Raw genomic sequence first — 60948 nt, 5'->3', positions numbered from 1 at the left:
TCTTCTGTCATTGGTCGGAGGGTGACAAGAAATTAAACCTGTGGTGGTAATATTAAGAAAAAGGAGGGGGCAATAAAAAAAAAAAGGTGGGGAAGGGAGATGTAGTTGGTGATGGGGCGCGTGAGGGACATGTTTGAAGTGATCAGCAGAAATATCAGATTAAAAAAAAGACCCACGCTGTCTTTGCTCGACAAGAGATGATCAATCGTCTCAGCATGAAGAGGTGAGTTTGTCCGTGCCGGAGTATTGACTGCCACGGCTCCAGCCACCGCCTGGCATTATGGCCGAGGAGAAGCGCTCTGACTTGATGACGTCAGAGAGCCAGTGTCGATTTCCTAGAGTTAATGGCGGGAAAAAAAAAAGGGATGGACAGAGTTGATCCACATGCCAGATTTTTTTTAAAGTATGTCCCCAAGCTGCCCTATAAAAGGGAAGACAATGCTGTTTGGAGTGTCTCTGCCATAATACAAGCAAGAGGAAGACACATTTGCTAAGGGACATATCAGAAGTTGATTCCGGCTTTCTTGTCTCCTGTTTGATTCAAGGAATTGTACTTGAGAAACACATTTTATGAAGGCATCTATAAACTGTTCAGAATTTAATTTTTGGAATTAATAGTATGGGTAAGTAAATGACTTAAAAAGCAATTCTATTTCTCTCCCCCCCCCTTTTAAATGTAAATTTCACTCGAATCAGATTTACGGTAGAGTAAGAATGTACGGGTGAACAGAGTCATATCCTTACAATTGTGATATTAGCAGAAAGCGTTGTTGACTAACGACTTCGCAGACATTTTCGACATTCTAAACATTCCTAAGAAGATTACCAAAAGGACAGTAGTGCCGAAGAGCTGACACAAACGTTCAGCGGCCAATGGACAGTCTTAACGAGGTCTTCAATGAATTGTATGTCCCTTAAAGAGGTCTACAATGAATTGTATGTCCCTTAAAGACTATCCAACCTGGCAGCGCCAGAGAAGCTGAAACACGTTTCACTATAATACTTATAATACTACTAACAATAATACTAATGATTAATAATAATAATAATAATATGGCAACCTACGCTTAGAAATTAAGCGGTTATGGAAGTTGTCTAAAATAACAATAAAGCCTTTTGTTATATCAACTGAAGGGATAATGACATCGGACCTCATAGATACCATTCACATCCATAAGGAAATTCTCGATACCGGTCAGAATGCGGTACTGCAGCAGACATCTCTAGAAGCTTGACCCTGGCTGTGCCAGAGAATGAATTGTAGTTCGTTTTTAATAATATTAATAATAATAATTATACGTTTACGATCTCAGAACTGATATTTCTAGACAGTTAAAAGTTATCAAATTTAGTGCTATAAAAGGATTACTTTTGAAAGTACTAATTAGGACTGTATATACTTTTCTTAAGAGATGACGTTCTACGCGTAGGACGTAATCATCTTCTTTTTTTGAAGTAACGTCTGTATTTTATAAGAAGAAGATATCTATGCGTGTGTGCCTGTGTGTGTGCCTCTGTGTGAATGTGTATATCGTAACGTCTTAATTGTGTAAGGCCTCAAATGCATTTCTAGAACTAGATGCTACTGTCCAGGGCCTCCACTTCCTTGAATTCGGCTCTGCTCTTGACCGTGCGGCTAAAGATTTGAGAACCTCAGTGTCAAGAGTCAAATGGACTTTAATTGGTCTCTCAATAGTAACTCTTCCTGGACACTGTCCATCGATGTATGCAAATAAGTCTGGGAAGATTAGGTTTGACCTCCTCAGAGCTTCGTTTTACTTTCACACGATGGATTCCTGAAGAACGTAGCAGACACAGTGCACAGAGTCAGTCGAAGAATCAATCGAGACATTATAGAGCAAACACATCTATTGAAAGAGAGAGAGAGAGAGAGAGAGGGGACAGTGTTGGGGGGGGGAGGAAAGAGAGAGAAAGAGAGTGAGAGAGAGAGAGAGAGAGAGAGAGAGAGTGAGCCTGGACAATGGTTATATGTTATCACAAATAACACAATGCTTTTAAAGAATCTATTATTTCTTTAAATTCCTACATTCAAGTCAAAAAGTCAAAAAATGAGAAACTTTGATCCTTCATTTTGACAACTTGAAATTTTTCTATATTTGCTAAAATTTGGCACATAAACTTTTGCTGCGTGACAATTACATTTGATTACAATTTCACAATGAACACTTCATTAATTATTCTTTAAATTAAAATTGTTCAAGTTCTGTAGACAGAAATACTTTGAAGTCATTTTTCATTTAGATATTTTTTTGGTCTATATTTATGTTTAACTTTATTAGTATGGCCGATTAGGTGAGTAGCTAATGTGGTGGCCAAGATCAAACTTTAATTAATGGAAGTCTGGTTCTCTCTCTATTCCTCTAGCATATGAAAAAGAAAATTGAAAACGCAAGAACAACAATCGTTAATTACCAGTTTTGTGTATGTATCATGTGAAAAAAATGACTATTTAGTTCAATATAGAACTATTATTGGAATAGAAAGTAAACATTGATTTAAAACATTTTTGTTTTTATGTTTTTATTGACCGGTAAGATGGGCATCGTGCAATATATTTATGTCCACACTAAAAAAGAGCATATTAATTTATGGGGGAAGAGAAATTGCACAGGATCCTTATAAATATCTCAGTTTTTGATGACAAATAAATCACTTTTTAATTGAATAAATCTCAGAAAGAGATGTAAAGAATTGTAGGACGTAATTATCTTCTGTTTTGAAGTAACGTCAATAACTTATAAGATAATATAATAAGGACAAAGTGTCTGTAGACTACTATTATTTAGGTTGCGTGGTGACTGAGTGGTAAAGCGCTTGCCTTCCAAACCGTGTAGTCTTAGGCTCAAATCTCGGTGAAGAAATTCCGGATTTTTAGGATGCTAGAGTTCACCAAACTGTACTTGGTACCTGACTATAGTAAAGGTGGTTGGTCGTTGTGTTGGACACATGTCACCTTCTTTAACCATTGACCATTCTTGGCCATATAGATCGTAAGTTCTGAAAGGGGTACTTCCCTTTTTTTTTCAATAATAATTCGTTTTGTTTTGAAGTCGAGACGGTTTTTATCTTTAATATAATTAAATAGTAGCCTGGTATGCGCTCTGGACTGTTGTCTTGATGGTCCCGGGTTTGAACCCTACCCGCGATTATCCCTCTCTATTCTATGGGAGGTTTGGGATAGGATGTAATAATCTTCTAGTTTGAAGGGACATCCGAAACATTAATATGTACACGTAACAGTAAGAGTAATGAGAACAAGGTTCTTGAAGAATAAAACCATTTGTTCGTATTAGAACACGATGCAGATCTAGTTTTTTAAAATTGTTCCTTGAGTTTTATAATCATTTTTTTAAATCTCTTTCCCAACCAAAACTGCAAGGTGTATAAGGATTAGGAGGTATTTGATCATTGATTACACAACAATACTACTACTTAAAAGCAAGCGATATTTTAGAAGAAAAATATTGTGATTGTAAATTTAATTTCTTTTTCTTTTTAATATTTAATATGCATATTTTGGTCTAAAAAAATTAATGTTTTGGGGGTTTACACACTGCCGTAAGTCTATAGCTGCTTTTTTTTTTTTACAAGCAGACACTTCTTAGCCACGACAGTTGACAATGTAAGATTTAAGTGTAAGAAATACGGCTTTATCTTCACGTACACAGGGGCCCCTTTCTTGTGGAGTCCTCGAGTATTAGAGTTTTACAATGTAACCAAAGAGCTAGTAATTCTTTTCCCAACAATAATCATCAACGTTCAAATTTCTAGGAAAATCGTTAGAGCCGTTTTCAAGATCCATGCCCACCCCAGTTTTTGAGCCTACCAACACGGAAGTTTCCACGAAGTTATGAGTTAAAGAGAAGTAATAGAGGTAGCTTAACAAAGTGCGTCAACCATTATCAACTAAAAGTGATTACGAACAAAGTGTCATTATCTGTGTTGGTGAACAAAGATATATCTGGACATTTTATTTCGTATATTTTGCAATTTCAGGAGATTTCCAAGAGCTCCTGGTAAATCGTCAGGAGGCTGCGGGAAATCTGTTATAAGTTATACAATGGTTTAAGTTAATAATTTATACACCTAGAATTAGCGCGGGTCCTATGAAAGTGCGGGTCCCACTGCGGTCGCATAAGTGCGGAGCCCACTTCGGTCACCTAAGGCCGGCCGCTAAATAGCGGCGTATGCTACGCCGCCGGTCGACTAGTTTTATTTCTTCCGTCACTTACGCTAGTGTGCAAAATAGTACTACGATACACTAACCAGATCGAGTCCTTTTTCATTTTAATAATTGCATGCAAGGTGAGTCTAGCAAAGAGCTGACATTTGTTGACATAGAACTATAACCATGCTTGCTAAATTCTGAGATTGTAATAAAATAGTGCCGATTGACGCAAACTATTCTAAAGAAGCGATCGGTGGACAAATCTTTCTTATAGTAACTGGGAATAGGAATACTATTAGAGCGTTCACCATGAGTCATGCTCTTCTAAAGGATATACTATCGCTCTTATAATTTTTTTTTTTAATTTCTCAAGTTGAAGATTACTTTTTATACATGTTCATGTTGAAGATTACTTTTTATACATGTTCATGAAGAATTAGTTAATTTCACACACCCACACACGCTCCCACTTGGATGTTCATATAGTGAAACGTAGCTATGTACGCACTGTTTAACGTCCACAAACTGGTCATCCCAGGTCGGACCCTACCGGTGCCAGTGTCCTGCGAGGTGTGTGGAGACAAGAGTTACGGCAAGCACTACGGGGTCTACTGCTGTGATGGCTGTTCCTGTTTCTTCAAGCGCAGCATCAGAAAGAACATCACTTACTCCTGCATAGGTAGGACGAGCTTGATTTGTTTTGTTTTTAAATTGTCCAGTATCATCTAGTTCCTACACCCTAAAACTAGTGACCCAGAGAAGATGTGAAGTAAAAGTCATTAATTACTATGTTTAACTAGGACGGTATGTAGTCAACACAATGTCACCGAGTCAATGATGCAATCTTAGAGGGTAACAAGCAATATATATATATATATATAATTATGTCTACATGAGGGAAAGAAATGCATATTTTCAGCTATATCTCTCAATACTGCAAGATTTATATCCCCTTTTCTCTATAAAGTAAATCAATTATTTACCACTAATCAGTTAACTAATAGGAATTTTTTTTATTGAATACTATGTGGTCATTGACAATGAATGATTGTGCCACGTTTCCACTATACCCGAGAAAGGGAAGTAGGAAGCGAACATGTACAAAAAATTCAAGAATCCTTCAAGACAGACAAATAGACAGAGTGACTTCATTTAACATTTGTACACATATCACTTCTCTTACAGTCTTTCGAGTTCTAATCTAGATAATCAAGTCTGTAGTTGGTTTTAAACTCTTTACCTGTACGATACCTGTAATCTCTTTCTTCAACATGTCTTCGTCCTCTCTCTCTCTCTCTCTCTCTCTCTCTCTGCCCTTCTTTCATTTCACTTTCTCTTAGCTGGAAAATTAATGTTCAATGTCCATTTCTTTAAAAACATTTCTTTGCGATCCCCATGGGGAGAAAAGTCGCTATTGGTTTTGTTCTGTCCGCTAGTCATGTTTAACAAACCAGGTGCATCGTGTTCAAACTAAGTGCGTTGTGTTCAAACTAGGTGCATTGTGTTCAAACTAGGTGCATTGTGTTCAAACTAAGTGCATCGTGTTCAAACTAGGTGCATTGTGTTCAAACTAAGTGCATCGTGTTCAAACTAGGTGCATTGTGTTCAAACTAAGAGCATCGTGTTCAAACTATGTGCATTGTGTTCAAACTAGGTGCATCGTGTTCAAACTAGGTGCATTGTGTTCAAACTAAGTGCATCGTGTTCAAACTAGGTGCATCGTGTTCAAACTAGGTGCATTGTGTTCAAACTAGGTGCATTGTGTTCAAACTAGGTGCATTGTGTTCAAACTAAGCGCATCGTGTTCAAACTAAGTGCAACGGCGACATTTGGGCTTCTGAAAGAAAACATTTTTGTGTTTAAAATAACAAACTGTTTCTTTTTCCTACTCAGGCACCATGAAACAAAAAAAGAAAGATTTATATCTAAAAGTCTTGGGAGTAAAATAATGATCAAACGTGGACGATATAAAAAATAAATTTCGATTTTAAAATTGTGTTTTTATGTAACGTATACTGTGACCAAACTAATGAACTAGATATGTGTGTTCCTAAGTGAAACAGTTTCTTGTGATCCTTCCAAATGGGGCACATACACATAAACATTCTTAAACAGGATTTAAAAAACATTTTTTGTTCATCAATAACGTTTTTTTTTAGATGAAGTGTTGATGAGCTTGTGTAAAATTTAATGTATTGTATGTCTGACCGTATGGGCCGCCAATGAGTTTACACAAACTCACTTTATTGACTAATTATCTTAACATTTGTGGTTGCCAATTTGGATTTAGATCTGGTCCTATCTCATCTATAGTCTAGTTCCAGTTAAACGATTGGGTCGGTTCATCTCTAACACATTTCAGGCAAAGGAAGCTGTTTGATAGACAAGGCCAGAAGGAACTGGTGCCCACACTGCAGGCTACAAAAATGTTTCGCCGTCAATATGAACAGAAATGGTAAGTGTCTAGTTTAACTGGGTTTCTTTTTGTTTGTTTTCTTGTTTTTTATTTTATACTGCAGTTGTTGGTGGTGCATTATTGCAACTCTCTCGTTAGCTAGACTTGAAAAGAGGCAAATTGAATGAGTGTGCTGTTGGTGATCAAAGCCGACCCTATGTGGGGCATTAGGGAACATAAGGTTCTTAGAAACAACTTGTACTGTACACATGTTTGTCTTCATAAGGCTGGAGGAGGGCTGTAGCCCTTGCAAAGTCTCTCCCCCCACCCCCTTCCCTTATGCAAGCGTATTAAAAAGTACGTTCGTCTTTGCATTCATCTGAAGCATATCAACAGTTAAAAGGATGGAGAACGGACGAGAGAGAGTAGAGACAGGATAGAAATAGAGAGACAGAGAGAAAGGATGTGTAATATATCAATATATATAGAGAGAGATAGAGAGGGAGAAATGGAGAGAGTGAGATAGAGATATAGGACGAAACAGAAAGAAAGAGAAAGGGAGAGGGAGAAAGAAAAAATCAGAGAGGAAGAGAAAAATAATGTGTAATATACATACACATACATATATACATGCACACACACATAAATATATATATATATATATATATATATATATATATATATATGAAAATAAGAAATAAAGAGATAAAAAGAGAGTTAAAGAAAAACAGAGAATTAAAATTAAAATGGAAAAAAAAAGAGAAAGAAAACAATAGGAATGAATGAACAAAAAGAGTGAGAGAGTCAAAGAGAGAGAGAGAGAGCGCAATATATATATATATATATATATATATATATATATATATATATACTAGACATATGTTACCCGCGACCCGCGGGTCTTTATTTGCGCATTACTGTCGATATAGTCACGGAGAGTGTTTTGTAAACAATTAAACGAAATAATAATGTAATAAGTAAAGCGAATGTGTCAATGTAAAAATAGTGTGAATGAAGCTATCAAATCAAAATAGCTAATAGGCTTAATTAAATCCATTTTTTTTTTCAAATTAAAACATTTGCTCGTAGGCCTACATATATTTGATTAAAATTTGAGATGAATAGACTAAATTTTGTATGTTCATGTGTATAAAGTATAAAGTAGATCTTGAGGTAGACATTGATCTAAATCTACACTAATCTAGAGTTCTGTGCTGCGCATGGTGAACTTTTTTTCATGAATGAATATAGGCCTATCTCAACACGGCTACGCAGCTTTAGCGAACAGCGAACGAATGTATTAAAAATGCTTTAGAAAAACCAATTTGAATGTTAATTTGATTAAAATATGAAATGAGTGGACAATAATTAGTATGTTTATGTGTTAAAGCATAAAACTATCTTTGCGAAAAGAAGTTTTATCATCTTAGAGTTCAGTAAGAGTTTTAGACCTAGGCCTAGGAATAGACTCAGACCTCAGAAGAGAGATGTGTTAATGTGTAACCATTTGCCTTGGTAATGTCTAATGAAAGAATGTTCGCCAGGAAATCTGTAGATATCAGGAACTAATTTATGTAAAAAATGCTTTTGAATAATCTAGAGGATTGGATTTATATGTATGTTAAACTTAGCTAATGATCCTTTCACGTTATTTCTCTTTCGCTACGACAATAAAATTAGGTTTGCGAAAATGGGTTTACCCAAAGTCGATACATTCTTATCTATTAAAAACGAAAAGAGCGATAGCTTTGTTAAATGAATGGGATTATAAAGTGAACAATTAAACGAAATAATTTTTAGTACGCGATTCATGAATGAATATAGATCTAGGCCTTTAACTCGGCTTCGCAGCTTTCGTAAACGAATGTAGCTTTAGAAAACCAAATTTGAATGTTTATTTGATCAAAATATGAAATGAATGGACTTTAATTAATATGTTTATGTGTTAAAGTATAAAACTATCTGTGCGAAGAGAAGTTTTATCATCTTAGAGTTGAATTAGAGTTTTAGATCTAGGGATGGGATTATAAAGTAAACAATTAAACGAATTAATATTTAGTACGCGATTCATTACTGAATTGTCTAATGAAAGAATGTTCGTCAGGAAATCTGTAATCACAGATATAAGGAACTAATTAATGTAAAAAATGCTTTTGAAACACAAAATTGAAGGTTAATTTTATTATATAATGAAATCAATGGATCTTCTTTTGTCTTTTCATGTGTCAAAGTAAAAAACTATCTGCGCAAAGTGTATTTCTTAAAATTAGATCTAGGTCTAAATCCTTTCTATCTTTTCTCATGTCAACATTGTAGACATGGCCTAGATCCATAAAATACTATAGCTGTAATAGAGTCGGACAACTTTATTTTTTTTGAGGGTCTTAAGTTTGTTTTAGGGCTACAATACATACACTACGGTCTAAGTTGGTACCCAAGGAACATTCCTGCCTAGTTTTATCAAGATTGGTCAAGCGGTTTTGATGTCTATAAGTAACATACATACATACATACCCCTCACATTCTACTTTATAATATAGATATAAAGATATACATATAGAGATAGAACAAGCGACAGAAGGAGACGTGGCAAAGAAGAGAACGAGAGAGAGAAAGAGGCAATAAGTGAGCAAAAATAAAATTAAAAAGAAAAGAAAGCGAAACAAAACCAGACAAAACGAACTTGACAGCGACATTATCCAACGTGCCAAGTAACAAAAAAAAGTCTCAATTAGATAATTACCAAATCAAACATTCTCAATTTGAAAAGGAAAAAAATTGCAACCTCAGAGCTTGCGCAATGATCAAATTAGTCTCCAACAAAAACGCTTCAGTTGGCCTGCGTAAAAGCAGCTGTCTTCAAGGGGTTGGGTGACCAGAGGTATCTTCCAGTCATCGTCCGATTCTTCTTCCCACTTCTCTTCTTCGGAGGAGGCTCCAGTTACGACACCTTGACCACAAATTTGAGCTTCCTGTCGCGAGCCGCATAATCAAATCATTTGAAAAATGTATAACTTTCCCGGAAAGCGTTACGGAAACGAAGCAACAGAGCGCTTAATTAGTTGAAATTCAATTCTTCCCTGGCGTGAACATATTATTAAACTAATTTTTTTAAAGTTAAAACAGGCAAGAAGCAAAATAAAATTTCCCTGTTCATACTATTGAAGGACAGTGGTAATTGAATTCTATGTGTTAGCTTCTCATGCCTCGAGTGTCACAACTTTGAAGTGTGTTGACTGCGGGAGTGATAAAATCATTCAATAGTGGATCCCGTCATGGAACTTTTCCACAAATCTATTCTGTTATTACTGAATCGCTGAAGTTCAATGGTAGAGGCCGATTGGAAATTAGTTTTTGTGTGGTCTGTCTGTCCGTATTTTTAAGACGGCGAGCATTCAACCATATTTTCATAACAATCAGTTTATGAATATAAACACTGAAATGATAACAACGGAGGTGCAGTGGCCAAGTGGTAAAGTCCTTGGAGTCCCGGGTTCTAGTCCCGATGAAGGCTGGGATCCTTAATTCAGGGATATTTAAGGCGCCTCTGAGTCCACTCAAATCTCATGAGCACCTGATATAAGTTGTTGAAAAGTAAAGGCGGTTGGCCGTTGTGCTGGCCGCATGACACCCTCGTTAACCGTGGGCCACAGAAACAGATAAACTATACATCATCTGCCCCATAGACCGCATGCTCTGAAAGAGAAACGTTACTTTACTTTTAGTATAATAATAACACTAATAAATCTCCGTAACCTGTGGTATCATGTAGTCAGTCAAACTAAAATACAATAGTATTTATTTCGTTTATATTCATGATGAAAATATTGAAACCTGCCTTTTTACCTACTTGAGTGGACTACTACGAAGCCGATGTTATGTTTCCACACACACTGTCTTTGTAACCTTGTTTTAAAATATCTAGGTCGGTCTATATGCAGCAATTATAGAAGGCCTAAACACTGACCTGCAACGTCACAACCCGTGGGCAGTTTGGACTAATAGCTCGTTGCCAGGTCGTACAGACCTGTGACGTTACAGTTCAGTGTGCAGGCCTTCTATAACGATTGGTCTCGCTCCAACCACCCCCCCCCCCATGAAACAATAAACTCTAATAATTAAAAAATCTCCCTCCCCCTAAAAACATTATATAATCATTCTAATAATTATTTCGCATGCGCTTGGCGCTTATTGAAACGAATTAAAAAAAAAAGGCAGGGGAAATGATGCGCTGACAGGGTACGCGCTATTTTGTCGGCGCTATTTTGTCCGCGCTATTTTGACGGGTCACCCGCTGACAGTACATAATGGTTGACTTAGGGGCCATAACAAAGTGTTTTTGTTGACTCAGTGGTATTGGAGACTTTCATTATTGAATCCCAAATTATCTACTCTTTGTTAGTATGTTCAATACTTAAATCTAGTTAACATTCAAAATAGCTCATTTGAAGCAATGCAATTCAGGATGAGGGGGGACAAAGACAGAAGGAGAACAGTGTGGAGATGAAGAAATTTAAAACCCAACCCCCCCCCCCATTATTTAAAAAGTGTGACGATTAAAAAGACAATTAGCCAATACCTACGAGGATGTATTAAAATATCTTTTCAAATAAATAATAAACATTTGTTTGTGCTACAAGCGGAAAATCCTAGAAATTAGATTGTTCGACTTTTGCAAAAAATTTGATTTTTAACCAATTCCAATTCTCGCCTTTTAGAACTTCCGCATTCTGTTCCAGCGGATACACCAACAACACTTGCTATTTACTTTGTTGTGGTTCATGTCTGAGCCTTCTTTCTTTGGTTCATGTCTGAGCCTTCTTTCTTTGGTTCATGTCTGAGCCTTCTTTCTTTGGTTCATGTCTGAGCCTTCTTTCTTTGGTTCATGTCTGAGCCTTCTTTCTTTGGTTCATGTCTGAGCCTTCTTTCTTTGGTTCATGTCTGAGCCTTCTTTCTTTGGTTCATGTCTGAGCCTTCTTTCTTTGGTTCATGTCTGAGCCTTCTTTCTTTGGTTCATGTCTGAGCCTTCTTTCTTTGGTTCATGTCTGAGCCTTCTTTCTTTGGTTCATGTCTGAGCCTTCTTTCTTTGGTTCATGTCTGAGCCTTCTTTCTTTGGTTCATGTCTGAGCCTTCTTTCTTTGGTTCATGTCTGAGCCTTCTTTCTTTGGTTCATGTCTGAGCCTTCTTTCTTTGGTTCATGTCTGAGCCTTCTTTCTTTGGTTCATGTCTGAGCCTTTTTCTTTGGTTCATGTCTGAGCCTTCTTTCTTTGGTTCATGTCTGAGCCTTCTTTCTTTGGTTCATGTCTGAGCCTTCTTTCTTTGGTTCATGTCTAAGCCTTCTTTCTTTGGTTCATGTCTGAGCCTTCTTTCTTTGGTTCATGTCTGAGCCTTCTTTCTTTGGTTCGTGTCTGAGTGTGACAAGTCGGATTAAAGATTTGGCCGTTTTGGGTGTCTAGGGGATTTTATAGTTTGAGAATCCTTACTTGCACATATAAACTACAAGCACAGCGTTATAATGCAGGCAACAAATACTATATTTAGATGTAAAATTATGTACAGTTTATTATACAAAGGATAGTTAAAAGGTAAAATGCTGTACAGATGCTAGAATGGGATCTAGCGTATTTACATTAGGAGACTATCATCATCAGATATTAGAACCAAATGGTCTGAGTGTCATTAGGCTGGTTGCTTAGCTTTTGGTCCTGTGCTGCACTGGTGAGACTGGTGTGGCTGATACTGATGCTGTCTGCTGGTGGGCTGGCGTAGTGGATCCAGGCTCCGTGTGCAGTCCAACTTGTATGGTTGCAGAGCTAAGCTGCGTCTACCAATCAGTTAAGCCAGTGACGAGTCTGTGGCTAGCGTTGTTACTTGGACTCTTGAAGGATGAGTAGGTCTGATGTCTACAGATCTGGTGCCAGCAAATCTGCTATCAGCTTTAGGTTGCTAAGATTTCAGGCGGATGTAGCCTATAGATAAAAGCACCAATCCAAAGTGAAATAAGGGAAAGAAAATAGTCTAGAGCTCAAGCAAGAGTTAGATGTGCTCCCTGTGGGCTCTCCAGCGTGAATGAGATCGGACGATGAAGTTTGTCCATATACACGTGGATAGAAAGGGGGGGGGGTGAGTGGCGGGAGATAGGTGCAAAGGTGGTCTAGACTATCTGACGTCTTTGACAAAGGGGGTCCACGCTTGACCGTGACGAGAGTTTCCGGGAGATAGACATTGTGCGAAGGCGCGAGTTGAAAGTCCAGGGAATCAGCCCAGGTGGTCAGGTGGATTATGAAGGGGAGATTATCAGAGCTCGGCACATCAAGGGAGATTATACCTTGATAAAGGCTAGTGCTAGACGAACAGCGTTGCCCGAGGCGTTAAGTTGAATGGGTACTTTGAAGTGACCAGCCGCTCCCGGAAGGGGGGGGGGGTCAACGGATGTCTGCCACGATAGATGGAGGGAGTGTACTCTTGTCAAGGGTCTAGTGTGACACGCGCCAAGGCGGGGATAGTAACATGTGACATCGATGCCAATGGGGTGGGGTTGGATTGGAGGGGTGGTGGCTGTGTTTTTAGCGCTTGATTGGCTAAATTAATAAAATTGATGATTAATAGCGAGTAAATAAATTAATTAACTGCTTAGACCTGAGTGATATCTTGAGTGAGCTAAAACGGTTCGTCACAACCCTCCCTGCGTAAGATAGGTCTTTGTTAAAAGATCTATAAAGTGCTAACGTTGATATCACTCAAGTTTCGTCTACTGTCGGTCGTAGCATTTAAGAAAATTTTTCCCAGAGTTAAGAGGTTGCCAAGGTCCAGAGGGGTGTCCGTGCTAAGGGTCCGCTGTCGCCTATGTTCTGTCCGCAGGCGGATTGCCACGTGGAAGGGGCAATTCTGGAAACCTGGGGAAATAGGCCGGGTGGATAGGATTGGGTACATCTCCTTCTTGGGGCAGACCAGTAAGTGGGATGGACGTTATGGCGGAGGGCCCAATGCGCGTATGTTGGACGGGGCTTATCTCTAAATCCATAGTGAGGCGTTTCTTCGTGAGTGCGATTTATCGGCTTACCTCTAATTTTCCAGACACGGTCAATGTCAGGGAAGAGTGGCCTTAAAGTGTGGGTGGAGCCGTGATGAGGTCCACTTTCACGAGAGTGAAAGTTTACTTTCCTCTGTGACTTCCTGGCAGGATCAGTGCCAGGGATGAGTGGTTTGATAGCTGAAGAGCGGGAGTTACAAGGACTCTCACGAGTGTAGGTATTTCGCTTACCTCGTGACTTCCTAGCAGTGCCAGTGCCAGGGATGAGCGGTTTGATTGCTGAGGAGCAGGAGTTAAACGGACCTTCACGAGTGTAGTTATTACGCTTACCTCGTGATTTCCCGGCAGTGTCATTGCCAGGGTGGCGCGGCTTGAGCTTGGCTGAGGAGCCAGTAAAGGATTTGTTAGAGTGGCGACCAGGGCTTCCAACCGGCTGGTTGCTACCCCCTTTCTGCTTTGTCGTTCTACCAACGGGCAGAGAGAAGTATGGTTTATTGACAACTCCTAGAGGTATGTACCTGGAGCCTAGAACAAAGTCGTATACCGGCGAGTCCATGACTACTGCATCAATGGTGCCATGTACATACTTGCATTCTACGTGGACCCGAGCGATAGGATAAGCCTTCGGAGGAATGCCACGGTCTAGAGATTGGACCGTCACTGATCCACCAGTGAGATCCGATGGGTCGACCAGTGCTTTGCTGAGGACAGAGCTCACCTCACATCCGGAATCGAATAGTGCCCGGACAGGAGATCCGTTAATCAGAATAGTGTCTACCCCAGGAGGTGATATGGTGGGGTGAGGCGGTGTCGGTTGGGTAAGGCCACAAGCAGTGGGTTCAGGGGCCACGGTCAGCGTTGATATGACGTAATAGTCCTCCTCTTCCTCATCAAGAGGCGATGGCTGATTATGCAAAGAGGGTTCAGGGAGCTCAGTCATGGCTGACACAGTACGTGGAGCCTGCTGCTGTCGATTGGGCCTGTGATCACTCGTGCTGTTCCGGTCACGGTGATGGTTATCGGTCTGGCCATGTCGAGGCGGGTGGCTTCGTCTGTCGTAGCTAGTAGGCGTGCTGGTCGTTGGATTGGTGCTTTTTGGTGATGAGGTTTAGTAAAAGGAGAGGGTTGGCTAGAAGGAGCGTGTTTGTTGGAAGAAGTGGGCTGGTCCTCTGGTTTGTCCGAGGCTGAGGTCTTGCTTTTGATGTCCTTAACGTTTTTGCGGGCAGTCGCGTACCGGTCTGCAGCTGAAGCTATGTCGGCTGGTGTAGCGGCTTGCTGCTCCCTAACAAAGATTTTGACATCGTTAGGCATGCACTCTAGCAACTGCTCTGCGAGTATGAGGCTCACTAGGCCGTCCAAAGTCTCTGGCAGTTCGCTAAGAGTGTGCCACCTCTTCAGGTATTTGTCCAACCTGTCGCATAGATTACCGTAGGTCTCTCGGCGCTCTAGGCGGGATGTCCTGAATTTCTTTTGGTAAGCCTCGGCAGTCAGCTCGAATTGGACGAGTAGCGCCTGTTTGAGGGCTGCGTAGTCTTCTCGCTGGCCGGAGGGGAGTTTAGAGTATACTTCGTAGGCTTTGCCTCGGAGGCATTGGGATAGCCGGAAGCACCATTTCTCCTCTGGCAGACCGTAGTAGCTCGCTACTTCTTCGAAGCGGACCAGATAAACTTCGATGTTTTCTGTCTTGTCGTCGAAGTGCTCCATTGGCATGTGGTGTAGGCCGTTTGAGGAACTTTGCTGGGAGGCAGGGCTAGCCGGGCGAGATCCGGAGGAAGCTTGACTGGCGGTTCCGTTCTCTTTCTCCGCGGTTATCCTTTCTCTCTCAGTTATTTGTTTTTCCCTTTCTCGCTCCGTGATTTCCTTTTCTTTGGCTATAGCTATAGCTATAGCTACTTCAGCTTCCCTTTTCTCTCTTTCCATAGCCATTTCATGTTCCCTTTTCTTCTCCTTCTCCAATTCTGCCCTCACATATTCTTTCTGCTTTGCCTCATCGTCATATATGACGGCCGCGAGTTCTCTGAGTTCAGCTATTTTTTGTTTCATGTCAGAGTCCGCTTTAGAGCGTGTGCCACTTGCCATGGTGGTGGGGTGCTAGGATGGTGAGGGGTGGGTAATGAAGGGGAAAAGCGGAAGGTAGAGTAAGAGGTGGAGACGATGATGGAGATGCTGAAAGCAATTACTTAAGAGTTATAGGAAAGGTGGTATCAGCCTTTGTTTGGTGCTTAAGAACCTGTAAAAGAAGTACAATTACAGCAATACAAAATTAGAAAATTAAAATAGCTCTGAATGACACTCTTTAGTCTTGTGCTCTAACAATGATGATGGTTAAAATACTGGGGAGTTGCCTGCTGTGCTTGCAGTGTTAGTTGGGTAAATCCCGGACGAGGCTCGCCATTGTGACAAGTCGGATTAAAGATTTGGCCGTTTTGGGTGTCTAGGGGATTTTATAGTTTGAGAATCCTTACTTGCACATATAAACTACAAGCACAGCGTTATAATGCAGGCAACAAATACTATATTTAGATGTAAAATTATGTACAGTTTATTATACAAAGGATAGTTAAAAGGTAAAATGCTGTACAGATGCTAGAATGGGATCTAGCGTATTTACATTAGGAGACTATCATCATCAGATATTAGAACCAAATGGTCTGAGTGTCATTAGGCTGGTTGCTTAGCTTTTGGTCCTGTGCTGCACTGGTGAGACTGGTGTGGCTGATACTGATGCTGTCTGCTGGTGGGCTGGCGTAGTGGATCCAGGCTCCGTGTGCAGTCCAACTTGTATGGTTGCAGAGCTAAGCTGCGTCTACCAATCAGTTAAGCCAGTGACGAGTCTGTGGCTAGCGTTGTTACTTGGACTCTTGAAGGATGAGTAGGTCTGATGTCTACAGATCTGGTGCCAGCAAATCTGCTATCAGCTTTAGGTTGCTAAGATTTCAGGCGGATGTAGCCTATAGATAAAAGCACCAATCCAAAGTGAAATAAGGGAAAGAAAATAGTCTAGAGCTCAAGCAAGAGTTAGATGTGCTCCCTGTGGGCTCTCCAGCGTGAATGAGATCGGACGATGAAGTTTGTCCATATACACGTGGATAGAAAGGGGGGGGGGTGAGTGGCGGGAGATAGGTGCAAAGGTGGTCTAGACTATCTGACGTCTTTGACAAAGGGGGTCCACGCTTGACCGTGACGAGAGTTTCCGGGAGATAGACATTGTGCGAAGGCGCGAGTTGAAAGTCCAGGGAATCAGCCCAGGTGGTCAGGTGGATTATGAAGGGGAGATTATCAGAGCTCGGCACATCAAGGGAGATTATACCTTGATAAAGGCTAGTGCTAGACGAACAGCGTTGCCCGAGGCGTTAAGTTGAATGGGTACTTTGAAGTGACCAGCCGCTCCCGGAAGGGGGGGGGGGTCAACGGATGTCTGCCACGATAGATGGAGGGAGTGTACTCTTGTCAAGGGTCTAGTGTGACACGCGCCAAGGCGGGGATAGTAACATGTGACATCGATGCCAATGGGGTGGGGTTGGATTGGAGGGGTGGTGGCTGTGTTTTTAGCGCTTGATTGGCTAAATTAATAAAATTGATGATTAATAGCGAGTAAATAAATTAATTAACTGCTTAGACCTGAGTGATATCTTGAGTGAGCTAAAACGGTTCGTCACAACCCTCCCTGCGTAAGATAGGTCTTTGTTAAAAGATCTATAAAGTGCTAACGTTGATATCACTCAAGTTTCGTCTACTGTCGGTCGTAGCATTTAAGAAAATTTTTCCCAGAGTTAAGAGGTTGCCAAGGTCCAGAGGGGTGTCCGTGCTAAGGGTCCGCTGTCGCCTATGTTCTGTCCGCAGGCGGATTGCCACGTGGAAGGGGCAATTCTGGAAACCTGGGGAAATAGGCCGGGTGGATAGGATTGGGTACATCTCCTTCTTGGGGCAGACCAGTAAGTGGGATGGACGTTATGGCGGAGGGCCCAATGCGCGTATGTTGGACGGGGCTTATCTCTAAATCCATAGTGAGGCGTTTCTTCGTGAGTGCGATTTATCGGCTTACCTCTAATTTTCCAGACACGGTCAATGTCAGGGAAGAGTGGCCTTAAAGTGTGGGTGGAGCCGTGATGAGGTCCACTTTCACGAGAGTGAAAGTTTACTTTCCTCTGTGACTTCCTGGCAGGATCAGTGCCAGGGATGAGTGGTTTGATAGCTGAAGAGCGGGAGTTACAAGGACTCTCACGAGTGTAGGTATTTCGCTTACCTCGTGACTTCCTAGCAGTGCCAGTGCCAGGGATGAGCGGTTTGATTGCTGAGGAGCAGGAGTTAAACGGACCTTCACGAGTGTAGTTATTACGCTTACCTCGTGATTTCCCGGCAGTGTCATTGCCAGGGTGGCGCGGCTTGAGCTTGGCTGAGGAGCCAGTAAAGGATTTGTTAGAGTGGCGACCAGGGCTTCCAACCGGCTGGTTGCTACCCCCTTTCTGCTTTGTCGTTCTACCAACGGGCAGAGAGAAGTATGGTTTATTGACAACTCCTAGAGGTATGTACCTGGAGCCTAGAACAAAGTCGTATACCGGCGAGTCCATGACTACTGCATCAATGGTGCCATGTACATACTTGCATTCTACGTGGACCCGAGCGATAGGATAAGCCTTCGGAGGAATGCCACGGTCTAGAGATTGGACCGTCACTGATCCACCAGTGAGATCCGATGGGTCGACCAGTGCTTTGCTGAGGACAGAGCTCACCTCACATCCGGAATCGAATAGTGCCCGGACAGGAGATCCGTTAATCAGAATAGTGTCTACCCCAGGAGGTGATATGGTGGGGTGAGGCGGTGTCGGTTGGGTAAGGCCACAAGCAGTGGGTTCAGGGGCCACGGTCAGCGTTGATATGACGTAATAGTCCTCCTCTTCCTCATCAAGAGGCGATGGCTGATTATGCAAAGAGGGTTCAGGGAGCTCAGTCATGGCTGACACAGTACGTGGAGCCTGCTGCTGTCGATTGGGCCTGTGATCACTCGTGCTGTTCCGGTCACGGTGATGGTTATCGGTCTGGCCATGTCGAGGCGGGTGGCTTCGTCTGTCGTAGCTAGTAGGCGTGCTGGTCGTTGGATTGGTGCTTTTTGGTGATGAGGTTTAGTAAAAGGAGAGGGTTGGCTAGAAGGAGCGTGTTTGTTGGAAGAAGTGGGCTGGTCCTCTGGTTTGTCCGAGGCTGAGGTCTTGCTTTTGATGTCCTTAACGTTTTTGCGGGCAGTCGCGTACCGGTCTGCAGCTGAAGCTATGTCGGCTGGTGTAGCGGCTTGCTGCTCCCTAACAAAGATTTTGACATCGTTAGGCATGCACTCTAGCAACTGCTCTGCGAGTATGAGGCTCACTAGGCCGTCCAAAGTCTCTGGCAGTTCGCTAAGAGTGTGCCACCTCTTCAGGTATTTGTCCAACCTGTCGCAGAGATTACCGTAGGTCTCTCGGCGCTCTAGGCGGGATGTCCTGAATTTCTTTTGGTAAGCCTCGGCAGTCAGCTCGAATTGGACGAGTAGCGCCTGTTTGAGGGCTGCGTAGTCTTCTCGCTGGCCGGAGGGGAGTTTAGAGTATACTTCGTAGGCTTTGCCTCGGAGGCATTGGGATAGCCGGAAGCACCATTTCTCCTCTGGCAGACCGTAGTAGCTCGCTACTTCTTCGAAGCGGACCAGATAAACTTCGATGTTTTCTGTCTTGTCGTCGAAGTGCTCCATTGGCATGTGGTGTAGGCCGTTTGAGGAACTTTGCTGGGAGGCAGGGCTAGCCGGGCGAGATCCGGAGGAAGCTTGACTGGCGGTTCCGTTCTCTTTCTCCGCGGTTATCCTTTCTCTCTCAGTTATTTGTTTTTCCCTTTCTCGCTCCGTGATTTCCTTTTCTTTGGCTATAGCTATAGCTATAGCTACTTCAGCTTCCCTTTTCTCTCTTTCCATAGCCATTTCATGTTCCCTTTTCTTCTCCTTCTCCAATTCTGCCCTCACATATTCTTTCTGCTTTGCCTCATCGTCATATATGACGGCCGCGAGTTCTCTGAGTTCAGCTATTTTTTGTTTCATGTCAGAGTCCGCTTTAGAGCGTGTGCCACTTGCCATGGTGGTGGGGTGCTAGGATGGTGAGGGGTGGGTAATGAAGGGGAAAAGCGGAAGGTAGAGTAAGAGGTGGAGACGATGATGGAGATGCTGAAAGCAATTACTTAAGAGTTATAGGAAAGGTGGTATCAGCCTTTGTTTGGTGCTTAAGAACCTGTAAAAGAAGTACAATTACAGCAATACAAAATTAGAAAATTAAAATAGCTCTGAATGACACTCTTTAGTCTTGTGCTCTAACAATGATGATGGTTAAAATACTGGGGAGTTGCCTGCTGTGCTTGCAGTGTTAGTTGGGTAAATCCCGGACGAGGCTCGCCATTGTGACAAGTCGGATTAAAGATTTGGCCGTTTTGGGTGTCTAGGGGATTTTATAGTTTGAGAATCCTTACTTGCACATATAAACTACAAGCACAGCGTTATAATGCAGGCAACAAATACTATATTTAGATGTAAAATTATGTACAGTTTATTATACAAAGGATAGTTAAAAGGTAAAATGCTGTACAGATGCTAGAATGGGATCTAGCGTATTTACATTAGGAGACTATCATCATCAGATATTAGAACCAAATGGTCTGAGTGTCATTAGGCTGGTTGCTTAGCTTTTGGTCCTGTGCTGCACTGGTGAGACTGGTGTGGCTGATACTGATGCTGTCTGCTGGTGGGCTGGCGTAGTGGATCCAGGCTCCGTGTGCAGTCCAACTTGTATGGTTGCAGAGCTAAGCTGCGTCTACCAATCAGTTAAGCCAGTGACGAGTCTGTGGCTAGCGTTGTTACTTGGACTCTTGAAGGATGAGTAGGTCTGATGTCTACAGATCTGGTGCCAGCAAATCTGCTATCAGCTTTAGGTTGCTAAGATTTCAGGCGGATGTAGCCTATAGATAAAAGCACCAATCCAAAGTGAAATAAGGGAAAGAAAATAGTCTAGAGCTCAAGCAAGAGTTAGATGTGCTCCCTGTGGGCTCTCCAGCGTGAATGAGATCGGACGATGAAGTTTGTCCATATACACGTGGATAGAAAGGGGGGGGTGAGTGGCGGGAGATAGGTGCAAAGGTGGTCTAGACTATCTGACGTCTTTGACAAAGGGGGTCCACGCTTGACCGTGACGAGAGTTTCCGGGAGATAGACATTGTGCGAAGGCGCGAGTTGAAAGTCCAGGGAATCAGCCCAGGTGGTCAGGTGGATTATGAAGGGGAGATTATCAGAGCTCGGCACATCAAGGGAGATTATACCTTGATAAAGGCTAGTGCTAGACGAACAGCGTTGCCCGAGGCGTTAAGTTGAATGGGTACTTTGAAGTGACCAGCCGCTCCCGGAAGGGGGGGGGGGTCAACGGATGTCTGCCACGATAGATGGAGGGAGTGTACTCTTGTCAAGGGTCTAGTGTGACACGCGCCAAGGCGGGGATAGTAACATGTGACATCGATGCCAATGGGGTGGGGTTGGATTGGAGGGGTGGTGGCTGTGTTTTTAGCGCTTGATTGGCTAAATTAATAAAATTGATGATTAATAGCGAGTAAATAAATTAATTAACTGCTTAGACCTGAGTGATATCTTGAGTGAGCTAAAACGGTTCGTCACACTGAGCCTTCTTTCTTTGGTTCATGTCTGAGCCTTCTTTCTTTGGTTCGTGTCTGAGCCTTCTTTCTTTGGTTCATGTCTGAGCCTTCTTTCTTTGGTTCATGTCTGAGCCTTTTTCTTTGGTTCGTGTCTGAGCCTTCTTTCTTTGGTTCATGTCTGAGCCTTCTTTCTTTGGTTCATGTCTGAGCCTTCTTTCTTTGGTTCGTGTCTGAGCCTTCTTTCTTTGGTTCGTGTCTGAGCCTTCTTTCTTTGGTTCATGTCTGAGCCTTCTTTCTTTGGTTCATGTCTGAGCCTTTTTCTTTGGTTCATGTCTGAGCCTTCTTTCTTTGGTTCATGTCTGAGCCTTCTTTCTTTGGTTCGTGTCTGAGCCTTCTTTCTTTGGTTCATGTCTGAGCCTTCTTTCTTTGGTTCATGTCTGAGCCTTCTTTCTTTGGTTCATGTCTGAGCCTTTTTCTTTGGTTCATGTCTGAGCCTTCTTTCTTTGGTTCATGTCTGAGCCTTCTTTCTTTGGTTCATGTCTGAGCCTTTTTCTTTGGTTCATGTCTGAGCCTTCTTTCTTTGGTTCATGTCTGAGCCTTCTTTCTTTGGTTCATGTCTGAGCCTTCTTTCTTTGGTTCCTGTCTGAGCCTTCTTTCTTTGGTTCATGTCTGAGCCTTCTTTCTTTGGTTCATGTCTGAGCCTTCTTTCTTTGGTTCATGTCTGAGCCTTTTTCTTTGGTTCATGTCTGAGCCTTCTTTCTTTGGTTCATGTCTGAGCCTTCTTTCTTTGGTTCATGTCTGAGCCTTCTTTCTTTGGTTCATGTCTGAGCCTTTTTCTTTGGTTCATGTCTGAGCCTTTTTCTTTGGTTCATGTCTGAGCCTTCTTTCTTTGGTTCATGTCTGAGCCTTCTTTCTTTGGTTCATGTCTGAGCCTTCTTTCTTTGGTTCATGTCTGAGCCTTCTTTCTTTGGTTCATGTCTGAGCCTTCTTTCTTTGGTTCATGTCTGAGCCTTCTTTCTTTGGTTCATGTCTGAGCCTTTTTCTTTGGTTCATGTCTGAGCCTTTTTCTTTGGTTCATGTCTGAGCCTTTTTCTTTGGTTCATGTCTGAGCCTTCTTTCTTTGGTTCATGTCTGAGCCTTTTTCTTTGGTTCATGTCTGAGCCTTCTTTCTTTGGTTTCATTGATCATTGAGAAATAATACGAACAAGATTATTTGTGTATTAACTGGGAATTGATAAATGGAGCTCGACTTCAACGCTGGATGTCTACTTGATACAATTCTGCAAAAATTTGGTCTGTAGCTGAAATGGAATTTCTTTTTAAAACTATTGCCCATTTCTTTTACATGTGAATACACATAAATCTTAGCATCAACACAATCACTGAAAATATGATTGGCGCCGTGAGAGTGCCTTGACGATGCAAGAAACTATGGATCTCCACCCCAACTCGATAAGAAGCAATAACATATTTCTTCCTATTGTTTTGTCTTCTTTTTCTATTGTACTTATTGTCCTGAATAAAATTCCTTGAAGTACGTAAAAAAAATCTAAAACATTAGAATTTAACAATGAGTAGATAACTGTGATTACAATTTGGTGTCAATATAGTGTGTTAATATTCACAATTGTATGGTTTCGGTCTAGAATCCTATCAAGATCATTTCCCATTTTCTTTCTTAAGAGTGCCGCTTCTTTACCTGCTATAGTCAGTGGCGTTGCATCCATGGCGCGATAAGGTACAATGAAACCGAGCCCACGACCATATTTGGGGCCCACAGCTTATGGTGTAGCAACAATGGCGTAAAGGGGTCCATTGTACTTGGGCCCATGACTCTTGACTAGTTGGGGCCCACGTGAGAACTTACGGATGAAAGTCCTGATGTTTACGAATTAAAATTTCGACACTGACTGATGCTAATTATTCAATTTTCTTAAAGCTCAATCTGTTTCTTTTTTTTTCTGTATTTAAACTGTTTTGTAGCGATTATTTTTACCCTTGACATAAAGTTCTGTAGATTTAAAGTTTTAAACTGAGTCTGCAATCTTAACAGACTTTCTACTGTGTTTGATGAGTAACAAACTAAACAAACTGTCTCAACATTTCCTATGTCTAAACTTGTGTATCCGAGCCACTGAAGTAGATACTGTAGTCAATGGCGTAGCATCCATGGCTCGAAGGAGTTCAATGAACCCGGCCCCCGACCATTTAGGGGCCCACACCCGATGACGCATCAAATATGGGGCCAGGGCCGGATTTACCTCTATGCAACATAATCTCTAGCTTAGGACCTCCAAGAAATATTTAGTAGGTACATACAATATCAGGACTTATATGGGGCCCCATATCTCAAAAAGCTTAAGGCCTTTTCAAGTCTAAATACGACACTGTATGGCGCGTAGGGATGTCATTACTCCTGGGCCCTTGACTAATGATCAATTGGGGCCTGACCTACAAGAGCCCTTGGAGGTAACAACAAAGGGATACAAATAACTGCAATTTAGTAAAAAAAAATGATGGTTCAAAAATTGAAAAAGTTTACTTCAAATAACCTGAGCGTCTTTAACTTCCAAACATTAAGTTAACATGTGTTTCCAGCTTGTAAAGGTACTACTAGCATCAGGTTGGTTGTAGTGTGGTGGCGGTACGTTTGTTGTCACATTTGGGTCCCATACTCCCATTTTATCTTTTTTTCCCCTCTATGTTAATAAGACCATTGATAGTATTACCTTTGTAACATATTCTTGAACCCGGGCCCACGGGTACCTGCATGGGCGGACTGGGTATCAAAATCGGCCCGGGCATTACCAAATAAACCGGCCCACAAATGTCATGTCATATATTTTCGGTGTGTGTGGGGGATTTTAAACCTCTCCGCAATTTATATATACATATATTAGTGTATGTCTATATGTAATTAATCTTCATTACATTCTTATCTTACATTCTTTCAAACGTTATTTCTACCCTAGAATACTCTCTTTCTATAATTAGTGAAAGGCAGTATACACCGCCAAGGGACAGCTAGGGAGTCTGGGGGAGCGCTGTAAGCTCCCCCAGTAGGGTTCGCCCCGGATCCAAGCATTATTTTCGTTATTTTAAGCTTTACAAAATGCATATTTTGAGGTATCTACAGCAGTGGCTTAGCTAGAGTATATGATGCCTGGTGCGGTACCTCATCTTGATGCCCCCCCCCAAAAAAAAAACAACACAAAACAACTAACTAATTAATAACATTGCAAAACCTTACTTTTTTTTCAAAATAATATGTAGGCCTATTTATTAATCAAATATTGTTAATTCTTTCATCACCTTAATGACCTTTCATGACCTCAGCATTATCATAGCCTTTGTGTCGATGAAGTCAACAAAAGACTCACGAACCTGCACCCTGTCATTCTCCATGACAACATACCGTAAAATTTGGGAAATTTGATCCAGCTTTGAGATGTCAGGTGTACTGTCAAAAATAATAGAGAAATATTTGGCTTGTTTTACTTGCTGTATGATTTGTTTTTTTAGCGTGATCCCCCAATATTGTAATAAATTCATTTTGTATTTGTGGAGACATGTATATATTCGATATGGAACAAAGCTTAGTTCGAAGCACATGCTCCCTCAAGAGTGGATCGTACTTTGATAGTAATTTTACTAACTCTCCAGGTTTTCGTCTCTTGTATAATCAAATCTTGGGCCTTGTTGTCAATATTGTTCCCTACTCTCAGGCAAACTTCAAGTTCCCTCCAAGCAAGCGATGACAGAATGTGAGCTCTGCTGGTCTCATGTTTTTCTATTTTCGGGGATAACCTCCACCACTCATTGAATCCATCTTTGGATTTAAATGAAGATTTGGTACTTGATCTTGTTGAGAAGAGCATGCAGGGGAAGCAAAATAATTTTTTTTTTTTTTTTTGCGAATAACACATCCACTTTCTAAGAACTTTCTCGCCGTTTGACATTTGCCGGAAAAACCAAGCCTTTGAAAGCTTTCTAGCCTTTCCTTTTGCTGATTCTTGATGTCTATACGCCTCTCTGAATTGACTGTCCATACGCTGAACTGTTTCAGATCCTTGAGTGAAAAGGTGTATGCGAATATTATCTGTGATGACATCAGGCCAATCTCCAATGTCGTTCAGTCTAGAGTTTATTATCCTGCTTTCTGTATTGTTTACACTGTCTGATGGTTCAGCTTCTTCAGTATGAATTTTTGAGGACATGCTTGTGTGCTGTCCTTTAGTCTCTAGAACCTGCGGTATTGAAGTATTTTCTTCTTTTCACGATGTCGGCCTCATCCTTTTTTTCTGAATTCAATGATAACCGTCTCATCTTGCTTTGTTGCTTTTAATTGTTCAGTTAATTCATACCCATTAACAGCTCGCCTATAGTCGGTGGACTCTGGCAATGATGTGACTTGAAATTGTCTCGATGCTTCTTTAGACTTAAGAAATTTAAGAAACGCACCTCACTGCGGTCAAAGAAACTGCTTTATGCGGATGACATTGTCCTCTGGTCAACCGGCAAGAAAGCCGACCAAATACAGGCGGCATTACAAGCAGACCTCCAAACCATCTCCTCGTATTACGACAAATGACAGATTCAGATAAACATTGCCAAAACGACCTGGTCCCTGTTCAGCCTATGGATCGACATTCTTAAGGCTCCATTCGAGCTTCAACTTAGTGGGCTGCGACTCCAACGTGAAAACAGCCAAAATATCTAGGGGTGACCCTGGATAGAAAGTTGTCAATGCTCCAGCACGTCCAGGAAGTTGAAAGAAAAGCCTCGGAGAAGTTAGTGTTACTAAGAAAGCTGGCCAGCACAAAGTGGGGTGCCAAAGCTTACATGCTACGCACATTGTACTTAGGGGTAGTCAGATCACACATTGAGTACAGCTCAAGTATATGCTAGTAAAACTGCCCTCGAATCACTCGACCGAGTACAATCACAGGCACTAAGGTTCATTTGTGGCACCTTTCGGAAAAGCCCAACAAACGCTGCTGAAATCTTAACAAACGAGGCCCCTTTACATTTAAAGAGGGAGAGGGTGGTACTTACAGCCTATGAGCGCTATAAAAGTGGCGACAACATGTACCGTGTGTCCGAAATAAATCTAGTAAATTAGAGTCAAACTGTTCTATAGCTTACATTGTATGGAAGAAATAGTCAAGGAGATGAAACAAAATAGCGAGATGACTAGTTTATAAATCGTTAGTTCATGTTTAAAATACAGTAGTTTAAGTTTGTTCGTGTCCATACAATTAGTCGTTTTTACTGAAAAGCTCACGGAAATAGGAAATTAATACACACTGGGGGAATCTTGGTGCCCCTCTCCACTTGGTGCCCTGTGCGGCCCGCACCACCCGCACATTGGTAGCTACGCCACTGATCTACAGTGCAATTAGCCTGTTACTCTTCCGCTAAAAAAAAATCAAAAACTAAATCTTCTATTCAGTGGAGTCCAGCGACTGGTAGAAAAAGGTAAAATGCTTTAGTTTTTGTATTGGGGGTGTGGGGGGGGGGGAGGGAAACCACAAAACCCCTTTAGGCTACGCTCATGAAATTTGGTGACTGTAGTTTGCTTAAGTTGGCTGCACTGGGGAAGTAAGTAAAGTTTCCCTTTCAGACAATGAGATCTGAGGCCAGTGATGGTTTGAACTCCTCCTCTCTCGGCTACGCCCATGTGTTTTATCATAGGTGTAAGCCTAATTCTATTCAAAATATATAAAGTTTGATAACGCATCGAAAACTGGATGTATGCTTTCGTAGGCTTACATAATATATTCTATTTATATATCTACATGTATGTAGTCTGAAAACTATAAACACTACAATAGCAGCCTTAATGAGTTTCAAACTTTTTGGTATTACTTATAGATTACAGACGTTTCTTCAAAAAAATAATTAGATCCTACGCATTTCACGTGTCAATCTAGTCATGCATGTTGATCTGTGACTTAAAATATGCTAAGTCATTGGTTTTCCTGGCTGACTAAGGCAACCCATTCCTTTAAAGTGGTATCACCACAAATACAAAACTAGGGTCGTCCTCCCTACATTGCTCTATGACTCAGAAACATGGATAGTGTACAGTTAACATGCAAAGAAACTGAATCACTACCACGACATGTCTGTGAAAAATACTGAATGTCAAATGGCAAGACAAAATACCAGATACTCAAGTCCTTCAAAGAGTGGGTCTGCAAAGCATCCACACAATCCTGATGCAGTCCCAGCTGCGATGGGCAGGACACGTATGCAGAATGGAAGACCACCGCATCCTTTAACGACTCTTGTATGGCCAACTAAGCGAAGGAAAGCGCTCACAAGGTGGTCAAAGAAAGCGCTTTAGGGACACCCTCAAAGCTTCTCTGCAGACGTTCAGCATAGATCCAGCCACCTGGGAGACAGAGGCACATGACAGAGCATCATGGCGTCGCGCTGTGAAAACTGGCGCACAGGTTGCTGAGGAAAAGAGAACCAAGCTGGCAGAAGAAAAACGCCAGAGAAGAAAAGCAAGGCCAATGACACTATCTCCAGCTGGAATAACCTGCCTAGTGTGCGGCCGAACATTCCGGGCTCACATAGGTCTCACCAGCCACACGAGGAGACATAAAACCCCAGTGCAAAGCCCTCAGCCCCCTGGATGACAAAGTGGTCATAATCGAACTACGATATATATATATATTCCTTTATCAGATAAGAGAAAGCAGAAAGGTTAGATAGGTACTTCTAAATGTGAAAAGCTCTTGCTTCTTCCTAGTACATTCTAAAAAAAAACGCGATTTGTATATGAATATATTATTTAAAATATAAATGATTCTAAATCTCCTTTCATTAAATATCGGATGTGACAGCGCTATATAAATTATTGTAATTATTGTAATAATTTTTATTATTAATGACTTCATACTAAGCATAAGTTTGCTATTAATCATAACGGTACTGATATTGATTTCGATCTACATTTATGTTTTAATTAAATATTATTTTTTTTTTTTTTTGTAAGCCTTAAGTGTAGTATTTTTAGATCTATGTTATTACAAATAAACAACAAGAAACTTACTTTTTTGTTTTCAAATCGCAGAAACTAGCACTTTATACTGTTATACCCATATTGAGATATGAATAAGTTGGGTGGTTTGCAATTTCTCGGCTGTGTGTATGTGTTTAAGTTAACTTCTATTAAGTTTTGTTAAAGAGCTAATTGTCTCCCCTTTTGCCGCGTTATATCAATGTTTTCTAACTTAACCTCTCCCATCCCTCTTTTTCGTTAACTTTCAATGGAACCATCAAAAGACGGGTGAGGGAAGGAGCAAAACAAAAATAGGAGTGCCATCAAAGGCCCATGCCGACCAGCAAAATGATCAGGCCAAACACAGTCTTGAAGACATCAAAGTAGTGTTAAAGGCCATGCCGCTCATGCATATCAGAAAGTACGGTCTAACGTTTTACAAATGATAACACGTACAGTGTATAGTGTAATTCTTACATTTTATTCTTGTTGAATTTCAAACAAAATTAATTGTAGGCTAATAATAATTTAAAAAAAACAACAACAAGAAAACGTGTTCGGGCCTTTGTGTCTTGCTGCTGTCACTTTTTTTTTTAAAGTTTTTTTTCTTTGGTCGCGACCAGACCGGCCCATTTGGTACCGGCCAACCGGGCATTTGCCCGTTTGCCCATATAGCCAGTCCGCCCCTGGGTACCTGGCTATAGTGCAGGTCATCCATAATATTTAGTCTGTGATCTTGTTAAATTTACGCTCTGTTGTGTTGTATTTATTCAATGTGTGTGAGTCTATGTTCATTGATATGTGTGTGAGTCTATATTTATTGAATGTGTGTGAGTCTATGTTAATTGATGCATGTGTGTGAGTCTATGTTAATTGATGTATGTGTGTGAGTCTATGGTAATTGAAAGTGTTTGAGTCTATGGTAATTGAATGTGTGTGAGTCTATGGTAATTGAATGTGTGTGAGTCTAAGTCTATGGTAATTGAATGTGTGTGAGTCTATGGTAATTGAATGTGTGTGAGTCTATGGTAATTGAATGTGTTTGAGTCTATGGTAATCGAATGTGTGTGAGTCTATGTTAATTGAATGTGTGTGAGTCTATGGTAATTGAATGTGTGTGAGTCTATGTTAATTGAATGTGTGTGAGTCTATGGTAATTGAATGTGTTTGAGTCTATGGTAATTGAATGTGCTTGAGTTTATGTTAATTGAATGTGTTTGAGTCTATGGTAATTGAATGTGTGTGAGTCTATGGTAATTGAATGTGTGTGAGTCTATGTTAATTGAATGTGTGTGAGTCTATGCTAATTGAATGTGCTTGAGTTTATGTTAATTGAATGTGTTTGAGTCTATGGTAATTGAATGTGTGTGGGTCTATGGTACTTGAATGTGTGTGAGTCTATGGTAATTGAATTTGTGTGAGTCTATGGTAATTGAATGTGTGTGAGTCTATGGTAATTGAATGTGTGTGAGTCTATGGTAATTGAATGTGTTTGAGTCTATGGTAATTGAATGTGCTTGAGTCTATGGTAATTGAATGTGTGTGAATCTATGGTACTTGAATGTGTGTGAGTCTATGGTAATTGAATGTGTGTGAGTCTAATCGTCTATGGTAATTGAATGTGTGTGAGACTATGGTAATTGATGTAAGTGTGTGAGACGATGTTTATTGAAATGTGTGAGTCTATATTTATTGAATGTGTGTGAGTCTATGTTAATTGATATGTGTGTGTGTGTTCTCACTTTAAGCTGTGCAGGAAGAAAGAGGGCCACGAAAAAACAAAGGCACCAAGAAAAATACAGCCGCGAGGCGAAACATACTGCTCCCTGCCTCTCCGGCGCCCTCCTCAAGCAGTGTGGCTCCATTCGCCCCTCTCGGAGTCGGAAGCTACATCACCCACTCGATGACTTCTCCCCTGGCTTGGGGATCTTACCTGAGTGCTTTCAGACCTGTGCCGCCCAAACCACAAGGGATGTTGCCCTGGCAACCAGGCAGCAGCTTTCCCGGCTTTCTGCTAGGCGAGATGTCTGGCGACGTCATCAAACTTCCGGTAACTGCACCAGAACTGTTGCGTAAGTAAATATGTCTTTCAGTTAGGCCCTTATCTTATCTTACCTTATAAAATAAAGGCGTTACCTAAAATAGTATACATTTAATAATTTGGACAATATCTTTTGATTGTTGAATTGTAGTCTGTAGAAAACCAACACCACTGTGACCCCTGGTGACAGAGAAGAGCTTAGAAGTGGCACGTCAATTTATCGTTAAGGAGCTTTCACATTTTCTTGAGGAAAAATCTCTATTCGGTTGGTCGCTGTGCTGAATGCATGACACCCTCGTCGACTTCCCCTTAGGCTATATTGAGATGTCATATCGGTGCCTATATGGCTAGTTCGAATGTAAATTATTATGTTGAATATATAAATGGACCTCATTAACCAATCGTAAACAAAGAACATTTAGTCACGTGCTTCTCTGTCTCTTCTATACAAATTACGATCTAATTTTGATCAACAGTGACAGTGACAGTTTTTAAAAAATGTTTTATTAATATTATCACGTGACCGTTCGTTTGGGTGAATTGGGTCCATTGAGATGCATTTTGACAGCTTATTGAACGCCAATGAACCACTTTTATTTGTGAAAAGTTAGCTTTTTGAAAAATGCTTTACAATAATTATTCTTATCATTTCCTCATTTTGAGTTATTGCTCTCTTTGATGTCGGCACGGCATCCAGAGTGATTCCAGAACTGTAAACGTGTGTGGACGATTGAACCATAGAATGGAAATGATCTATTTCTAAAACATCCATTCAATGCAATATTCGGCGAGCATTAGAAGTGTTTAAAAATATTCTACGTTCATTTTATTAATTGAAATATTTCAGATTTAACAATGGTTCGAAACATTCAGCTAGATAAATAGTCTTATCTGGACTGTACTTAGAATTCTAAATTCTACTCTTTTAAGTCCTTTAGGCTAGGTATGACGCAAAGTTGACAAAATATCTCAATTTTAGAACCTGTGAGAGAAAATATCATCTGTTTTTTTTTATTTATAGGAGGAGATGCGAGACCAATAGTTATAGAAGGCCTGAACACTGACCTGCAACGTCACAACCTGTGGGCAGTGTATACCAATAGCTCATTGCCACGTCACAAGTCAGTGTTCAGGCCTTCTATAAGGAATGGTCTCGGGAGATGCGGTAGAGGCCCTTCTGAAGGCAGCTCTGTTAACAGTTTTAGCATCATCGCATTGTTTTTTTTTGTTTGTTTGTTTAATGCCAGTGAATGGTGCGGGGTATATTACCCCTCCGCTGTACCTAAACAAATGATTCCTAGATCTGCAACAAGATTAGGTAATATCAGAGGGAGATAGATCCACTGCTCAAGAGCCTAGACTAGACTTGGGTTATCCAGGTATTACTCGCTTAAGTAATATTGAGATCTTTGTTATTCTCGGCCTTCCCTTCCCTGGTAACTCTTCAAAAGTCTCTAGCAGTGGCTAACGTAGACACTCACCCCCACCCCGCTTGTGGTTTCAAATGACAATCGTGCGGGGTTCGTGAAGTCCAGGATGTCCAGCTCAATCTGTGGGTGCCTGTGCATTAAAGTGGACTGAGCATGCCGGTACGCCAAGGTTCAATAAGCGTCCTGGAATTTCGAACGTACGTTTCTAGAGACATTAAGCCGCTCCGCTGATGTCGGGCTTTTCTGGCACTGAGAATAACGGTCCCTGACAACATCTCCAAATACCTAGACTGTCATAGTCAACTCTAGTTCTTAAAGCATTGCGCATCTTTTAAGTACATCCCAATTTTATATTTAAAAAAAAACGATTTCGTCTTCCAAACTTGCTAGTACGTAAGGGCTAGGGGACGGACTGGGTATCAAAATCGGTTCTAGGATTACCCAATGTGACGATTTCTGTTTATTTATTTCTTGGTAATGCTTCTTATATTAATTATTGATCAAACAGACTCATCACGCCGGAGATTATATGAGTGATTTGATAACACACTAAAGAAACATCTGTGTTCTCTTTTAACTTCTTTACACACATAAGTAAATTCTCAATTCCATAACTTTAATTAAATATCTTCATAGAATGAAACTTTCTAATACTACAACTTTAACTGATATAACTAATTACCCGTAAAAGTTTAAACATAAGACATATACTATCAAAAATCGTTACAATGCGAGGACCCCGACTAACTAACTTTCCCCTAATTTATACTTTTCTAAACCGTACTTTCCAGAATCATAGAAACTTTTCTCCTAAATATTTTATTAATTGTGACCTTCTAGAGTATGACGTATGCTATTTTTTTCCCTTAACCTCTTTCTCTGATTGGATGACTATAATTACCTTGTTTACTCTGATCATCTCTGACCTGACCTGGGCTTCTAGAAACTGGTCGAATTAGGCCACAGCATCGACACCCAGCACTCCGACCCACAAATTGCATGTTATCTTATGGGCATCCACTCATACCTGGCCTCATAATTCTGCAGGCGTCCTTACCAGACTATTAGGCGCAAGCCCATTAGACCTTTGCCCATACTTTAATATTGCCAGTCCGCCGCCCCTGATAACCTCTCTCTCTCTCTCTCATATATATACTGGACAAAAGTTCACACCAAATTTTGGGACCATCGAAAAGAGAAGTGTACATTTTTTTTCTTCAAATAAACCACCATTTAAAAAAAAAGAGTAGATTCTACATTATCTAGACTAGGTGTCTGCATCAAAATCTATAGGGAAATTTGTTATTATAAAAAATGATTACTTCCCCCCCCCCAAAAAAAAAATGTATCAGTTGATAATTGTAGCGATGCTGAGACATGATATCAGAGGAGATCCTAAAACTTTATAAGGAATGAACGGAGTGGTAAGGCGCTTGGCTTCCCTACCGAGAGGTCCCGGGTTCAAATGCTGGTGAAGCTTGGGTATTTTTAATTTCTGGATCTTTAGCACGCCTCTGAGTCTACCCAGCTCTAATGGGTACCTGACATTAGTTGGTGGAAAGTAAAGGTGGTTGGTCGTTGTGCTGGCTACATGACGCCCTCGTTAAACGAGGGCCACAGAATCAGATGAACTTTAAATCGTGTTCTACAGACCGCAAAGTCTGAAAGGGGAACTATTAGACTAGTAGAATGATTGCACAGATTTCATTGCTGCTTCTTTAAAAAACAAAGTGTAAATATTAGAATTGTGTTGTTTTTTAGATCTATTTTCTCCAAACTGAAGTCATAGAATCCTAAGCAACCATTTTTGTTAAAACTAAATAAATATAGCCTAATACAATGAGAAAATACAAATTATCCAGCGGTCCGGTCTGTTAACTAAATCTTTATGTTTATTTCCTTTATTTTTTTTCTACACCGGATACACCAAATGGCTAGTTATTTATAGTTTTTCTATGTAGGATAATTTCTACTTCAGACCGCTTTCTTTTTTTTTAAATATAGAAATGGCTTGTTGTCATAAGTACTTATCATGACCTATCAATTGTCTATAGAATGTCTATTACTGATATATTGTACGACTCTTAATACCATCCCTATATACACCTACATGTTCTACAACAGTTCGTTTTTCTAGTCTCTCTAACCCTTATTCCTCTCAGACGTCCAGGATCCAGGGGACGCCGAACAGTTCTTCAAGTCGACTCTACAGCAGATTTTGTTGGCCACATTTCGGCGGGCGCAGTACAACCAACTTTTCCGGCTCCTTCATCCGCACGATCAGATAGTTCTGCTGGAACTGCGGTGGGCGGAGCTATTCATCCTGACTGCTTCGTATTGGCCGGTGGACGTTGCCAAGTTGATCAATAAACTCAGAGACAAAAGTGGATCTAAGGTTAGGCGTTTTATTGATTTTTTCGGGGGTCTGTGGGGTAATTATCCGATGAACATTTCCAGTCCAGGAGTTCAAAGAAAACACACTCTGAGTCAGCAAACGAAACCTAGAAGCGTATTGATTTCTCGCTGTGCATTAGAGATGTTCACTTTTCATTCCTCAGTATGCTAATCAAAGATGTTGATGTAGATTTGTTTTGTGTTTTTAGAGTTGAAAAGAAAACTATCACAACCTTTCCTCATGTGGGACATATATATATGTTGGTCATAGGAGTTTCTTTTTACTAAGCAAAGGGAATCAAAACAAATCAGTAACTCCTTAATATACGAGCGTTGACATAATCCTTTACATATCTGTGTGTGTGTGTGCGCGCGTGAGAGAGAGAGAGAGAGAGAGAGAGGGAGATGCTTAGAAAAATATAGAGAGACATAGAGAGAAAAATAGAAACAGACGGAGAGTGAAAAAGATTAGAGAGAGAAGGAGAGAGAGAGAGAAATAAAGAGAGAGAGAGAAGAAGAAATCAAAGAGAACTAAAAGAAAGAGAGGCCAAAGAGAAAAAGTGAACGCGCAAAGTGAAAAAAAAAAAAAACACCTTCATTTGAAACTTTTCTCAAAGTGAAAAAAACAACAACATATCGTTACTGTCATACGAAACTATTCTCTCCCCCAGAAACAAGGTCTCGCAGACTTCAGAGTGAACGAAGATCTCCAGAGAGTTATTGCGTCTTGGCAAGCTGCTCAAGCAGACTTGACAGAGTTGTCGATACTGGAAACAATTGTTCTATTACGATACGGTGAGTTTGGAAATAGAGATTCATGTAGCCAGTAATGATGCTGAACGCTTGTACTTCCTAACTGATAGTTTCTCAAGTCTGTTTGCCAATAAAAACATGTTTATTGTATGCCCATAAAGACACTTAACCGCGTTACCAAGTTCATTGGAGAGAATAGGAAAGTAAATGTGTTAAGTCCTTGTCCTAGCCACACGACACTTTCGTTCAAGGTTTCCAAAGAAAAAAAGCCAATTTCTATATATAAATTAGATCTCTAGGCGTGTAGGCCTGCTTGAACAACTGTTCTGTCATGAAGGGATCCAAGTCAATGTCTATGTAAGGCATTGCTATTTCCTATATATCTGGCACTCCGGGCGCATGGACTGGAATGCATGGCCGAGGGTCGAGTACACCGGGGACCTCCGCCATTTTCCTATGTTGTACCAAGCTATTCGTGCAGGACTCGCCATTAGTGTAACGGTCCCTTGGGGAACGGCGCATGGATTATCGACAGGGACGTGGAAGCTCTCTTTCAACTCCGCACCGTGCAATGGGAAAGCTCTCGCATTCCTTTGGACACTCCCACAGTTTTGTTTTGCTATTCATTTAGCCTAATCACTTCCTTCAATGATAGTTTCCACTCTCGTGCCACGTTGAGGCAGACTAGATTGCCCGGAGATACTCTTTCACGAGTGTAGACTATTGCATTTTTATGGCATTTTTCAATTATTAAATATATTTATGGTATTCTGAAATGGTGATTAGGTGTTAGCATATGAATTGTTATTCTTATCTTATATATTAGTTTAAAATAGCTGAGTAGAAGGTAAAATGACAACTTTGAATATTTTGTTTACAAAGCTTATATCAACTCCCTCTGTCTGTCTGGGTGGAATGTTGTAAACGTAGTTCTTCCCCTTTCCATTCTCATATCAAGTTGAAACTTTGCATAATTATTCATTGTTTATGACAAACATGAATCAATCAAGAAAATTAACCAATCGGTTAATCAATTAGTCCTTATTAATTAATTTTTGTTTTGTATTTTGTATAGAAAACGTTCTTTGCTAAGGGGAGATTAGCCTTGTGTAGAGAATTACGTCATTACCTAAAATCTTCTATTTATAAGTACTTAAATAGCTCACTGGTAATACGTAAGGCTTACACCCTGGAGGCTTGAAATGTCGAGATCGAATCCAGACTCGAGCAACTTCTTTTTTTTTTTTTAAATAGCTTTTGAAAAGGCAGCACGGAAACCTTCTTCCAGAGCCGCCCCCCCCCCCCAACTGGTCCACAAAAGTGATTGGACCATAAAGCACTGAGCATGATATAAGTATGAAAGATGCACACACAAAAATTAATACAAATATTTCTAATCGCACCAATTTATTATTGTTTGTTAGTTTAGATCTATTAAAAGTGAATTAGGCTACATGATTGATTCAAAATAATTGATGTAATTTTTAACACTATAAGCTTTGTTGTTGTTGTGTGTGTGTGTGTGTGTTTTTAAATAATTTTCTAGATTCTTCTTTTTTTTCTTCCTTACAGAGCAGAAAGATCGTTTGTTAGAGGCAAAGCGTGTTGACCTCTTTCAAGACCAGTCCCAGTTAGCCTTGTTCCACTACTGCAGCTATAGCCAGCAGCAGCATCTACTACAGCATCGTCAGGCGGCCATCGGCGCTCTGGGTCGGAGCTTCCATCACCAGCAGATGTCGGGCAGCGCGTGCGGATGTGGCGCGTGCGGCCAGCGCTTCGGTAAACTTCTGCTTCTCCTGCCGCTTCTTTCCACGGTCAGCGGGTCGGATCTGGAACGGGACATGTTCCTGGATACCAACATCAGACGTCTGATCAAATCGGTGTTTACTTAGCTGATCCAATGGAGAGTGTAAGCCCGTCTAACTAGCGGTGATATCTTAGGTGAGAAATGACTGAAAACATTGACAACTATCAGAGTAACCAATGTCGTCTATTCGCCATCCTGTCCCTTGGTAAATCGAAGAACTCCAACAAACTGTCCAGGCGCCCTTTAAATAGACATAATATTGTTTTACAATTAGTGTATATAAAGCTAGATGATTGTTAAGCACACGCAAAAAAAAATTACTAGATCTAAATCTACACCTCATCCAGAGTGTGTGGAGTGCTTGTGTGTGGTTGGTGTGGCCGAGTAGACAAAAAGCAGGTGAGCTGTTATTATTAGTGAATTTAGTGTGTATTTCCAATAACTGCGTAATTGCCCTAAGAGTTATGTGGAAGACTCTTTGGGCCCTTGGAAGCTCATCATGTATTCTATCGGTAAGGGTTCCTAGCAGATGTATATCTGTTACATTCCTATTATCGATAGCTTGTATCTGGGTTCCTACCAGATGTCTATCTGTTACATTCCTATTATCGATGGCTTGTATCTGGTTAGACGCGAGGCAAGTGAAACTCTCCTATATTCTTTTTCTGTAGCACATCAGCCGTGTGGGTGTCTGCCATAAAAGGGCCCTTTGAGGAACTGTGTGTGAATAATGGATAGTGACATAGTTGTTGGGGCCTTTTATCCATCCCCATCATTGCAATGGACTCGGTCCTCTGACACCCACAATGTGGGGTTCTGCTTTGCTTCCCTATTGCCCTAATCATCTCCTCTAACGACCGATTTCATCAGGGTACCATGTTGAGTCGGAGAAGCGTTGCCCGCGCCACTAACTAAACTGTGTGGAAAAAACCTTTTATTTTGCCACCATTCCCCAACCCCAACTTTCTTATCAAGTTAGGCATTTTCATGAGTTGCCCATGCCGTTCTATCCAACCCCAACTTTCTTATTAAGTTAGACATTTTCATGAGTTGCCCATGCCGTTCTACCCAACCCCAACTTTCTTATCAAGTTAGGCATTTTCATGAGTTGCCCATGCCGTTCTATCCAACCCCAACTTTCTTATTAAGTTAGACATTTTCATGAGTTGCCCATGCCGTTCTATCCAACCCCAACTTTCTTATCAAGTTAGGCATTTTCATGAGTTGCCCATGCCGTTCTATCCAACCCCAACTTTCTTATTAAGTTAGACATTTTCATGAGTTGCCCATGCCGTTCTATCCAACCCCAACTTTCTTATCAAGTTAGGCATTTTCATGAGTTGCCCATGCCGTTCTACCCAACCCCAACTTTCTTATCATGTTAGGCATTTTCATGAGTTGCCCATGCCGTTCTACCCAACCCCAACTTTCTTATCATGTTAGGCATTTTCATGAGTTGCCCATGCCGTTCTATTCGTGTTTGTTGTAACGGGCAAAAGTTTCTATTTCACTACGAGCCATGTGTAGTACACTGTTTGAAAGATAGTGATATAGCTGTCGCGTACAATTATTTTGGTCTAATGAAAAGCATGTGTAAGTCATAAGTCAAACATTTATGTCATTGGAAACTGAAAAAACATTTTTCGCCCATTTGGTATAAACGCGTTGGATGCGCACTGGTTCGGTGTGCACCTGCTTGGTGCGAACTGTTGGAGGTGCGTTATTTCATTCACCTTTATTTCGGCCAGGTCCACCACCTCGAATTTTGTTGTTCGTGTTTATATTAAAGTTAGTAACAAAGCCAATGTAATAATATGATTAAATATCTATATTCGTGGACAAACAATTCTACTTCCATAAATGCCAGTATGTAAATATACTCGATCTGGAGATTGTTTCAATAAATGTATAAAATGTATACAAATGAAAAGGTGTTTAGAAAATCGTGTTCACTTCTCAGTGGAGTTCCTTTTTTTTTTTTTTTTTTTTAACTGTCGTTTATGTTTTTTTTAATTTATATTTTATAAAGTATCAAAAACGTGTCTACTTTTTTCCTCTTAAAAACGGTTTGAGACTTCAAAAATGAAGATGATTATGGTAGGTACTATAATATCCATCAATAAGTTGAAATAATTTTAAAATGCTTTCTATTCAAATACATGCCAATGAAGGTAGCATTGGATCGCTAGAATCGGAATTTTCATAGGAGTAATCTGCAGGTGTATAGGTAATTCTAAACTCTAGATCTAATTATAGCGGCTTCAAAAATATTATTTACAGCTTTATAGTTTTTGACAAGTTTTAAAATTACTCGTGTCTTGGTCTTCTGACACCGCCAGCTACTGTCTCTCACAGCTAGAGAGAGATTGATAGCAACCAAAATAAATAAAACCGGTTTGTCGTATTTCCAAGGGACATAATCGGGAAAATGTCAAAAGACAATTTCTTAATGTAAATATAATGTCCCTTACATAGACATTGGAGTACATAACAAATATAGAGATAGCACATGTCCAATTGTGTATGTTATAGTGCAGACAAACATAGATATTCCAATGTAGAACAATGCTGTAAGCATTTTCTGTTCAGAGTGCTTGTGTCATGGCACTCAATGTTTATGCTACATCATGTAATTGTACATAACCAATATATATATACAGTATATTGTTACAGGTAGGCATTGTGGCAAGGCGCTTAGCTTCCAAACCAGGAATCCAGAGTTCAAAACTAAGGATTTTTTATTTCAGGATATTTGGGATATCTCTGGGTCCACCCAGCTCTAATATTAGTTAGGGAAGGTAAAGGCGGTGGGTCGTTGTGCTGGCCCCATGACAGCCTTGTTAACTGTGGGCCACAGAAACAGATAACCTTTACATTATCTGCCCTGAAAGGGGAACATTACTTTATTGTTTTTACTATATTATTTCAGATAAACCTTTCTAGGTTCTCTAACTTTTAGTTTCCTCCCTTTGCCGAGACAAATAAATACTTCCCCACATAATGGCTGAAAAGACTAGAAATAAAAATAAATAAATTACATTCAGGGTGGGAAATAAATCCTTCTAGAAAAATAGACATTGTACAGTTAAGTTTAAGAAAAAATTTTAAAAAATCTTTTTTTAAATTAAGTTATCTTGTAAACAAACATTTATTAATCTAGCTACAAGTAAAAACAAAATCAATCTTGAGAGTTATCTACAAGTCATATTAAAAGCCATCTTTGAAAAAAGGCTACCCTGTCTCAACTCAAATTATTAGCAACAACTGCACCACCATCACTATTCTCATTTTTCATGTTGTTAATTATAATATTTTTCATTGAGCACCAAAAGGTATTTTACCTACAGTGCAAGAAATTTAATGCAACAGTGCCCCACCATCACTTCAATGCTAAGATAATGTAGCTACAATGTATAGACACTGGTACTACAGAGGCGATTTATAAAGAACAGAATTTCTATTTTTAATGGATTTATAGACAATTTACTTAAACCAGTTCCATGCTTAAACATTCAATAAACCACTTCAACCTATCTCTGGTGTGTTCAAACACTAATTAATGTAAATAAAGTTACCCTTTCAGATCTTGCAATCTATTGGGCAGATGTTTCTTTGGCCCATGGTTAATAAGGGTATCAGATGCTCCATCTAATGTCAAGTACCCATTAGAGCTGGATGAATTCACAGATGACCTAAAGATCCGGGAATTAAAAATCCCTGTCTTCACCAGGATTCAACCCGGGACCTCTGGTTTGGAAGCTAAGTGCTTTACCACTCAGCCTTAGCACCTCCTTGAAATATTTAAGTGTTGTTAAAAGGCTATCAAAAAATTGATGTTAGAATAATGAAAGAAAGATTTGATGAATGTCTGACAGTCATATTTAAGCTCTCTGTATATGTTAACATCAGTATTGCCAGTTGTTTGTAATTTAACTAACCTTCTTTTGGGCAGATGTACTGAAGGAAGTCAACAAGAGTGACTTAAGACCAAAAAAAATGTAATTCTAATGCAGTTACCAACCTACAGACATTTGCAATATATTAAAAAAAAAAAAAAAAAAAAAGACAAATTAGCTAAGCATACTGTTAAGAAGAAATAAATTAATTCAAACACCATGTTATCTTATTAAAAAACCATGTTAAATGAGACTCTTTATTCTTTTAACAATCAAAGATAGCAACATTGTTTAAATAGAATTATCAATTTACAATTGCACAACAATTAATGAATGTTTTAAAAATCTAGCTAGTTGTATTCTAAAACAACAACAAACAAACAAAAGAAAAACTATAGATTTAATTAGCAAATGGCAGCCTGGTCGGGATGGCTGCCTGATCGTGCGTTTTTTGCGCGCTGGACTGTCATTCAGATTTATCGATGGTCCCAGGTTCAAACCCTGCCCGCTCCCATCCCCCGTCGTCCTGCGGGAGGTTTGGACTAGGAAGTAATTATCTTCAACTCAGAAGGAACATCCCAAACATGTAAAACATTTTACAAACAAAACAAACAAATGTTTTTGGGATCAGGGGAGGAGTGATGATTGGTGCCAGGTGATACCAACACTAGTTTCTTCTGCTGAGGATGATATAATTTTTTTGTCCTTTCCCCTTTTTTTTTGGCAATGTAATTTCATATAAATAATGAATAAAAGGTATTAAAAAAAAACAACAACATTAAAATCAGTTCAACTGCATAAAATGAAACTTTCAGGTGTAAACTCCACACATAATGTTCAAATGAAACTGGAGTTGTGTGTGCTCCCTGTGTAAATATCTTTTAATCATTTTTTTATGTGTCACGCACAATTATAAGACAAATAAATTTTCTCAAGGATAATAAAGATTATTATAATCAAATAAATAATACTGAATAATAAGGTTCATTTATAATTCAAGCATAACACTATATGATTAGATTAATGCTATGGGATTAATTTAATGCTGTATAAATAGTTTTAATGCCTAAAACCAAATTGACCATACAATGAAAGGCTTGAGATGTAAACATGTGAAGTGTTTACTCACAAATGTGAGTGATGAGGTTTTTGATAATGAATAGATGCATGCCAAAATAAGTGGGATGGTGATTCACCACTAGATTAGATTTCCAATTTTCTAGTCCTGATGCCTGAAAAAAAACAAAAGAAAAGCATTTTTCCATCTCACAGAAAGATATGCAAACCCATGAATAATAAAGTATGTTTGTAAAATGTTTTACAAGTTTCGGATGTTCCTTCAGAGTTGAAGATAATTACTTCCTAGTCCAAACCTCCCGCAGGACGACGGGGGATGGGAGCGGGCAGGGTTTGAACCCGGGACCATCGATAAATCTGAACGACAGTCCAGCGTGCAAACCGCACGACCAGGCAGCCAGTATGTATTAGTATACCAATAAATTCAGTTCTATGTATTAGTATTCTAATCAATTTCTCTCTCTTCATAGTATTTTTATCAATTTCTTATCATAGTATTGTAATGAAGTTTTCTTCATAGTATTCTAATCAATTTCCCACCATAGTACTCTAATCAATTTCCCACCATAGTACTCTAATCAATTTCCCACCATAGTACTCTAATCAATTTCCCACCATAGTACTCTAATCAATTTACCACCATAGTACTCTAATCAAGTTCTCACCATAGTATTCTAATCAAATTCTCACCATAGTATTCTAATCACGTTTTCACTATAGTATTCTAATCAAATTCTCACCATAGTATTCTAATCACGTTTTCACCATAGTATTCTAATCACGTTTTCACCATAGTATTCTAATCAAGTTTTCACCATAGTATTCTAATCATGTTTTTACCATAGTATTCTAATCAATTTCTCTTTACAATGACATTTGACAGCAGAGGCTGCATGAATGGATGGTAGGGGGACAGAGGAAGGATTTCAAAATTGAGAACTACAAAAATGCACAAAACAATGTGACAATCTCATGGTGGGCGATGGGACAACTAGAAACTAGCTGATCAGATATGAAGAGCACTATAAAACCATGCAAAGGAAAATATAATTTGTTGATTACATTAAATATCTCAAAGCATTTTGCTATTGTATTTGTATGATAAGAGGCCCAATAGTTTCACCTACTTGTAAGATGCCCTGAAGTGTTACAAAGCCAGTGTAGCCACAGGATAAAGCTTGACCCACCAGAGAAGCAGCTGTAACCAATCTGGCTGAAGTGTTGAGGCCCACAAACCTAATAAACATAGTAGACAAAATGTTCATAAAGTACTTTTTCTGTACCTTTAGCCTATGTGTAACATTTACTTAGAAATGCTTGAGTTTGGAAATTTCGTATATAATGGAAGAAAAGGACAGCCATTGACATTTAATGATCACTACCTTCACCTATCCCTTAGTCTGTTGAGCTGTTGGGATACCACAAAATGATGTGTCAACCTTCTTTCTCCTAGGCAAAGGACAGAGAGGAATGGAGAAAGACAGTTCACATTTAATTATACTGCTGATTTTCTTTCCTTTAGTTGATAAGTAGAACAAAATATTAGTTGTCAACTCAATTCTAGTCAGCACAAATTAAGGGTGATAATTTATTTGATGTTCTGCTTTAGTCCTGAGAATTGTGTATTCAAGACACACCATTTGTTTATCCACACCAAGTTCCTGGCATAAGATATATCAACAGGAGGCATCTTATGGACACTTTTACATTCCCTTACAAACAGGTTTCCTGTCAACACAAGGACATAGGACATCTAATGCACACCAATACATTTCATATCACAAAAGCCTCTTGTTACTGTTTTTTTTTTATCTGAAGCACTTGAATGGTTAACATCTAAATTCATTTCCATGGGCTAGGATGTAATAATCTTTATTCTTGATGAAAGGTCTAAAACGTATAAAATAAAAAAAAAATATATATATTGTTATGAATGACTTCAATGAATTCTTGTGTACTCATTTCTCTTCTGAAGGTCTGTCTCACTCAATTTTTTTTTAACTTTCAAAAACATATAATGATATTTAACAACCGTATAAACCACACAGAAAGAAAATTAAGGGGGATGCTTATGAGACTTGGGAAAGAATTGTCCAGAAAGAGATGAGGGATAGTCCGAAATTTTCATCTGGCTTAAGTTGTAGCCCTCTATAAAATGAAGTTGTTCATATAATAAAGCTCAAGTGTGAGACTTATAATACCATACATAATTTCAAACTTGGCTTGTTAACTAAACAAGTGGTAAAAGAAAGTTTTATGTTTTGATAATGAGTATACCTTGTCAAATGGCTCAAAGGTCTCAGAGTAACCATAAGGTCCAGTAAGATCATGGGCATGAGCCAGATCTCCACTGATAACCACAATAATTTTCTTTTTTTATTTCTCCAGTATTGAGTACAAAGAAGAGCCTTTAAAAAATGACAACTCAATCAGTTATGCAATTTAAAGAAATTTAAAGATATGTATTAAAATGTATAACATTTTAAAAATAATGTAGAAAAATTACATTCAAATGTTTAAAATAGCAATTTTAAAATATAAACAGTTAACACACAGGCAAGTCACTGAATATTTAGGGCTTCTTATCTTATGAACTTATCTTATAAAATACAGATGTTACTTCAATAAGGAAGATGATTACGTCCTACGCGTGTCCTTAGGTCAATCTGGCCATGCATGTTCATCAATGACTTTAAAATTCTGCTAAGTCGTTGGTTTTCTAGCTAATTCAGGCAACCAATTCCATGCTCTAATAGCACTAGCGAAGAAAGAGTATTTGTACAAATTTGTCCTACCATATGGAGCAAGAAATGTGCCTTTATCTTTGTGTCTTTATGAATATTTATTTAGTTTTTGATTATGTTTATTTATTATTATTATTGGGTTATGGTTTTGTAATTGAAGATTAGGGTTAACTATGATATTGTAGATGTGCACAGGTCACAGGGTTTCCACCAATGGGAATGGGAAATCTGTTTATTCTGTTATTATTAATAGTAAAAAAATAAACAACCTATAGTCTAAAAAAATGTGTTTTGTATTAATACTTGTAATAAAATTATAAATTATTGAATAGCTTTTAAAAATAGTAATCAGTTAGATGATATAGATGTTTTATTAACTCATACTTTCCGTAATTATTTTCCTTGTTTCAATATTATTTTTCGCTTTGCTCATTTGTATTTCACTATCCTGTTATGATTAAACTTCAATAACTTTTTTGTTTGTTATTAGAAAATGTTATAATAGGTATTAAATTGTAGGAAAAAGCAAGCTCTTTTTAAACAACACAAATTAAAGTTTATAAATCCAAAAATTCATTAAGTTTAATGGGGTCGAATCAACCTTGGCATTCTAAATTAGGAGAGAACGAGTTAATTACAAGTTTAATCCACTTTTCAAGGCAACGAACAGACTTTACAGCCTTCATCTGCATAGGAATAAGGATCATGCTCAAATTCACTCACTAAAAATGGAGCTTATATTTATTAGAAAATTATTTTTTTTAACAGAAAAACATTGTTTAATGTTTAAAAAAGTGTTGCTTACCTAGAGCCAATAATTCTGGTATCATTTCTACAGCTTTGGAATATCTACAACTTGGGTAAGACAATATCACAGTCTTCATGTTGGTTATATTTGGAATAAAATGTAGAGGAATCACTTCTCCCCACCTGTAAATCATTAAAGGTTACAATCTACATAGCTCAGCAAGTTCAAAAGAATTGGTCTAATCCAGGGGTTCTCAGCCTGTGGATCGCGACCCCTTGGGGGTCAATTGACAATTTACCAGGGGTGGCACAATACCTTCAAAAATATGGATTGTTTTTGTCTATTCTTCTATTGCTGTGTGTGTGTTGGGGGGGGGGGGGGTCAAGGCACAATTGGGGGGGGGGGGGGTTGTAAAAAGGAGTCGCCGAGCATAAAAGGTTGAGAACCGCTGGTCTAATCAAATCAAAAACTAATATTTTCCTTTCTTGATTTCATATTCTGACCTGAGTTTTATTTTGCATGAGACAGAGACAGAAATAATATATATCATACAATATATATATATATATATCATTAAAATAGCATTTAAAAAATTAGGCATTATCTCTCTATCTTATATATTACAGACATTACTTCAAAATAGAAGATGTCATTTGTCAATCTAGTAATGCATGTTAATCAATGACTTAAACTCTGCTAAGTTGTTGGTTTTCCTGGCGTCTTCAGGCAACCCATTGCATTCTCTAATGGCATTAGGGAAGAAGGAGGGCTAGTACAAATTTGTTCTAGTGTTTGGAATAAGAAATGTGCTTTTATCTTTGTGTCATTCTGAGTATTTCATTAGGTTTTGTTTTTCTATTTGTAAATTATGGTTTAGTGTTTTATGTATTATAGCTACTTTACTTTTTATTCTTTTGTCCTGAAGTGTCTCTATGTGGTGTTACTCTAATTAAATTGGAATACTCATTATTAGTTATAAATCTCACTACTCTATTTTGAATTTGTTCTAGTTTATGTTCTCTTGAGTTGAGGGATCCCATACAGAGGATGCATATTCTAATATTTACCTAGCTTAAGTTAAATAGCACATGTTCTTGCTTGAATTGTAAAAATTTCTTTGAATAAACTATAATTTTTGCTTGATTTTTTAATAATTTTATCAATATGGGGATTCCATGATAACTTTTCATTTATTTTTACATCTAGATATTTTGAGTTTTTAGTCTGTAAGACTACAAGATAATTGTATTTCACTTGATTTGACATTCATGCAAATATAAAGTTTTCATAGCAGGAAAATGAATTACTCTATGAGAGAGCTTTATAGGTAATTTTGAGAGAAAGTGTAATAATTAATAATTAACTTATCAAAGTGACTCAAGAATATTGTTCAAAATGATGCTATGATGACAAGAATTTGAATCATGCCAGGTGTAAAGACCATGTTTTAGGATAGTGATGCCCAATTTACGGCCTGCAGGACAGATCTGGCCCGCACAGTGGTATATTCTAATTAATTACATCAAAATTTCAATAATTGCAGAAAAAATAGTGGATCTAGATGTGGCATTTGTATTTGATATAGAGTCAATATAGACCAGGTGTAAGTACAGGTTCTTGGGATTAAAATTTAATGTAATGTGCTATCAATGCCCATTATAGCACAGTATCAGTTTTGATTAGGGTTATCCCCCTTTGCCCTTATTGCAGCCCAGTGGGCGTCATTAGGTTCTCATTAGGGGCCAATATGGGCAACCCTAATCGTGCCAATATCGGCCCAGAATCACTTCTGGATTCATTGGGGATTTCCAGAATCGCGCCATAATCAAGCCCATACTAGCCCCAATGGTTTAGTAACTGACATTTTTATTGGGGCTCAATTAGGGATAACCCTTATTGTGCCATTATCGATCCGATGCTGGCCTTAATGGTTTAGTAACTGAAATATTTATTAGGGTTCAATTAGGGATAACCCTTATTGTGCCAATATCATTCCAATGCTGGCCCCAATGGTTTAGTAATGTAAATTTTATTGGGTTTCTATTAGGGATGACCATCATAATGCCATTCATTATTGGTTTAATTAATTAGGCATCACCTTTATTATTCAATTCATCACTGATTTTTGTGTTTATTATGCCTTTTTTGGTTCAGATGCAGCTCATTGGCTTAGTAGAAATGAAACCACATTGGTACAATCAGAGTGTGACCTATATACATGTAGCTATAATGTCAACATATTTAAACAATAATGGACATATAGTTTTGGAAATGTACTAGACAAGACTTGCATGCTCTGTTCATTCATTCTAAAATTAAACTTACACAAAGTAGGACAAAAACAAAAAATTTTAAAAATTATTTGTCATGTAACAAAACTTCATCAAGCATCAGAAGACCTACATTCATGTATGTGGACATACTATTTTACAGTGATTTTTCCAGCCCTTGGGCTAGTATAGGAAATGATGCTAAAAAATTAAGTTGCTTCTAAACCCTGTTAAGCAATTTTTTAAAATGACGGTATTTTAAAATTTGGAGCCTAATCTTCTTAAAATACATGTTATGAATTGGTGTCAGCAAATATGGTTATATGGTATTTGACTACACCTAAAAGTGCAATGGCAGACTAAATCTAGCTAGGCTTCACTTCATTCAATATTACATTTTGTCCAATTTATTTATATTAATTTTATCACAGGCTCTTAATAATACAACTATATTTTGGCTGAAAAGTTATTCTACATTTAAAATAACTGATCACAGTGAAACAAAAAAAAAAAGCTGAAGATACTGGGCTCACAACCAGTGTTTCAAAATTAGGATAACATTTAGTTATTTACGTTGAATTAATTCCATCTCAATAAAACTTTTTTTAAGGGTTGCTGATCAGTAATCTTAAAACTAAATAATTCTTCTTACCTTCTTGAGCAGGCTTCCTCGTCAAAAGAACAGCATCTGTAGTGCATGCATAGATCATTCTTATCTATAACATATGTAAAGAAAAACGTGACGATCTGTGAAAAAAAAAAAAAAATATTGTTTAAAGAATTCAAACAAAATAATATTACAATAGAGGCAAAACACAAAATGTTGCTTTAATGATGAGACACTATTTTTTCTTTATCAGTATCAACACCAATAAAAAAAAAAACAAAAACAACTATTATACATTTTTTTTATAACTAGAGCACTGACATAGCTCTTACAATAGCTTTCTATAATTAGTACAAATAAAAAAAAAACTAAACATTATTTCCTTTGTCAGGGTGATTTACATTTACCACTTACTTGAAAGCAACTTCGCACTCCTTAGAATAGGGCTGAATTGGGTTTAATGCTTACTATGGACTTTTTCTGTTTACTAAAAAAAAAAAAAGAAAATTAAAGTCAGAACGAGCCATATTTAAAATGAATTTAATTGTTGTGTGCTTTATAAAAAATAATTGAAATGGCTGCATTGTATTCAAATTCATCAGGATCCAGAATAATTCAGATGTATTATGAATAGTCAATAGAATAATAGAATGAATCTTAGATCAAAGTGTAGAAAATAGGCTACAATATAGTAATAACTAATAACGTGGTTCTCTATCTCTTCTATACAAATTATGTAATACACACAGGCTGTCACGTGGCTAAACGTTTGTTTACGATTGGTGAATGAGGTCCATTAGTAGTAATAGACCTCTAGACTTTCTAGCTAGATCTACATATATGATAATCTAGATTTGGATCTATACTGTCTAGTTTATAGATATCTAGAATTTCTAACACGTATTTATGAATATAGATCTAAGGCTACCTGGATCTGGTTATGTGGACGATGGACTGTTTGGTGGCCTTGATGGTCTCTTCATGTAGTCTCAATGTAGAAGGCACCCAAAGCCACATGTTTGTATCATCAAAGATTGCATAACCATGCTTGGCACAACACTCAAGCTTTGTCTATAATACAAACATGAAAAATTTATTTTATTAAATGTTCAATGTTAAATGCATGTGGAAAAAAAGATTTTTTTCCTCATGAAGGAATGGTGCATTACCTGTGATTCTCTTGACTCTTGCTTTTCTTTCCACGCTTAAAATTAAAATCCTAGAAAAATTATCAAAATTATTTAAGATGAACAATACAATATTGGGGATGTCAATTTAAAGTAAAAAAAAAAATAAATTATTTCTAGATTACTAGTCATAAATCAGATAATCAATGAGAAATTGAAACTGCAAAAGTTTTAAATACATTTTTAGATGTAGATTTTTACATACAACCTATAAGTAATTTCCTGCCGATTTCTTGTTTTGAATGATGCAAAACATGGACTATCCTGTAAATATTATTCAGCTCATAAATTACTCATATATTTAGCCAGTCAGCCAAGACTGTTGCCCAGGGTGTGGCATTCGAGGAGCCTTACATGAGCTAGGTAGTTGAGAAATGTAGGTGAATGACTATTCTTAAGTTGAAAGAATATGGCTGTCATTCACCTTTCTCACTTAACCTACACCCCGGGTTAGTAGTTAGTAAAAACAAGCCCAGCCGCGTCGATTTGCAGTGGCATTTCATCCCATACGGTAGAAATAACTTTCTGCCAAGCCAAGCAAAGTTTAAGCATACTTAGCCTCTCGACCATGCTTCCGCATGCTATAACGAACTGACACTATGCTAAACAAATGAAATAAATCAAGAAGTTGTTGACACTTGTACAGAAGTTAGACATATCTTTCATTTTATGCTTGTGTGTTTTAAAGGAGAAAAAGTTGTTCATTAACTTTTAGGAAGAACATTTTTACATTTCTAATAAATAATATGCAACGGTAAACAGGAACAAATGTATAATGTATGATCCCTTTCAGTGATTATATGAACACATAACCCATTGTTTCAAAAAAACTTGTTCCTTTGACAATTAAACCATTGAACAACATGTAACTTATTTTTGTCCATTTCGCATGTAATGTTAAAGAGAAACTGGGGTATAAAAGTATATCTTGGGTGCTATTGTACAATTGTTTGCTCAAATCATGTACTGTTTTATGTAATGCATAATTGTAAAACAAATTTCCTCACGGATAATAAAGATTATTATTATTATAAAACTGCATTTTTATACCCACAGAAACAAGATATCACAATCATAATGCATCTCTCTCTTGTATGTAACAACACAGAGAAGCAAACTAAATATTTTCTCACAGGAACACTAAAAGATGGTAAAGATACTACTTAGAAGTGATAATACATTAAGAGGAAAGGGATTGTATAAAACTATAAAATTAGTGTAAGATCAAAAGGACTAAATGACCCAATGCTGGATCTTGTTATAAATAATTACTAGCATTGTCATACAAGAGGAGGTCCAGAAGTTTAGCATTTTAAAATCAATGTTAACGTGTTTTCTTCTGTGTTAATTGGATGCAACCATTTTGTTGATGTAGTGCAACATTTATCTTAAAACAGGTATTAGCAAGTGATGTAATAAAAAGCTTTTGATTCAGCAATGTATTGTGTTTGTTTAATCACACATGCCCCAGTAGACAACAAAGCACATGATGTACAACACCAAGAAAATGCAAAAATATTCCATTTTAGCATTTCAAAACTCATAATTACCACATGAATTTTGTGTGCTTTAATGCAAAAAGAGTTGTGCGTATAGCACAGTGTAAATATTTAATAACACATGCCCCAATAGTCAACAAAGCACATGATATACAACGGTAAATAAAGTTGCAAAAAAAATATTGTAAAGTTAAGCATTTCAAAACGCATTATTACCTAATAAATGATGGGTGATTTAATGCAAAAGAAGTTATTTGCACAGCCCAGTGTGAATGATTAATGACACATGCCCCAGTTGTCAACAAAGCACATGATGTAGAACAGTAAATAAAATGCAAAATATTTAGTCCAGTTTAGCATTTCTAAACTCATTATTACTAAATGAATTTTGTGTGCTTAAATCCAAAAAGAGTTATGTGCACAGTATAGTATGAATGTGGAATGATGTAAACGCATGTTGAAAGAGTAAGAAAGAAAAAAATGGAGTAATTGTAAACAAGATTATTATGAACATTAAAGTGCTCATAATCTATTAATTGTTTTGTTTTGGTGTATAATTAAAATAGTCACATCTGCGTGCAACATGTGTTGTTCAACATAAAAGTAAAACCCTGGTAATTGATTTCCTGTCAACAGTAATTCTAGATAAAAGTCTAGGTCTCGGAACAATACTATTGGTAATAGACAGTGGTGGACGAGGCTGAGGTAGCAGTGTTGAGGGATGAGGGGATGTTGTTGGATCTGGATGGATGGAACTTAGGAAATATGTTCACAAAAGGTTGATGCAGAGAGAGATTAGCAATGGAGAGAAAAAAGGAAAGACAAGCCAAGGAAAAAGGAGATATTTGCCATGAATAGAGAACAAGATAAATACAAAACATACTTTTTAAGAAAAAAACTAAGGTTATATAAAGTGCAGTTGTATCAGTTTGGATAAGTCATGTAACTAAATTTGCTATTGTAAACAAGAATATAGACTTATTCGTTGAGCCAATATTAAAGTGTTCATAATCTACTATTGACGGGTCTGTTTTGGTGTAGGATTAAAGAGTCTCATCTGCTCATAACAAAGAGGGAACATCATTGATAATACAGATACAGTAAAGTGAGCTCTAAAGCATGGTTATAAAATAAGTGTAGTCTCTCAATGAACTCAATGTGTCTGTTCTATTTAAGTGAATGTTTCTGTTGTGTTGCTTTTATAAGAAAAGAATCCTTGTAATCACAACAAATTTCCATAAGGATCAGTAAAACAGTGTTAGCATTAGTCTTAGAAATCTATTAGCTATTGCATTTTATCAAACTAAAGACAATATATCACAGAAGTATAAAGCGCAGTCCACATGTGTACAACAGGGTATATCAATTATATATGCATAGTAAAAATTCTATAGATTGAGATTTGAATTAAAGTATAAGAAGGCGAAATCATTCAAATGTATGATTATGTTTAAGTTTTTTTGTTTTAGTTTTAAATATACAGCTCATTGTATTCTTTGTTATTAATGCTAACTAATTACTATTCCAAGGCCTTAAACTAATTATTACAAGACCCAATTGTGTATGTTAAAATATTACAGAATAGCAAACTAAACAACATTAGAAAATATGAAAAATATGCATATATGTAACCCTGCCAGACCAAGTAAAACAAAGGACGTTTGGGCCACGAGGCCTTCATCAGCTACAAAACAAACAAAAATAATAATTTTAAATAAACAATTAACACAAAATAGTCTTAAGTTAACTTATCTGTCCGATGTTCTCTATCGAGGTAGAAAAGAAATGAGCTTTTCTTTTCTCTTCTGCCTCAGAGGCTCAATAGAGAACAACATTCTAAGTTAAAAATTACATTTAGGCTAATTTTAAATTTACATTTGTAATTGTATACTTACACTACTGTCAATACTCCTCAGCTTGATGAGCACATTGATCGTTTCATGTTCTAGTCTAGATAGATCTCAGACTCTAGTGTCTCTAGAGTAGAGATCTAGTCATTCTAGATCTACAGATGAGATCTAGATCTAGATCTAGTACAATTTCTTGTGTCTCTGTAATCTGTAGTGTTCCAACTCAGACACAAGGGAAGATCTTTTTTTCCCTTTACCTTTTTGTCTTAGTTAGCGAGATTCGATGACTACTTTACTTGTGACAAATGATCCTATGATTAATAGAATACGGATACGAACCTAAAGTTATGGTACCAAAGTTAGTAAAGTAAAAGTGGGGTATGATCATGTTTTAGCTGGCGGCCGCCATATTAAAATGAGTTATAGTGTGCTGCCAACTATTACAAGAATAAAATCTGAATACATTTAGATAAGAGGGAATGTAGACCTATTTATTTAAACAGGAAATAGATGTACATTTTACTAGTGAATCTAGATCTATATTATTTTTCAATATTTTATTTTGTATGTGTTGGTGTAGATTGAGTTTGTTAAGGATACATGTTTTTGTGTTCTATTGAATCTGAAAAAAAAAAATTAAAAAAAAATAAAAATCGGTATTTTTTGTTTTTTCACATACATCTAGATGTTCTTTTTATTTTAATTTGATGATGCTTTATTTCATTATGTGTGTGTATGTACATATGTGTGTATATATGTGCATGTGTGTGCGTACGTACTTGCGCGTGTGTTTTATATGAAATTATTGAGAGTTAAAAAAATACTTAGCTTATCAAGTATCTTATTAATGGTAAAACAATTAATGAGACATATTAATTCCACCATCCCCTCCTTTCTCATTCTAGGCAGGGGACTAGACTAAGGTAGATTTATCAGTACCATCATTTTAGTACATTTTAGTTTAGAAAACGATTTTAAGGCGGTAGAGGAGACAAGTGCACGCTGACACAGTACCGCTAAAGCTTAAAATCCGTCAATGTGCACATTACTTAGCTAGTCTTTGGTTTGGGTTGGACATTAGAGTTGCATTAAAGAATAATCCATTTGGTTTATTGGCTTGACCACATAACAGACGTTGTTACGGATAAACAGTATCCATGCCACAGCAACAATTGCGTAGGAAGGTCAACACAAACGTTACAAAGACACCCTTAAGAGTTCTCTCAAGGAGTGTGAGGGAAACGCTATAGCTCTGGGTCCTTTCTTATTGACTGCGGCCGTGAGTGTCGTGTTTCATGATATAACGCAAGGAGCTTGGTAATCAACAAAGAACGTAGATCTAAGATTTAAAAAAAAAGGAAGGTGAGAAATGAAGCAGGCATATCTGCAGCAACCCATGCCATCTATGTGGTCTGCTTTTTAAAAGAAAAAATGGACTCCAAAGCCATCTTCAAATTCATAGAAAATGGGAAATAATCTCATCTTCAGCTACGAAGGAGGAGCCATATATTTAAGCTAGCTAATCTGCTCATTAACTGATTAACAGGTTACGTTAATGTGCAAAAATCGACATTTTTCCTCTAGATATAGGCCTACTGTTTAGGTACCGTTAATGTTAGGGTTAGGATAGAGTTAGGTTTATCTAGGTATGCAAGCTCCTGCAAATAACTACAAAATAATAATTTAATTTATTAAGCGCTGTTAACAAAGCACTATAAACCTTTGCAGAGCTGATTATTTTGTGTGTCAAAAGAGTTGAGTCAAAGATAATTACAACATAACGTAATACCTGGACAAGTGGATCCTGGTAGTTGGTGATAAATACGAAATTAGTCGTATTCTAATTCTGTTCTAAAGTTGCTGCTCGGCGGTCTGGAAGTTCAAAAGAAAACAGCGCCCACTTTTACTGCGCCAAATACCCATATTGTTCATATCTCACTTACAATCAAAGACATACCTCACTTACTAGACGTCCCATATTTGACCACTGGAGCAATACACCACAGGTGCGTTGTATAAGTCACACTCATACAATACGCCTCACACGCACACCAATTACCATTCACACGAGGGGAGGGGAGTCATATATGGAAAATGAAAGAATGTCAAGAAGAGGGGAGGGAAGAGAAAGTGGCGAAAGAAAACTAAGTCTTACTGGGGGGGGGGGCAGAAGTTAGCAAGACATCCAGGATGACATAACATCCAGACGATGGCGTTTTCGGCTAGCGGCTCATGGGTGTCCCTCTTTGCTTTAACAGTGATAAGGGGAGGGAAGCTAAACGACCTCTGTGACCCGAAGCTGAGTCTGCCTTGGTCCAATGAATGGAAAACGGTGTGTGTGTATGTACAGTAGATGGACTGGGTGACAAACTCAGCTCTGCTATTAACATATGATTTTATTCTTTCTGACTCACAGTCGACTGGTGTCTGGAAATATTTAAGCTCCCAGTAATTTAAGCACCCGGGACCGGGAAATCGGGCACTTTTTGACAAGGCAGAAAATTAGGCACTCTTCAATAGAGACTTAATTTAGAAGATAATTGATTTTTTTAACGCATGATTTATTCCGAAAATACCAACAATAACTAATTTTCAACAGAATGTTCATGAATCAAAAGAAAAGCTGACAAACGGAAAAGAAAGTACAATCACAAGAATGCGGGGGAAAATCACATTATATAATTTAGGCCTGCACATCAAAGGATTCTGTGGAGGGGAGGTAGAGATGATTCCCCGCTTAATGCTTCACATCCACCACCAACCCTTTAGATTAATTGTTCATATTATTTTTTTTAAAATATATATTATGTCGCTACCTCTCTCTAATGTAAAATTCAGCCAATCATAAGTCAGTAGTAAATGCAAAGTCAAGTTTGAGGGTAGAGTATTGAATTTTACCATTTCATCCCCCCCCCCTTTTTAAACGATAAAGCAAAAGATTCCGATGATAGATAGAGAGTCGGATCGGGTGTGATGACAATAAATATAATCGCCTTATCCCCAACTACCTTAACCTTTAAGATGTGCTTGTGGAAGGGAAGGCAGAACAGAATGATAAATTTGTCAAATTCAGATAAATCTAACAAAAAAATTACTAACCCTAACCCTAACCCTGAAGACATTAAACGTCGTATAAATCTAGCGCGTCAGACATTTACTGATTTACACATCTAAAACCAACCTGACTGTTAATCTCCTCACATCTCAAACAAGACTAAACTAAGAATCTTTAACTCTATTGTCAAGGCTGTCCTATTGAATGATTCGGAAACATGGAGAACAACTGAAGTGACAACAAATATAGTACAGATCTTCATCAACAGATGCCTGAGAAATATCCTAAAAATACACTGGTACGACAAAGTAGAAAACACCAAACTGTGGGAGATGAGTGGGCAGAAAAATATTGAGGGGTAGATCTTAGAGAGGAAGTGGAGATGGATTGGTCACAAGAGAAAATGCCGATAGAGATCTAAAGACTGTTTTTGACAGTAGAAGTTCCCTGTAAGCAAGCACTGATAGTTACTTTCATTGGCCTACAGTCACAGGATTGCGCAATGCATCTGGCCCTATTCGGCACCTTCGACACGCCCTATTACAGTAAGACCTGGACTTCATCATTCTCTGGTCAATCTGTTGTTTCCCGATCAAAGGATCCAGCTATACACACCCACCCCTCCCCTACCAGCCCCATGCCGCAGTTTCACCCCTCCCTGCCCGCTCCCGCATTTTCACCCCACCCCCTGACCACCCTCCCAGTCCGCTCCCGCTGTTTAACCCCACCCCTGACCACTCCCAGCCCGCTCCCAAAGTTTCAACAATTTCTTGAGCCAGTCAGTCAGTTTCAGTGACCTTGGTTACCTAGCCACATTCCTTGACTCTTGAGGCTAGATTAGAGATGACAGTCATTTTACCTGGGATATTTCTATTAAATGAATAAATATTTATATATGAAATTCTTTTCTATAAGGACATCAGTTGTTTATTGCATGTATCCTCAAGCACATTCTAGATACAATGCAACATCTCATAACACACAACATTACACTAGACTAGTCCACTAGGGCACTAGATTTAGGCTTAGATCTATTTAAATTCAACATTCATTTCAGCTTTATTGAAAAATGTTACAAGCTGTCAGCACCTTAAATCTTCATCAAATCATTTAAAATATAACTTCATAGATCTATACAATAATCCCATCATATATAGGGCAATATAGGCCTAAATCTATTTAAATTCAATTTCTATGAAAAAAAAATAGGTACCTAAATTTACGCTTTATTAATGTCATTCCAATTTTAAATAATATTTTACTCCCCCCCCCCCCCCCATATTCCTTTTTTTTAAAGTACTACTTCTACTACAATAGTAAATATTCCTATTATTTCTATTAGTTTTATTTTCTCTCTCTTGCAATCCGCTATAAGCTGGCGATATTTATATAGGTCTGTGAGTCGGCTCTACAGCGCTATTAATTCTTTACCTTTACCTTTACCTATCCCTTAGTCTGTTGGACCGTTGGGGCACCAGGCAAGATTTGTCGACCGTCTTTCTCCATTCCTCCCTTTTTTTTGCCTTGTTCAGAACCTCTCTCAATGGCAGGCCTGTCCATTCTTTAATGTTGTCCTCCCATCGCTTTTTCTGTCTGCCTCTTCTTTTCCCTGGCACTGTTCCCTGAAGAAAGGTCTTTGCGAGCCCCGTAGATCTCGTAATGTGGCCAAAGGTTTTAAGCTTTCGTTTTTTCACAATAGTAAGCAGGTCGTCATGAGCTCCGATCGCTACAGTAACCCTGTCTCTGATTTCTTGGTTTGTGATGCGGTCTTTGAATGTGATGCCTAGGATCCTTCTGTAGCATCTCAATTCCATTGCTAGGATCCTCCTCTCAAGCTCTGCATTCAACGTCCACGACTCACAAGCATATAAAAATGTGGCCATGACCAGAGAGCGCATCAGTCTGATTTTGGTGCCGAGGGCTAAGCCCTTATCTTTCCATATTATTTTAAGTTTTGAAAGGGCTGCTGTGGACTGTGCTATTCGGGCCAATAATTCGGGTTTTGTTCCCTCATCTGAGACAATAGCTCCGAGGTATTTGAAGCTGTTAACTCTAGTTAGCTTTTCACTTCCAATACTGATGCCTCTTTTAAAGCCCTGATGGCTATTGGTCATAATTTGAGTTTTTTCGGCATTTATTTGCATGCCATATGCTGCGGAAATTTCTATGTTTTTATTTCCTCTCTCTTCGAGTATGGTTTCAGCTGGCGATATTAAAAATCAACTAGGTTATCTCCCCCTGAAAATAATTTTTTTTAGCATCGATTCAACGCTGGGACATCGCAAAAATCTGGCCAGTGGTTGCCAGGTGCTGCCTAGAGACGTAAATACGCCAGCTAAAAGCGGAAATTACCAAAAGGGGCTAAAGACTGTAAAAATCGAATAAGAAATGTTTTTATGCTGCAATAATTAATCATTCTATTATAGACTAGACCTCGATTAGGCCTACTTTCAAAATTCGCTTTGCACGGACTTTTCAATTATTTAGACAAGAGCTATGGAACTTTCATTTCTTTCCCTCGTTATTTTTTCACTTCTCAAATTTTCTCTGTGACTTAGGCCTAGATATAGATCTACTCATACTATATATAGACCTAGAGTCTAGATCTTGATATAGAATGAAAGTCTTAATTCAAAATTATAATCCATTCGATGAAAATGTCTAGGCCTAACGCACTTTTACACCTTTTTTTCTGAAGCCTTGCATATTGTAACTTCATTGTTCAATGCACTGGTTATGAACAAGTTTATGATAGTGGTTTTTTTTATTATTACTAATTAGTAATGGTCCAATCTATATAATGGACATGTGGAGGGAGGGGTCTCTTGGAGAAGGTTTTCCAAACTCAGAAAACACAACAATGATTTGAACGCAAGTCGGGATTTGAACTCAAGTTCCCTTGTAATGTGGTAAAGGCGTAGCCAAGCGGTTTTGGCCTCTCTGTCACACATCACTTAAGGCTCACCTCTAAGGGCACCCTTTTGGGCCAACATTAATCCCTAAATATTCGCCCCTCTTACTGGCCCCGTGTGGGGTTTATACGGCATTCATCTGGGCCCCCTATCTGAGCCCAGACTCACCCTTAAGGACCACTGTTGTTTGGGCCAATTTTCATCCCCCAAATAGACCCCATGAGTTACAGCTCTTTCAGGTATCTCGATCTTTGCCCCCTTAGTGGTCAGGCCCCCTATCTGAGCCTAAGCTCACCCCTAAGGGCATCTGTTTCAATGTTCGTTTCCCAGATGGGGCCCATGTGTTAAGCCCTTTCAGACGCCTCAATGATCACCTCTATTACTGGCACCACATGGGTTTCATCAGGGCCACCTAATTGAGCCCATGCTAAACTCTAAAAGTCGAATGGGGCACATGTGTTTAGCCATGTCAGACATCTCCAGGTTTGCCCCATACACACAGTAGTGGATCTAGATGAAGACAAAAAGTAAAGAGATCTAGACCTTCATCTATATAGACTAATGATTACATTTTAAATAGATCTAATTAGTAATTTGTTTGATTACGATTTAAATGAAATAAAGCTGAGATCTAAATTGGCCTACTATAATATAAGTCTTATCTAACATTTGAACCTATTGATTGTTGTGCCAATAACTGTTGGAGAAAAACAAAACACAAAGACAGATCCATAACATTTTATTAAGACATATTAATTCTTAAGAGTAAAGACAGACGCGTGGGGCCTCCAATTGGAGGTGAGGTGGGGGGCTCGCACAGGATAAAAAAATTTAGAGAAAAAAAAAATTAAAATTGCGAAACTTGGATCAGATCTCAAACATAGTAGCGCACTATTAATTTGTATTTACTGGTTTAACTTTGTCCTCATTATGGATATTGATGATAGAATATGCATCCTCCGTTTCGGACCCCTCAACTCAAGAAAACATTAAGAAACTGGAACAGACACAAAATAGAGCAGTGAGATTCATAACAAACGAATATTCACATTTGACTAGAGTAACACCTTTAGTATAATCACTAAATTTAGAAAGCCTTCAGGACAGAAGACTCAAAAGTAAAGTAGCAATTATACATAAAACACTGAACCATAATCTTCAAATACAAAAACAAAATTTAATAAAATACTCAGAAAGACACAAAGATAAAGGTACATTCCGCGTCCCATATGCTAGGACAAATTTGTACAAAAGCTCCTTCTTCCCTAGTGCTATTAGAGCATGGAATGAGTTGCCTGAGCTAGCCAGGAAAACCAGTGACTTGGCGGAGTTTAGGTCATTGGTTAATATGCATGACTAAATGCATGACGCGTAAGACGTAATCATCTTCATTTTTGAAGTAACGTCTGTATCATATAAGATATAGAGTCAGCTTTTTTAATTGATATGAATAGATTGAATAAAAAACTTTAATGAAACAAATTTGTGTGGCCCGCGGCCACATCCGCGAATTCGAAAAAATTGGGTAAAATTTACAATGACCACATATAACCCTTGAAATGATTTACAAGTGTACAAATTAGTAAATGAGGTATCCGCCCACTGCAAGCGAAGATTGTGTGAAGGCAAGCTTTGTTGTTAGCGAGATGGCATCACGATCATTCACTGAAGGCCAGTTTGTAAAAGAGTGTATGCTACAGGCGTGTAAAATTATCTGCCCAGAGAAAAAGAAGTCCTTCGAAGGCATGCGTTTGTCAGCGACAAATGTTCAACAGCCGCTGCAAAAGACTTTGTAGTATATTCCATTGCAGTGGACGAGTCTACTTGTGTAACAGACACCGCATACTGTGCCGTATTTATTCGTGGGGTCGACGAAAACTTGAACATTGTTGAAGAGTTATTGGACTTACTCCCCATGAAAGGAACGACGACTGGACGCGACGTGTTTCAAGAACTGGAAGCTTGTATTGACAGGTGTGTGGGCTACCATGGGTAAAAAACTTTTTTCAGTGGCTACGGAAGGTGCACCAGCAATGTGTTCAGAGAAGGTTGGTGTTGTTGGATTAATGGTAGAGAAACGGAATCAGCTCAGCTTGGCGGGACCTTTTGCAGCCATACACTGCATTCTGTGGCAAAAGTCTACAAATGAAGAACGTGATGGATGTTGTCGTGAAGACGGCGAACTTCATACGTTCACGGGGTCTCAACCACAGACAGTTTGTGTCATTTCTAGCTGATTTAGAAACGGAATACGGAGAGTTGCTGTATCATACGGAAGTCAGATGGTTGAATCGTGGAAAAGTGCTGCAGAGATTTTTTTAACTGAGACGGGAAATTGTTCATGGCAATGAAAGACGGAGACATACCTCAGCTTAGTGATCCACTGTTTTGTCGGATCT

The 60948-nt window shown here is 38.6% G+C and overlaps 1 protein-coding gene and 1 pseudogene across 1 annotated transcript; one reads left to right on the top strand and one right to left on the bottom strand.

The window, feature by feature from the left end:
- Positions 1-494: 494 nt before the first annotated feature.
- On the top strand, positions 495-38601 carry LOC106053161 (nuclear receptor subfamily 2 group E member 1-like). The gene is made up of 7 exons (XM_013208638.2): positions 495-623; positions 4728-4868; positions 6552-6644; positions 30028-30351; positions 33913-34145; positions 34816-34939; positions 36470-38601. Exons 1-7 carry the CDS (start codon positions 620-622, stop codon positions 36787-36789), a joined length of 1239 nt encoding a protein of 412 aa, XP_013064092.2. The 5' UTR covers positions 495-619; the 3' UTR covers positions 36790-38601.
- Positions 38602-40832: 2231 nt separating this feature from the next.
- On the bottom strand, positions 40833-52982 carry LOC106053163 (uncharacterized; annotated as a pseudogene).
- Between the last annotated feature and the right edge of the window lie 7966 nt (positions 52983-60948).

This window comes from Biomphalaria glabrata, chromosome 15 (assembly GCF_947242115.1).
Source record: "Biomphalaria glabrata chromosome 15, xgBioGlab47.1, whole genome shotgun sequence".
In the NCBI taxonomy this organism is placed as follows: Eukaryota; Metazoa; Mollusca; class Gastropoda; family Planorbidae; genus Biomphalaria; species Biomphalaria glabrata.
The sequence above is the reverse complement of the archived record's forward strand: the minus strand, read 5'-3'. Positions and strand labels throughout refer to the sequence as shown.

Coding starts and splice junctions, on each gene's coding strand:
- LOC106053161 (XM_013208638.2), top strand. Junction 6,645..30,027: donor CGTCAATATGAACAGAAATG/GTAAGTGTCTAG, acceptor TCTCACTTTAAG/CTGTGCAGGAAGAAAGAGGG. Junction 34,146..34,815: donor GAGACAAAAGTGGATCTAAG/GTTAGGCGTTTT, acceptor TCTCTCCCCCAG/AAACAAGGTCTCGCAGACTT.